This window comes from Protomyctophum bolini (genome assembly GCF_963924005.1).
Source record: "Protomyctophum bolini genome assembly, chromosome: 4".
NCBI classification, from domain to species: Eukaryota; Metazoa; Chordata; class Actinopteri; order Myctophiformes; family Myctophidae; genus Protomyctophum; species Protomyctophum bolini.
Genome location: NC_137865.1, coordinates 13,848,956 through 13,921,044, shown reverse-complemented (window position 1 = coordinate 13,921,044; position 72,089 = coordinate 13,848,956). Strand labels below are relative to the sequence as shown.

Here is a 72,089-nt window from a genome sequence, read left to right as displayed (position 1 = left end):
TTCATCATTTTTGAAGATTTAAAAAAAATGACGAAATGACAAAAACGATGGGTTATAGCCCATGTTTTTTGAAATTTTGAAAAGAAAAGTTAGCGTCGTTTCTCATCATTTTGGACCGTGGGCTATAGCCCATATCGTACGGCATACTATAGCGCGCCGTTTTTCATCATTTTTGAAGATTTGAAAAAAATGACGAAATGACAAAAACGAAAGGTTATAGCCCATGTTTTTTGAAATTTTGAAAAAAAAAGTTAGCCTCGTTTCTCATCATTTTGGACCGTGGGCTATAGCCCATATCGTACGGCATACTATAGCGCGCCGTTTTTCATCATTTTTGAAGATTTGAAAAAAATGACGAAATGACAAAAACGAAAGGTTATAGCCCATGTTTTTTGAAATTTTGAAAAAAAAAGTTAGCCTCGTTTCTCATCATTTTGGACCGTGGGCTATAGCCCATATCGTACGGCATACTATAGCGCGCCGTTTTTCATCATTTTTGAAGATTTGAAAAAAATGACGAAATGACAAAAACGATGGGTTATAGCCCATGTTTTTTGAAATTTTGAAAAAAAAAGTTAGCCTCGTTTCTCATCATTTTGGACCGTGGGCTATAGCCCATATCGTACGGCATACTATAGCGCGCAGTTTTTCATCATTTTTGAAGATTTGAAAAAAATGACGAAATGACAAAAACGAAAGGTTATAGCCCATGTTTTTTGAAATTTTGAAAAAAAAAGTTAGCCTCGTTTCTCATCATTTTGGACCGTGGGCTATAGCCCATATCGTACGGCATACTATAGCGCGCCGTTTTTCATCATTTTTGAAGATTTTAAAAAAATGACGAAATGACAAAAACGAAAGGTTATAGCCCATGTTTTTTGAAATTTTGAAAAAAAAAGTTAGCCTCGTTTCTCATCATTTTGGACCGTGGGCTATAGCCCATATCGTACGGCATACTATAGCGCGCAGTTTTTCATCATTTTTGAGGATTTGAAAAAAATGACGAAATGACAAAAACTATGGGTTATAGCCCATGTTTTTTGAAATTTTGAAAAAAAAAGTTAGCCTCGTTTCTCATCATTTTGGACCGTGGGCTATAGCCCATATCGTACGGCATACTATAGCGCGCAGTTTTTCATCAATTTTGAAGATTTGAAAAAAATGACGAAATGACAAAAACGAAAGGTTATAGCCCATGTTTTTTGAAATTTTGAAAAAAAAAGTTAGCCTCGTTTCTCATCATTTTGGACCGTGGGCTATAGCCCATATCGTACGGCATACTATAGCGCGCAGTTTTTCATCATTTTTGAAGATTTGAAAAAAATGACGAAATGACAAAAACGAAAGGATATAGCCCATGTTTTTTGAAATTTTGAAAAAAATAGTTATCCTCGTTTCTCATCATTTTGGACCGTGGGCTATAGCCCATATCGTACGGCATACTATAGCGCGCCGTTTTTCATCATTTTTGAAGATTTAAAAAAAATGACGAAATGACAAAAACGATGGGTTATAGCCCATGTTTTTTGAAATTTTGAAAAGAAAAGTTAGCGTCGTTTCTCATCATTTTGGACCGTGGGCTATAGCCCATATCGTACGGCATACTATAGCGCGCCGTTTTTCATCATTTTTGAAGATTTGAAAAAAATGACGAAATGACAAAAACGAAAGGTTATAGCCCATGTTTTTTGAAATTTTGAAAAAAAAAGTTAGCCTCGTTTCTCATCATTTTGGACCGTGGGCTATAGCCCATATCGTACGGCATACTATAGCGCGCCGTTTTTCATCATTTTTGAAGATTTGAAAAAAATGACGAAATGACAAAAACGAAAGGTTATAGCCCATGTTTTTTGAAATTTTGAAAAAAAAAGTTAGCCTCGTTTCTCATCATTTTGGACCGTGGGCTATAGCCCATATCGTACGGCATACTATAGCGCGCCGTTTTTCATCATTTTTGAAGATTTGAAAAAAATGACGAAATGACAAAAACGATGGGTTATAGCCCATGTTTTTTGAAATTTTGAAAAAAAAAGTTAGCCTCGTTTCTCATCATTTTGGACCGTGGGCTATAGCCCATATCGTACGGCATACTATAGCGCGCAGTTTTTCATCATTTTTGAAGATTTGAAAAAAATGACGAAATGACAAAAACGAAAGGTTATAGCCCATGTTTTTTGAAATTTTGAAAAAAAAAGTTAGCCTCGTTTCTCATCATTTTGGACCGTGGGCTATAGCCCATATCGTACGGCATACTATAGCGCGCCGTTTTTCATCATTTTTGAAGATTTTAAAAAAATGACGAAATGACAAAAACGAAAGGTTATAGCCCATGTTTTTTGAAATTTTGAAAAAAAAAGTTAGCCTCGTTTCTCATCATTTTGGACCGTGGGCTATAGCCCATATCGTACGGCATACTATAGCGCGCAGTTTTTCATCATTTTTGAGGATTTGAAAAAAATGACGAAATGACAAAAACTATGGGTTATAGCCCATGTTTTTTGAAATTTTGAAAAAAAAAGTTAGCCTCGTTTCTCATCATTTTGGACCATGGGCTATAGCCCATATCGTACGGCATACTATAGCGCGCCGTTTTTCATCATTTTTGAAGATTTGAAAAAAATGACGAAATGACAAAAACGAAAGGTTATAGCCCATGTTTTTTGAAATTTTGAAAAAAAAAGTTAGCCTCGTTTCTCATCATTTTGGACCGTGGGCTATAGCCCATATCGTACGGCATACTATAGCGCGCCGTTTTTCATCATTTTTAAAGATTTGAAAAAAATGACGAAATGACAAAAACGAAAGGTTATAGCCCATGTTTTTTGAAATTTTGAAAAAAAAAGTTAGCCTCGTTTCTCATCATTTTGGACCGTGGGCTATAGCCCATATCGTACGGCATACTATAGCGCGCAGATTTTTCATCATTTTTGAAGATTTGAAAAAAATGACGAAATGACAAAAACGAAAGGTTATAACCCATGTTTTTTGAAATTTTGAAAAAAAAAGTTAGCCTCGTTTCTCATCATTTTGGACCGTGGGCTATAGCCCATATCGTACGGCATACTATAGCGCGCAGTTTTTCATCATTTTTGAAGATTTGAAAAAAATGACGAAATGACAAAAACGAAAGGTTATAGCCCATGTTTTTTGAAATTTTGAAAAAAAAAGTTAGCCTCGTTTCTCATCATTTTGGACCGTGGGCTATAGCCCATATCGTACGGCATACTATAGCGCGCCGTTTTTCATCATTTTTGAAGATTTGAAAAAAAAATGACGAAATGACAAAAACGATGGGTTATAGCCCATGTTTTTTGAAATTTTGAAAAAAAAAGTTAGCCTCGTTTCTCATCATTTTGGACCATGGGCTATAGCCCATATCGTACGGCATACTATAGCGCGCCGTTTTTCATCATTTTTGAAGATTTGAAAAAAATGACGAAATGACAAAAACGAAAGGTTATAGCCCATGTTTTTTGAAATTTTGAAAAAAAAAGTTAGCCTCGTTTCTCATCATTTTGGACCGTGGGCTATAGCCCATATCGTACGGCATACTATAGCGCGCAGTTTTTCATCAATTTTGAAGATTTGAAAAAAATGACGAAATGACAAAAACGAAAGGTTATAGCCCATGTTTTTTGAAATTTTGAAAAAAAAAGTTAGCCTCGTTTCTCATCATTTTGGACCGTGGGCTAAAGCCCATATCGTACGGCATACTATAGCGCGCCGTTTTTCATCATTTTTGAAGATTTGAAAAAAATGACGAAATGACAAAAACGATGGGTTATAGCCCATGTTTTTTTAAATTTTGAAAAAAAAAGTTAGCCTCGTTTCTTATCATTTTGGACCGTGGGCTATAGCCCATATCGTACGGCATACTATAGCGCGCAGTTTTTCATCATTTTTGAAGATTTGAAAAAAATGACGAAATGACAAAAACGAAAGGTTATAGCCCATGTTTTTTGAAATTTTGGAAAAAAAAGTTAGCCTCGTTTCTCATCATTTTGGACCGTGGGCTATAGCCCATATCGTACGGCATACTATAGCGCGCCGTTTTTCATCATTTTTGAAGATTTGAAAAAAATGACGAAATGACAAAAACGAAAGGTTATAGCCCATGTTTTTTGAAATTTTGAAAAAAAAAGTTAGCCTCGTTTCTCATCATTTTGGACCGTGGGCTAAAGCCCATATCGTACGGCATACTATAGCGCGCCGTTTTTCATCATTTTTGAAGATTTGAAAAAAATTACGAAATGACAAAAACGAAAGGTTATAGCCCATGTTTTTTGAAATTTTGAAAAAAAAAGTTAGCCTCGTTTCTCATCATTTTGGACCGTGGGCTATAGCCCATATCGTACGGCATACTATAGCGCGCAGTTTTTCATCATTTTTGAAGATTTGAAAAAGAATGACGAAATGACAAAAACGAAAGGATATAGCCCATGTTTTTTGAAATTTTGAAAAAAAAAGTTAGCCTCGTTTCTCATCATTTTGGACCGTGGGCTAAAGCCCATATCGTACGGCATACTATAGCGCGCCGTTTTTCATCATTTTTGAAGATTTGAAAAAAATGACGAAATGACAAAAACGATGGGTTATAGCCCATGTTTTTTTAAATTTTGAAAAAAAAAGTTAGCCTCGTTTCTTATCATTTTGGACCGTGGGCTATAGCCCATATCGTACGGCATACTATAGCGCGCAGTTTTTCATCATTTTTGAAGATTTGAAAAAAATGACGAAATGACAAAAACGAAAGGTTATAGCCCATGTTTTTTGAAATTTTGGAAAAAAAAGTTAGCCTCGTTTCTCATCATTTTGGACCGTGGGCTATAGCCCATATCGTACGGCATACTATAGCGCGCCGTTTTTCATCATTTTTGAAGATTTGAAAAAAATGACGAAATGACAAAAACGAAAGGTTATAGCCCATGTTTTTTGAAATTTTGAAAAAAAAAGTTAGCCTCGTTTCTCATCATTTTGGACCGTGGGCTAAAGCCCATATCGTACGGCATACTATAGCGCGCCGTTTTTCATCATTTTTGAAGATTTGAAAAAAATTACGAAATGACAAAAACGAAAGGTTATAGCCCATGTTTTTTGAAATTTTGAAAAAAAAAGTTAGCCTCGTTTCTCATCATTTTGGACCGTGGGCTATAGCCCATATCGTACGGCATACTATAGCGCGCAGTTTTTCATCATTTTTGAAGATTTGAAAAAAATGACGAAATGACAAAAACGAAAGGATATAGCCCATGTTTTTTGAAATTTTGAAAAAAATAGTTAGCCTCGTTTCTTATCATTTTGGACCGTGGGCTATAGCCCATATCGTACGGCATACTATAGCGCGCCGTTTTTCATCATTTTTGAAGATTTGAAAAAAATGACGAAATGACAAAAACGAAAGGTTATAGCCCATGTTTTTTGAAATTTTGAAAAAAAAAGTTATCCTCGTTTCTCATCATTTTGGACCGTGGGCTATAGCCCATATCGTACGGCATACTATAGCGCGCCGTTTTTCATCATTTTTGAAGATTTGAAAAAAATGACGAAATGACAAAAACGAAAGGTTATAGCCCATGTTTTTTGAAATTTTGAAAAAAAAAGTTAGCCTCGTTTCTCATCATTTTGGACCGTGGGCTATAGCCCATATCGTACGGCATACTATAGCGCGCCGTTTTTCATCATTTTTGAAGATTTGAAAAAAATGACGAAATGACAAAAACGATGGGTTATAGCCCATGTTTTTTGAAATTTTAAAAAGAAAAGTTAGCCTCGTTTCTCATCATTTTGGACCGTGGGCTATAGCCCATATCGTACGGCATACTATAGCGCGCCGTTTTTCATCATTTTTGAAGATTTGAAAAAAATGACGAAATGACAAAAACGAAAGGTTATAGCCCATGTTTTTTGAAATTTTGAAAAAAAAAGTTAGCCTCGTTTCTCATCATTTTGGACCGTGGGCTATAGCCCATATCGTACGGCATACTATAGCGCGCCGTTTTTCATCATTTTTGAAGATTTGAAAAAAATGACGAAATGACAAAAACGAAAGGTTATAGCCCATGTTTTTTGAAATTTTGAAAAAAAAAGTTAGCCTCGTTTCTCATCATTTTGGACCGTGGGCTATAGCCCATATCGTACGGCATACTATAGCGCGCCGTTTTTCATCATTTTTGAAGATTTGAAAAAAATGACGAAATGACAAAAACGAAAGGTTATAGCCCATAATTTTTGAAATTTTGAAAAAAAAAGTTAGCCTCGTTTCTCATCATTTTGGACCGTGGGCTATAGCCCATATCGTACGGCATACTATAGCGCGCAGTTTTTCATCATTTTTGAGGATTTGAAAAAAATGACGAAATGACAAAAACTATGGGTTATAGCCCATGTTTTTTGAAATTTTGAAATAAAAAGTTAGCCTCGTTTCTCATCATTTTGGACCATGGGCTATAGCCCATATCGTACGGCATACTATAGCGCGCCGTTTTTCATCATTTTTGAAGATTTGAAAAAAATGACGAAATGACAAAAACGAAAGGTTATAGCCCATGTTTTTTGAAATTTTGAAAAAAAAAGTTAGCCTCGTTTCTCATCATTTTGGACCGTGGGCTATAGCCCATATCGTACGGCATACTATAGCGCGCCGTTTTTCATCATTTTTAAAGATTTGAAAAAAATGACGAAATGACAAAAACGAAAGGTTATAGCCCATGTTTTTTGAAATTTTGAAAAAAAAAGTTAGCCTCGTTTCTCATCATTTTGGACCGTGGGCTATAGCCCATATCGTACGGCATACTATAGCGCGCAGATTTTTCATCATTTTTGAAGATTTGAAAAAAATGACGAAATGACAAAAACGAAAGGTTATAGCCCATGTTTTTTGAAATTTTGAAAAAAAAAGTTAGCCTCGTTTCTCATCATTTTGGACCGTGGGCTATAGCCCATATCGTACGGCATACTATAGCGCGCAGTTTTTCATCATTTTTGAAGACTTGAAAAAAATGACGAAATGACAAAAACGAAAGGTTATAGCCCATGTTTTTTGAAATTTTGAAAAAAAAAGTTAGCCTCGTTTCTCATCATTTTGGACCGTGGGCTATAGCCCATATCGTACGGCATACTATAGCGCGCCGTTTTTCATCATTTTTGAAGATTTGAAAAAAAATGACGAAATGACAAAAACGATGGGTTATAGCCCATGTTTTTTGAAATTTTGAAAAAAAAAGTTAGCCTCGTTTCTCATCATTTTGTACCGTGGGCTATAGCCCATATCGTACGGCATACTATAGCGCGCAGTTTTTCATCAATTTTGAAGATTTGAAAAAAATGACGAAATGACAAAAACGAAAGGTTATAGCCCATGTTTTTTGAAATTTTGAAAAAAAAAGTTAGCCTCGTTTCTCATCATTTTGGACCGTGGGCTATAGCCCATATCGTACGGCATACTATAGCGCGCCGTTTTTCATCATTTTTGAAGATTTGAAAAAAATGACGAAATGACAAAAACGAAAGGTTATAGCCCATGTTTTTTGAAATTTTGAAAAAAAAAGTTAGCCTCGTTTCTCATCATTTTGGACCGTGGGCTATAGCCCATATCGTACGGCATACTATAGCGCGCCGTTTTTCATCATTTTTGAAGATTTGAAAAAAATGACGAAATGACAAAAACGAAAGGTTATAGCCCATGTTTTTTGAAATTTTGAAAAAAAAAGTTAGCCTCGTTTCACATCATTTTGGACCGTGGGCTATAGCCCATATCGTACGGCATACTATAGCGCGCCGTTTTTCATCATTTTTGAAGATTTGAAAAAAATGACGAAATGACAAAAACGATGGGTTATAGCCCATGTTTTTTGAAATTTTGAAAAAAAAAGTTAGCCTCGTTTCTCATCATTTTGGACCGTGGGCTAATACTGGGCTATAGCCCATATCGTACGGCATACTATAGCGCGCCGTTTTTCATCATTTTTGAAGATTTGAAAAAAATGACGAAATGACAAAAACGAAAGGTTATAGCCCATGTTTTTTGAAATTTTGAAAAAAAAAGTTAGCCTCGTTTCTCATCATTTTGGACCGTGGGCTATAGCCCATATCGTACGGCATACTATAGCGCGCCGTTTTTCATCATTTTTGAAGATTTGAAAAAAATGACGAAATGACAAAAACGATGGGTTATAGCCCATGTTTTTTGAAATTTTGAAAAAAAAAGTTAGCCTCGTTTCTCATCATTTTGGACCGTGGGCTATAGCCCATATCGTACGGCATACTATAGCGCGCAGTTTTTCATAATATTTGAAGATTTGAAAAAAATGACGAAATGACAAAAACGAAAGGTTATAGGTAGCCCATGTTTTTTGAAATTTTGAAAAAAAAAGTTAGCCTCGTTTCTCATCATTTTGGACCGTGGGCTATAGCCCATATCGTACGGCATACTATAGCGCGCCGTTTTTCATCATTTTTGAAGATTTGAAAAAAATGACGAAATGACAAAAACGAAAGGTTATAGCCCATGTTTTTTGAAATTTTGAAAAAAAAAGTTATCCTCGTTTCTCATCATTTTGGACCGTGGGCTATAGCCCATATCGTACGGCATACTATAGCGCGCAGATTTTTCATCATTTTTGAAGATTTGAAAAAAATGACGAAATGACAAAAACGAAAGGTTATAGCCCATGTTTTTTGAAATTTTGAAAAAAAAAGTTAGCCTCGTTTCTCATCATTTTGGACCGTGGGCTATAGCCCATATCGTACGGCATACTATAGCGCGCAGTTTTTCATCATTTTTGAAGATTTGAAAAAAATGACGAAATGACAAAAATGAAAGGTTATAGCCCATGTTTTTTGAAATTTTGAAAAAAAAAGTTAGCCTCGTTTCTCATCATTTTGGACCGTGGGCTATAGCCCATATCGTACGGCATACTATAGCGCGCCGTTTTTCATCATTTTTGAAGATTTGAAAAAAAATGACGAAATGACAAAAACGATGGGTTATAGCCCATGTTTTTTGAAATTTTGAAAAAAAAAGTTAGCCTCGTTTCTCATCATTTTGGACCATGGGCTATAGCCCATATCGTACGGCATACTATAGCGCGCCGTTTTTCATCATTTTTGAAGATTTGAAAAAAATGACGAAATGACAAAAACGAAAGGTTATAGCCCATGTTTTTTGAAATTTTGGAAAAAAAAGTTAGCCTCGTTTCTCATCATTTTGGACCGTGGGCTATAGCCCATATCGTACGGCATACTATAGCGCGCCGTTTTTCATCATTTTTGAAGATTTGAAAAAAAAGACGAAATGACAAAAACGAAAGGTTATAGCCCATGTTTTTTGAAATTTTGAAAAAAAACGTTAGCCTCGTTTCTCATCATTTTGGACCGTGGGCTATAGCCCATATCGTACGGCATACTATAGCGCGCAGATTTTTCATCATTTTTGAAGATTTGAAAAAAATGACGAAATGACAAAAACGAAAGGTTATAGCCCATGTTTTTTGAAATTTTGAAAAAAAAAGTTAGCCTCGTTTCTCATCATTTTGGACCGTGGGCTATAGCCCATATCGTACGGCATACTATAGCGCGCAGTTTTTCATCATTTTTGAAGATTTGAAAAAAATGACGAAATGACAAAAATGAAAGGTTATAGCCCATGTTTTTTGAAATTTTGAAAAAAAAAGTTAGCCTCGTTTCTCATCATTTTGGACCGTGGGCTATAGCCCATATCGTACGGCATACTATAGCGCGCCGTTTTTCATCATTTTTGAAGATTTGAAAAAAAATGACGAAATGACAAAAACGATGGGTTATAGCCCATGTTTTTTGAAATTTTGAAAAAAAAAGTTAGCCTCGTTTCTCATCATTTTGGACCATGGGCTATAGCCCATATCGTACGGCATACTATAGCGCGCCGTTTTTCATCATTTTTGAAGATTTGAAAAAAATGACGAAATGACAAAAACGAAAGGTTATAGCCCATGTTTTTTGAAATTTTGGAAAAAAAAGTTAGCCTCGTTTCTCATCATTTTGGACCGTGGGCTATAGCCCATATCGTACGGCATACTATAGCGCGCCGTTTTTCATCATTTTTGAAGATTTGAAAAAAAAGACGAAATGACAAAAACGAAAGGTTATAGCCCATGTTTTTTGAAATTTTGAAAAAAAACGTTAGCCTCGTTTCTCATCATTTTGGACCGTGGGCTATAGCCCATATCGTACGGCATACTATAGCGCGCAGTTTTTCATCAATTTTGAAGATTTGAAAAAAATGACGAAATGACAAAAACGAAAGGTTATAGCCCATGTTTTTTGAAATTTTGGAAAAAAAAGTTAGCCTCGTTTCTCATCATTTTGGACCGTGGGCTATAGCCCATATCGTACGGCATACTATAGCGCGCCGTTTTTCATCATTTTTGAAGATTTGAAAAAAATGACGAAATGACAAAAACGAAAGGTTATAGCCCATGTTTTTTGAAATTTTGAAAAAAAAAGTTAGCCTCGTTTCTCATCATTTTGGACCGTGGGCTATAGCCCATATCGTACGGCATACTATAGCGCGCCGTTTTTCATCATTTTTGAAGATTTGAAAAAAATGACGAAATGACAAAAACGAAAGGTTATAGCCCATGTTTTTTGAAATTTTGAAAAAAAAAGTTAGCCTCGTTTCTCATCATTTTGGACCGTGGGCTATAGCCCATATCGTACGGCATACTATAGCGCGCCGTTTTTCATCATTTTTGAAGATTTGAAAAAAATGACGAAATGACAAAAACGATGGGTTATAGCCCATGTTTTTTGAAATTTTGAAAAAAAAAGTTAGCCTCGTTTCTCATCATTTTGGACCGTGGGCTATAGCCCATATCGTACGGCATACTATAGCGCGCCGTTTTTCATCATTTTTGAAGATTTGAAAAAAATGACGAAATGACAAAAACGAAAGGTTATAGCCCATGTTTTTTGAAATTTTGAAAAAAAAAGTTAGCCTCGTTTCTCATTATTTTGGACCGTGGGCTATAGCCCATATCGTACGGCATACTATAGCGCGCCGTTTTTCATCATTTTTGAAGATTTGAAAAAAATGACGAAATGACAAAAACGAAAGGTTATAGCCCATGTTTTTTGAAATTTTGAAAAAAAAAGTTAGCCTCGTTTCTCATCATTTTGGACCGTGGGCTATAGCCCATATCGTACGGCATACTATAGCGCGCCGTTTTTCATCATTTTTGAAGATTTGAAAAAAATGACGAAATGACAAAAACGATGGGTTATAGCCCATGTTTTTTGAAATTTTGAAAAAAAAAGTTAGCCTCGTTTCTCATCATTTTGGACCGTGGGCTATAGCCCATATCGTACGGCATACTATAGCGCGCAGTTTTTCATCATTTTTGAAGATTTGAAAAAAATGACGAAATGACAAAAACGAAAGGTTATAGCCCATGTTTTTTGAAATTTTGAAAAAAAAAGTTAGCCTTGTTTCTCATCATTTTGGACCGTGGGCTATAGCCCATATCGTACGGCATACTATAGCGCGCCGTTTTTCATCATTTTTGAAGATTTGAAAAAAATGACGAAATGACAAAAACGAAAGGTTATAGCCCATGTTTTTTGAAATTTTGAAAAAAAAAGTTAGCCTCGTTTCTCATCATTTTGGACCGTGGGCTATAGCCCATATCGTACGGCATACTATAGCGCGCAGTTTTTCATCAATTTTGAAGATTTGAAAAAAATGACGAAATGACAAAAACGAAAGGTTATAGCCCATGTTTTTTGAAATTTTGAAAAAAAAAGTTAGCCTCGTTTCTCATCATTTTGGACCGTGGGCTATAGCCCATATCGTACGGCATACTATAGCGCGCAGTTTTTCATCAATTTTGAAGATTTGAAAAAAATGACGAAATGACAAAAACGAAAGGTTATAGCCCATGTTTTTTGAAATTTTGGAAAAAAAAGTTAGCCTCGTTTCTCATCATTTTGGACCGTGGGCTATAGCCCATATCGTACGGCATACTATAGCGCGCCGTTTTTCATCATTTTTGAAGATTTTTAAAAAAATGACGAAATGACAAAAACGATGGGTTATAGCCCATGTTTTTTGAAATTTTGAAAAAAAAAGTTAGCCTCGTTTCTCATCATTTTGGACCGTGGGCTATAGCCCATATCGTACGGCATACTATAGCGCGCCGTTTTTCATCATTTTTGAAGATTTGAAAAAAAATGACGAAATGACAAAAACGATGGGTTATAGCCCATGTTTTTTGAAATTTTGAAAAAAAAAGTTAGCCTCGTTTCTCATCATTTTGGACCATGGGCTATAGCCCATATCGTACGGCATACTATAGCGCGCCGTTTTTCATCATTTTTGAAGATTTGAAAAAAATGACGAAATGACAAAAACGAAAGGTTATAGCCCATGTTTTTTGAAATTTTGGAAAAAAAAGTTAGCCTCGTTTCTCATCATTTTGGACCGTGGGCTATAGCCCATATCGTACGGCATACTATAGCGCGCCGTTTTTCATCATTTTTGAAGATTTGAAAAAAAAGACGAAATGACAAAAACGAAAGGTTATAGCCCATGTTTTTTGAAATTTTGAAAAAAAAAGTTAGCCTCGTTTCTCATCATTTTGGACCGTGGGCTATAGCCCATATCGTACGGCATACTATAGCGCGCAGTTTTTCATCAATTTTGAAGATTTGAAAAAAATGACGAAATGACAAAAACGAAAGGTTATAGCCCATGTTTTTTGAAATTTTGGAAAAAAAAGTTAGCCTCGTTTCTCATCATTTTGGACCGTGGGCTATAGCCCATATCGTACGGCATACTATAGCGCGCCGTTTTTCATCATTTTTGAAGATTTGAAAAAAATGACGAAATGACAAAAACGAAAGGTTATAGCCCATGTTTTTTGAAATTTTGAAAAAAAAAGTTAGCCTCGTTTCTCATCATTTTGGACCGTGGGCTATAGCCCATATCGTACGGCATACTATAGCGCGCCGTTTTTCATCATTTTTGAAGATTTGAAAAAAATGACGAAATGACAAAAACGAAAGGTTATAGCCCATGTTTTTTGAAATTTTGAAAAAAAAAGTTAGCCTCGTTTCTCATCATTTTGGACCGTGGGCTATAGCCCATATCGTACGGCATACTATAGCGCGCCGTTTTTCATCATTTTTGAAGATTTGAAAAAAATGACGAAATGACAAAAACGATGGGTTATAGCCCATGTTTTTTGAAATTTTGAAAAAAAAAGTTAGCCTCGTTTCTCATCATTTTGGACCGTGGGCTATAGCCCATATCGTACGGCATACTATAGCGCGCCGTTTTTCATCATTTTTGAAGATTTGAAAAAAATGACGAAATGACAAAAACGAAAGGTTATAGCCCATGTTTTTTGAAATTTTGAAAAAAAAAGTTAGCCTCGTTTCTCATCATTTTGGACCGTGGGCTATAGCCCATATCGTACGGCATACTATAGCGCGCCGTTTTTCATCATTTTTGAAGATTTGAAAAAAATGACGAAATGACAAAAACGAAAGGTTATAGCCCATGTTTTTTGAAATTTTGAAAAAAAAAGTTAGCCTCGTTTCTCATCATTTTGGACCGTGGGCTATAGCCCATATCGTACGGCATACTATAGCGCGCCGTTTTTCATCATTTTTGAAGATTTGAAAAAAATGACGAAATGACAAAAACGATGGGTTATAGCCCATGTTTTTTGAAATTTTGAAAAAAAAAGTTAGCCTCGTTTCTCATCATTTTGGACCGTGGGCTATAGCCCATATCGTACGGCATACTATAGCGCGCAGTTTTTCATCATTTTTGAAGATTTGAAAAAAATGACGAAATGACAAAAACGAAAGGTTATAGCCCATGTTTTTTGAAATTTTGAAAAAAAAAGTTAGCCTTGTTTCTCATCATTTTGGACCGTGGGCTATAGCCCATATCGTACGGCATACTATAGCGCGCCGTTTTTCATCATTTTTGAAGATTTGAAAAAAATGACGAAATGACAAAAACGAAAGGTTATAGCCCATGTTTTTTGAAATTTTGAAAAAAAAAGTTAGCCTCGTTTCTCATCATTTTGGACCGTGGGCTATAGCCCATATCGTACGGCATACTATAGCGCGCAGTTTTTCATCAATTTTGAAGATTTGAAAAAAATGACGAAATGACAAAAACGAAAGGTTATAGCCCATGTTTTTTGAAATTTTGAAAAAAAAAGTTAGCCTCGTTTCTCATCATTTTGGACCGTGGGCTATAGCCCATATCGTACGGCATACTATAGCGCGCAGTTTTTCATCAATTTTGAAGATTTGAAAAAAATGACGAAATGACAAAAACGAAAGGTTATAGCCCATGTTTTTTGAAATTTTGAAAAAAAAAGTTAGCCTCGTTTCTCATCATTTTGGACCGTGGGCTATAGCCCATATCGTACGGCATACTATAGCGCGCCGTTTTTCATCATTTTTGAAGATTTTAAAAAAATGACGAAATGACAAAAACGATGGGTTATAGCCCATGTTTTTTGAAATTTTGAAAAAAAAAGTTAGCCTCGTTTCTCATCATTTTGGACCGTGGGCTATAGCCCATATCGTACGGCATACTATAGCGCGCCGTTTTTCATAATTTTTGAAGATTTGAAAAAAATGACGAAATGACAAAAACGAAAGGTTATAGCCCATGTTTTTTGAAATTTTGAAAAAAAAAGTTAGCCTCGTTTCTCATCATTTTGGACCGTGGGCTATAGCCCATATCGTACGGCATACTATAGCGCGCCGTTTTTCATCATTTTTGAAGATTTGAAAAAAATGACGAAATGACAAAAACGATGGGTTATAGCCCATGTTTTTTGAAATTTTGAAAAAAAAAGTTAGCCTCGTTTCTCATCATTTTGGACCGTGGGCTATAGCCCATATCGTACGGCATACTATAGCGCGCAGTTTTTCATCATTTTTGAAGATTTGAAAAAAATGACGAAATGACAAAAACGAAAGGTTATAGCCCATGTTTTTTGAAATTTTGAAAAAAAAAGTTAGCCTTGTTTCTCATCATTTTGGACCGTGGGCTATAGCCCATATCGTACGGCATACTATAGCGCGCCGTTTTTCATCATTTTTGAAGATTTGAAAAAAATGACGAAATGACAAAAACGAAAGGTTATAGCCCATGTTTTTTGAAATTTTGAAAAAAAAAGTTAGCCTCGTTTCTCATCATTTTGGACCGTGGGCTATAGCCCATATCGTACGGCATACTATAGCGCGCCGTTTTTCATCATTTTTGAAGATTTGAAAAAAATGACGAAATGACAAAAACGATGGGTTATAGCCCATGTTTTTTGAAATTTTGAAAAAAAAAGTTAGCCTCGTTTCTCATCATTTTGGACCGTGGGCTATAGCCCATATCGTACGGCATACTATAGCGCGCAGTTTTTCATCATTTTTGAAGATTTGAAAAAAATGACGAAATGACAAAAACGAAAGGTTATAGCCCATGTTTTTTGAAATTTTGAAAAAAAAAGTTAGCCTTGTTTCTTATCATTTTGGACCGTGGGCTATAGCCCATATCGTACGGCATACTATAGCGCGCCGTTTTTCATCATTTTTGAAGATTTGAAAAAAATGACGAAATGACAAAAACGAAAGGTTATAGCCCATGTTTTTTGAAATTTTGAAAAAAAAAGTTAGCCTCGTTTCTCATCATTTTGGACCGTGGGCTATAGCCCATATCGTACGGCATACTATAGCGCGCAGTTTTTCATCAATTTTGAAGATTTGAAAAAAATGACGAAATGACAAAAACGAAAGGTTATAGCCCATGTTTTTTGAAATTTTGAAAAAAAAAGTTAGCCTCGTTTCTCATCATTTTGGACCGTGGGCTATAGCCCATATCGTACGGCATACTATAGCGCGCCGTTTTTCATCATTTTTGAAGATTTGAAAAAAATGACGAAATGACAAAAACGATGGGTTATAGCCCATGTTTTTTGAAATTTTGAAAAAAAAAGTTAGCCTCGTTTCTCATCATTTTGGACCGTGGGCTATAGCCCATATCGTACGGCATACTATAGCGCGCCGTTTTTCATCATTTTTGAAGATTTGAAAAAAATGACGAAATGACAAAAACGAAAGGTTATAGCCCATGTTTTTTGAAATTTTGAAAAAAAAAGTTAGCCTCGTTTCTCATAATTTTGGACCGTGGGCTATAGCCCATATCGTACGGCATACTATAGCGCGCCGTTTTTCATCATTTTTGAAGATTTGAAAAAAATGACGAAATGACAAAAACGATGGGTTATAGCCCATGTTTTTTGAAATTTTGAAAAAAAAAGTTAGCCTCGTTTCTCATCATTTTGGACCGTGGGCTATAGCCCATATCGTACGGCATACTATAGCGCGCAGTTTTTCATCATTTTTGAAGATTTGAAAAAAATGACGAAATGACAAAAACGAAAGGTTATAGCCCATGTTTTTTGAAATTTTGAAAAAAAAAGTTAGCCTTGTTTCTCATCATTTTGGACCGTGGGCTATAGCCCATATCGTACGGCATACTATAGCGCGCCGTTTTTCATCATTTTTGAAGATTTGAAAAAAATGACGAAATGACAAAAACGAAAGGTTATAGCCCATGTTTTTTGAAATTTTGAAAAAAAAAGTTAGCCTCGTTTCTCATCATTTTGGACCGTGGGCTATAGCCCATATCGTACGGCATACTATAGCGCGCCGTTTTTCATCATTTTTGAAGATTTGAAAAAAATGACGAAATGACAAAAACGATGGGTTATAGCCCATGTTTTTTGAAATTTTGAAAAAAAAAGTTAGCCTCGTTTCTCATCATTTTGGACCGTGGGCTATAGCCCATATCGTACGGCATACTATAGCGCGCAGTTTTTCATCATTTTTGAAGATTTGAAAAAAATGACGAAATGACAAAAACGAAAGGTTATAGCCCATGTTTTTTGAAATTTTGAAAAAAAAAGTTAGCCTTGTTTCTTATCATTTTGGACCGTGGGCTATAGCCCATATCGTACGGCATACTATAGCGCGCCGTTTTTCATCATTTTTGAAGATTTGAAAAAAATGACGAAATGACAAAAACGAAAGGTTATAGCCCATGTTTTTTGAAATTTTGAAAAAAAAAGTTAGCCTCGTTTCTCATCATTTTGGACCGTGGGCTATAGCCCATATCGTACGGCATACTATAGCGCGCAGTTTTTCATCAATTTTGAAGATTTGAAAAAAATGACGAAATGACAAAAACGAAAGGTTATAGCCCATGTTTTTTGAAATTTTGAAAAAAAAAGTTAGCCTCGTTTCTCATCATTTTGGACCGTGGGCTATAGCCCATATCGTACGGCATACTATAGCGCGCAGTTTTTCATCAATTTTGAAGATTTGAAAAAAATGACGAAATGACAAAAACGAAAGGTTATAGCCCATGTTTTTTGAAATTTTGAAAAAAAAAGTTAGCCTCGTTTCTCATCATTTTGGACCGTGGGCTATAGCCCATATCGTACGGCATACTATAGCGCGCCGTTTTTCATCATTTTTGAAGATTTAAAAAAAATGACGAAATGACAAAAACGAAAGGTTATAGCCCATGTTTTTTGAAATTTTGAAAAAAAAAGTTAGCCTCGTTTCTCATCATTTTGGACCGTGGGCTATAGCCCATATCGTACGGCATACTATAGCGCGCCGTTTTTCATCATTTTTGAAGATTTGAAAAAAATGACGAAATGACAAAAACGATGGGTTATAGCCCATGTTTTTTGAAATTTTGAAAAAAAAAGTTAGCCTCGTTTCTCATCATTTTGGACCGTGGGCTATAGCCCATATCATACGGCATACTATAGCGCGCAGTTTTTCATCATTTTTGAAGATTTGAAAAAAATGACGAAATGACAAAAACGAAAGGTTATAGCCCATGTTTTTTGAAATTTTGAAAAAAAAAGTTAGCCTCGTTTCTCATCATTTTGGACCGTGGGCTAAAGCCCATATCGTACGGCATACTATAGCGCGCCGTTTTTCATCATTTTTGAAGATTTGAAAAAAATGACGAAATGACAAAAACGAAAGGTTATAGCCCATGTTTTTTGAAATTTTGGAAAAAAAAGTTAGCCTCGTTTCTCATCATTTTGGACCGTGGGCTATAGCCCATATCGTACGGCATACTATAGCGCGCCGTTTTTCATCATTTTTGAAGATTTGAAAAAAAAGACGAAATGACAAAAACGAAAGGTTATAGCCCATGTTTTTTGAAATTTTGAAAAAAAAAGTTAGCCTCGTTTCTCATCATTTTGGACCGTGGGCTATAGCCCATATCGTACGGCATACTATAGCGCGCAGTTTTTCATCAATTTTGAAGATTTGAAAAAAATGACGAAATGACAAAAACGAAAGGTTATAGCCCATGTTTTTTGAAATTTTGGAAAAAAAAGTTAGCCTCGTTTCTCATCATTTTGGACCGTGGGCTATAGCCCATATCGTACGGCATACTATAGCGCGCCGTTTTTCATCATTTTTGAAGATTTGAAAAAAATGACGAAATGACAAAAACGAAAGGTTATAGCCCATGTTTTTTGAAATTTTGAAAAAAAAAGTTAGCCTCGTTTCTCATCATTTTGGACCGTGGGCTATAGCCCATATCGTACGGCATACTATAGCGCGCCGTTTTTCATCATTTTTGAAGATTTGAAAAAAATGACGAAATGACAAAAACGAAAGGTTATAGCCCATGTTTTTTGAAATTTTGAAAAAAAAAGTTAGCCTCGTTTCTCATCATTTTGGACCGTGGGCTATAGCCCATATCGTACGGCATACTATAGCGCGCCGTTTTTCATCATTTTTGAAGATTTGAAAAAAATGACGAAATGACAAAAACGAAAGGTTATAGCCCATGTTTTTTGAAATTTTGAAAAAAAAAGTTAGCCTCGTTTCTCATCATTTTGGACCGTGGGCTATAGCCCATATCGTACGGCATACTATAGCGCGCCGTTTTTCATCATTTTTGAAGATTTGAAAAAAATGACGAAATGACAAAAACGAAAGGTTATAGCCCATGTTTTTTGAAATTTTGAAAAAAAAAGTTAGCCTCGTTTCTCATCATTTTGGACCGTGGGCTATAGCCCATATCGTACGGCATACTATAGCGCGCCGTTTTTCATCATTTTTGAAGATTTGAAAAAAATGACGAAATGACAAAAACGATGGGTTATAGCCCATGTTTTTTGAAATTTTGAAAAAAAAAGTTAGCCTCGTTTCTCATCATTTTGGACCGTGGGCTATAGCCCATATCGCACGGCATACTATAGCGCGCCGTTTTTCATCATTTTTGAAGATTTGAAAAAAATGACGAAATGACAAAAACGAAAGGTTATAGCCCATGTTTTTTGAAATTTTGAAAAAAAAAGTTAGCCTCGTTTCTCATCATTTTGGACCGTGGGCTATAGCCCATATCGTACGGCATACTATAGCGCGCCGTTTTTCATCATTTTTGAAGATTTGAAAAAAATGACGAAATGACAAAAACGAAAGGTTATAGCCCATGTTTTTTGAAATTTTGAAAAAAAAAGTTAGCCTCGTTTCTCATCATTTTGGACCGTGGGCTATAGCCCATATCGTACGGCATACTATAGCGCGCCGTTTTTCATCATTTTTGAAGATTTGAAAAAAATGACGAAATGACAAAAACGATGGGTTATAGCCCATGTTTTTTGAAATTTTGAAAAAAAAAGTTAGCCTCGTTTCTCATCATTTTGGACCGTGGGCTATAGCCCATATCGTACGGCATACTATAGCGCGCAGTTTTTCATCATTTTTGAAGATTTGAAAAAAATGACGAAATGACAAAAACGAAAGGTTATAGCCCATGTTTTTTGAAATTTTGAAAAAAAAAGTTAGCCTTGTTTCTCATCATTTTGGACCGTGGGCTATAGCCCATATCATACGGCATACTATAGCGCGCAGTTTTTCATCATTTTTGAAGATTTGAAAAAAATGACGAAATGACAAAAACGAAAGGTTATAGCCCATGTTTTTTGAAATTTTGAAAAAAAAAGTTAGCCTCGTTTCTCATCATTTTGGACCGTGGGCTATAGCCCATATCGTACGGCATACTATAGCGCGCAGTTTTTCATCAATTTTGAAGATTTGAAAAAAATGACGAAATGACAAAAACGAAAGGTTATAGCCCATGTTTTTTGAAATTTTGAAAAAAAAAGTTAGCCTCGTTTCTCATCATTTTGGACCGTGGGCTATAGCCCATATCGTACGGCATACTATAGCGCGCAGTTTTTCATCAATTTTGAAGATTTGAAAAAAATGACGAAATGACAAAAACGAAAGGTTATAGCCCATGTTTTTTGAAATTTTGAAAAAAAAGTTAGCCTCGTTTCTCATCATTTTGGACCGTGGGCTATAGCCCATATCGTACGGCATACTATAGCGCGCCGTTTTTCATCATTTTTGAAGATTTGAAAAAAATGACGAAATGACAAAAACGAAAGGTTATAGCCCATGTTTTTTGAAATTTTGGAAAAAAAAGTTAGCCTCGTTTCTCATCATTTTGGACCGTGGGCTATAGCCCATATCGTACGGCATACTATAGCGCGCAGTTTTTCATCATTTTTGAGGATTTGAAAAAAATGACGAAATGACAAAAACTATGGGTTATAGCCCATGTTTTTTGAAATTTTGAAAAAAAAAGTTAGCCTCGTTTCTCATCATTTTGGACCATGGGCTATAGCCCATATCGTACGGCATACTATAGCGCGCCGTTTTTCATCATTTTTGAAGATTTGAAAAAAATGACGAAATGACAAAAACGAAAGGTTATAGCCCATGTTTTTTGAAATTTTGAAAAAAAAAGTTAGCCTCGTTTCTCATCATTTTGGACCGTGGGCTATAGCCCATATCGTACGGCATACTATAGCGCGCAGTTTTTCATCATTTTTGAAGATTTGAAAAAAATGACGAAATGACAAAAACGAAAGGTTATAGCCCATGTTTTTTGAAATTTTGAAAAAAAAAGTTAGCCTCGTTTCTCATCATTTTGGACCGTGGGCTATAGCCCATATCGTACAGCATACTATAGCGCGCCGTTTTTCATCATTTTTGAAGATTTGAAAAAAAATGACGAAATGACAAAAACGATGGGTTATAGCCCATGTTTTTTGAAATTTTGAAAAACAAAGTTAGCCTCGTTTCTCATCATTTTGGACCATGGGCTATAGCCCATATCGTACGGCATACTATAGCGCGCCGTTTTTCATCATTTTTGAAGATTTGAAAAAAATGACGAAATGACAAAAACGAAAGGTTATAGCCCATGTTTTTTGAAATTTTGAAAAAAAAAGTTAGCCTCGTTTCTCATCATTTTGGACCGTGGGCTATAGCCCATATCGTACGGCATACTATAGCGCGCAGTTTTTCATCAATTTTGAAGATTTGAAAAAAATGACGAAATGACAAAAACGATTGGTTATAGCCCATGTTTTTTGAAATTTTGAAAAAAAAAGTTAGCCTCGTTTCTCATCATTTTGGACCGTGGGCTATAGCCCATATCGTACGGCATACTATAGCGCGCCGTTTTTCATCATTTTTGAAGATTTGAAAAAAATGACGAAATGACAAAAACGAAAGGTTATAGCCCATGTTTTTTGAAATTTTGAAAAAAAAAGTTAGCCTCGTTTCTCATCATTTTGGACCGTGGGCTATAGCCCATATCGTACGGCATACTATAGCGCGCCGTTTTTCATCATTTTTGAAGATTTGAAAAAAATGACGAAATGACAAAAACGAAAGGTTATAGCCCATGTTTTTTGAAATTTTGAAAAAAAAAGTTAGCCTCGTTTCTCATAATTTTGGACCGTGGGCTATAGCCCATATCGTACGGCATACTATAGCGCGCCGTTTTTCATCATTTTTGAAGATTTGAAAAAAATGACGAAATGACAAAAACGATGGGTTATAGCCCATGTTTTTTGAAATTTTGAAAAAAAAAGTTAGCCTCGTTTCTCATCATTTTGGACCGTGGGCTAGAGCCCATATCGTACGGCATACTATAGCGCGCAGTTTTTCATAATTTTTGAAGATTTGAAAAAAATGACGAAATGACAAAAACGAAAGGTTATAGCCCATGTTTTTTGAAATTTTGAAAAAAAAAGTTAGCCTCGTTTCTCATCATTTTGGACCGTGGGCTATAGCCCATATCGTACGGCATACTATAGCGCGCCGTTTTTCATCATTTTTGAAGATTTGAAAAAAATGACGAAATGACAAAAACGAAAGGTTATAGCCCATGTTTTTTGAAATTTTGAAAAAAAAAGTTATCCTTGTTTCTCATCATTTTGGACCGTGGGCTATAGCCCATATCGTACGGCATACTATAGCGCGCAGATTTTTCATAATTTTTGAAGATTTGAAAAAAATGACGAAATGACAAAAACGAAAGGTTATAGCCCATGTTTTTTGAAATTTTGAAAAAAAAAGTTAGCCTCGTTTCTCATCATTTTGGACCGTGGGCTATAGCCCATATCGTACGGCATACTATAGCGCGCAGTTTTTCATCATTTTTGAAGATTTGAAAAAAATGACGAAATGACAAAAACGAAAGGTTATAGCCCATGTTTTTTGAAATTTTGAAAAAAAAAGTTAGCCTCGTTTCTCATCATTTTGGACCGTGGGCTATAGCCCATATCGTACGGCATACTATAGCACGCCGTTTTTCATCATTTTTGAAGATTTGAAAAAAAATGACGAAATGACAAAAACGATGGGTTATAGCCCATGTTTTTTGAAATTTTGAAAAAAAAAGTTAGCCTTGTTTCTCATCATTTTGGACCGTGGGCTATAGCCCATATCGTACGGCATACTATAGCGCGCCGTTTTTCATCATTTTTGAAGATTTGAAAAAAATGACGAAATGACAAAAACGAAAGGTTATAGCCCATGTTTTTTGAAATTTTGAAAAAAAAAGTTAGCCTCGTTTCTCATCATTTTGGACCGTGGGCTATAGCCCATATCGTACGGCATACTATAGCGCGCCGTTTTTCATCATTTTTGAAGATTTGAAAAAAATGACGAAATGACAAAAACGAAAGGTTATAGCCCATGTTTTTTGAAATTTTGAAAAAAAAAGTTAGCCTCGTTTCTCATCATTTTGGACCGTGGGCTATAGCCCATATCGTACGGCATACTATAGCGCGCCGTTTTTCATCATTTTTGAAGATTTGAAAAAAATGACGAAATGACAAAAACGATGGGTTATAGCCCATGTTTTTTGAAATTTTGAAAAAAAAAAGTTAGCCTCGTTTCTCATCATTTTGGACCGTGGGCTAAAGCCCATATCGTACGGCATACTATAGCGCGCAGTTTTTCATCATTTTTGAAGATTTGAAAAAAATGACGAAATGACAAAAACGAAAGGTTATAGCCCATGTTTTTTGAAATTTTGAAAAAAAAAGTTAGCCTTGTTTCTCATCATTTTGGACCGTGGGCTATAGCCCATATCGTACGGCATACTATAGCGCGCCGTTTTTCATCATTTTTGAAGATTTGAAAAAAATGACGAAATGACAAAAACGAAAGGTTATAGCCCATGTTTTTTGAAATTTTGAAAAAAAAAGTTAGCCTCGTTTCTCATCATTTTGGACCGTGGGCTATAGCCCATATCGTACGGCATACTATAGCGCGCAGTTTTTCATCATTTTTGAGGATTTGAAAAAAATGACGAAATGACAAAAACGATGGGTTATAGCCCATGTTTTTTGAAATTTTGAAAAAAAAAGTTAGCCTCGTTTCTCATCATTTTGGACCGTGGGCTATAGCCCATATCGTACGGCATACTATAGCGCGCCGTTTTTCATCATTTTTGAAGATTTGAAAAAATGACGAAATGACAAAAACGAAAGGTTATAGCCCATGTTTTTTGAAATTTTGAAAAAAAAAGTTAGCCTCGTTTCTCATCATTTTGGACCGTGGGCTATAGCCCATATCGTACGGCATACTATAGCGCGCCGTTTTTCATCATTTTTGAAGATTTGAAAAAAATGACGAAATGACAAAAACGAAAGGTTATAGCCCATGTTTTTTGAAATTTTGAAAAAAAAAGTTAGCCTCGTTTCTCATCATTTTGGACCGTGGGCTATAGCCCATATCGTACGGCATACTATAGCGCGCCGTTTTTCATCATTTTTGAAGATTTGAAAAAAATGACGAAATGACAAAAACGAAAGGTTATAGCCCATGTTTTTTGAAATTTTGAAAAAAAAAGTTAGCCTCGTTTCTCATCATTTTGGACCGTGGGCTATAGCCCATATCGTACGGCATACTATAGCGCGCCGTTTTTCATCATTTTTGAAGATTTGAAAAAAATGACGAAATGACAAAAACGAAAGGTTATAGCCCATGTTTTTTGAAATTTTGAAAAAAAAAGTTAGCCTCGTTTCTCATCATTTTGGACCGTGGGCTATAGCCCATATCGTACGGCATACTATAGCGCGCCGTTTTTCATCATTTTTGAAGATTTGAAAAAAATGACGAAATGACAAAAACGAAAGGTTATAGCCCATGTTTTTTGAAATTTTGAAAAAAAATGTTAGCCTCGTTTCTCATCATTTTGGACCGTGGGCTAAAGCCCATATCGTACGGCATACTATAGCGCGCCGTTTTTCATCATTTTTGAAGATTTGAAAAAAATGACGAAATGACAAAAACGATGGGTTATAGCCCATGTTTTTTGAAATTTTGAAAAAAAAAGTTAGCCTCGTTTCTCATCATTTTGGACCGTGGGCTATAGCCCATATCGTACGGCATACTATAGCGCGCAGTTTTTCATCATTTTTGAAGATTTGAAAAAAATGACGAAATGACAAAAACGAAAGGTTATAGCCCATGTTTTTTGAAATTTTGGAAAAAAAAGTTAGCCTCGTTTCTCATCATTTTGGACCGTGGGCTATAGCCCATATCGTACGGCATACTATAGCGCGCCATTTTTCATCATTTTTGAAGATTTGAAAAAAATGACGAAATGACAAAAACGAAAGGTTATAGCCCATGTTTTTTGAAATTTTGAAAAAAAAAGTTAGCCTCGTTTCTCATCATTTTGGACCGTGGGCTAAAGCCCATATCGTACGGCATACTATAGCGCGCCGTTTTTCATCATTTTTGAAGATTTGAAAAAAATGACGAAATGACAAAAACGAAAGGTTATAGCCCATGTTTTTTGAAATTTTGAAAAAAAAAGTTAGCCTCGTTTCTCATCATTTTGGACCGTGGGCTATAGCCCATATCGTACGGCATACTATAGCACGCAGTTTTTCATCATTTTTGAAGATTTGAAAAAAATGACGAAATGACAAAAACGAAAGGATATAGCCCATGTTTTTTGAAATTTTGAAAAAAATAGTTAGCCTCGTTTCTCATCATTTTGGACCGTGGGCTATAGCCCATATCGTACGGCATACTATAGCGCGCCGTTTTTCATCATTTTTGAAGATTTGAAAAAAATGACGAAATGACAAAAACGAAAGGTTATAGCCCATGTTTTTTGAAATTTTGAAAAAAAAAGTTATCCTCGTTTCTCATCATTTTGGACCGTGGGCTATAGCCCATATCGTACGGCATACTATAGCGCGCCGTTTTTCATCATTTTTGAAGATTTGAAAAAAATGACGAAATGACAAAAACGAAAGGTTATAGCCCATGTTTTTTGAAATTTTGAAAAAAAAAGTTAGCCTCGTTTCTCATCATTTTGGACCGTGGGCTATAGCCCATATCGTACGGCATACTATAGCGCGCCGTTTTTCATCATTTTTGAAGATTTGAAAAAAAATGACGAAATGACAAAAACGATGGGTTATAGCCCATGTTTTTTGAAATTTTGAAAAAAAAAGTTAGCCTTGTTTCTCATCATTTTGGACCGTGGGCTATAGCCCATATCGTACGGCATACTATAGCGCGCCGTTTTTCATCATTTTTGAAGATTTGAAAAAAATGACGAAATGACAAAAACGAAAGGTTATAGCCCATGTTTTTTGAAATTTTGAAAAAAAAAGTTAGCCTCGTTTCTCATCATTTTGGACCGTGGGCTATAGCCCATATCGTACGGCATACTATAGCGCGCCGTTTTTCATCATTTTTGAAGATTTGAAAAAAATGACGAAATGACAAAAACGAAAGGTTATAGCCCATGTTTTTTGAAATTTTGAAAAAAAAAGTTAGCCTCGTTTCTCATCATTTTGGACCGTGGGCTATAGCCCATATCGTACGGCATACTATAGCGCGCCGTTTTTCATCATTTTTGAAGATTTGAAAAAAATGACGAAATGACAAAAACGATGGGTTATAGCCCATGTTTTTTGAAATTTTGGAAAAAAAAAGTTAGCCTCGTTTCTCATCATTTTGGACCGTGGGCTAAAGCCCATATCGTACGGCATACTATAGCGCGCAGTTTTTCATCATTTTTGAAGATTTGAAAAAAATGACGAAATGACAAAAACGAAAGGTTATAGCCCATGTTTTTTGAAATTTTGAAAAAAAAAGTTAGCCTTGTTTCTCATCATTTTGGACCGTGGGCTATAGCCCATATCGTACGGCATACTATAGCGCGCCGTTTTTCATCATTTTTGAAGATTTGAAAAAAATGACGAAATGACAAAAACGAAAGGTTATAGCCCATGTTTTTTGAAATTTTGAAAAAAAAAGTTAGCCTCGTTTCTCATCATTTTGGACCGTGGGCTATAGCCCATATCGTACGGCATACTATAGCGCGCAGTTTTTCATCATTTTTGAGGATTTGAAAAAAATGACGAAATGACAAAAACGATGGGTTATAGCCCATGTTTTTTGAAATTTTGAAAAAAAAAGTTAGCCTCGTTTCTCATCATTTTGGACCGTGGGCTATAGCCCATATCGTACGGCATACTATAGCGCGCCGTTTTTCATCATTTTTGAAGATTTGAAAAAATGACGAAATGACAAAAACGAAAGGTTATAGCCCATGTTTTTTGAAATTTTGAAAAAAAAAGATAGGCTCGTTTCTCATCATTTTGGACCGTGGGCTATAGCCCATATCGTACGGCATACTATAGCGCGCCGTTTTTCATCATTTTTGAAGATTTGAAAAAAATGACGAAATGACAAAAACGAAAGGTTATAGCCCATGTTTTTTGAAATTTTGAAAAAAAAAGTTAGCCTCGTTTCTCATCATTTTGGACCGTGGGCTATAGCCCATATCGTACGGCATACTATAGCGCGCCGTTTTTCATCATTTTTGAAGATTTGAAAAAAATGACGAAATGACAAAAACGAAAGGTTATAGCCCATGTTTTTTGAAATTTTGAAAAAAAAAGTTAGCCTCGTTTCTCATCATTTTGGACCGTGGGCTATAGCCCATATCGTACGGCATACTATAGCGCGCCGTTTTTCATCATTTTTGAAGATTTGAAAAAAATGACGAAATGACAAAAACGAAAGGTTATAGCCCATGTTTTTTGAAATTTTGAAAAAAAAAGTTAGCCTCGTTTCTCATCATTTTGGACCGTGGGCTATAGCCCATATCGTACGGCATACTATAGCGCGCCGTTTTTCATCATTTTTGAAGATTTGAAAAAAATGACGAAATGACAAAAACGAAAGGTTATAGCCCATGTTTTTTGAAATTTTGAAAAAAAATGTTAGCCTCGTTTCTCATCATTTTGGACCGTGGGCTAAAGCCCATATCGTACGGCATACTATAGCGCGCCGTTTTTCATCATTTTGGAAGATTTGAAAAAAATGACGAAATGACAAAAACGATGGGTTATAGCCCATGTTTTTTGAAATTTTGAAAAAAAAAGTTAGCCTCGTTTCTCATCATTTTGGACCGTGGGCTATAGCCCATATCGTACGGCATACTATAGCGCGCAGTTTTTCATCATTTTTGAAGATTTGAAAAAAATGACGAAATGACAAAAACGAAAGGTTATAGCCCATGTTTTTTGAAATTTTGGAAAAAAAAGTTAGCCTCGTTTCTCATCATTTTGGACCGTGGGCTATAGCCCATATCGTACGGCATACTATAGCGCGCCATTTTTCATCATTTTTGAAGATTTGAAAAAAATGACGAAATGACAAAAACGAAAGGTTATAGCCCATGTTTTTTGAAATTTTGAAAAAAAAAGTTAGCCTCGTTTCTCATCATTTTGGACCGTGGGCTAAAGCCCATATCGTACGGCATACTATAGCGCGCCGTTTTTCATCATTTTTGAAGATTTGAAAAAAATGACGAAATGACAAAAACGAAAGGTTATAGCCCATGTTTTTTGAAATTTTGAAAAAAAAAGTTAGCCTCGTTTCTCATCATTTTGGACCGTGGGCTATAGCCCATATCGTACGGCATACTATAGCACGCAGTTTTTCATCATTTTTGAAGATTTGAAAAAAATGACGAAATGACAAAAACGAAAGGATATAGCCCATGTTTTTTGAAATTTTGAAAAAAATAGTTAGCCTCGTTTCTCATCATTTTGGACCGTGGGCTATAGCCCATATCGTACGGCATACTATAGCGCGCCGTTTTTCATCATTTTTGAAGATTTGAAAAAAATGACGAAATGACAAAAACGAAAGGTTATAGCCCATGTTTTTTGAAATTTTGAAAAAAAAAGTTATCCTCGTTTCTCATCATTTTGGACCGTGGGCTATAGCCCATATCGTACGGCATACTATAGCGCGCCGTTTTTCATCATTTTTGAAGATTTGAAAAAAATGACGAAATGACAAAAACGAAAGGTTATAGCCCATGTTTTTTGAAATTTTGAAAAAAAAAGTTAGCCTCGTTTCTCATCATTTTGGACCGTGGGCTATAGCCCATATCGTACGGCATACTATAGCGCGCCGTTTTTCATCATTTTTGAAGATTTGAAAAAAATGACGAAATGACAAAAACGATGGGTTATAGCCCATGTTTTTTGAAATTTTGAAAAGAAAAGTTAGCCTCGTTTCTCATCATTTTGGACCGTGGGCTATAGCCCATATCGTACGGCATACTATAGCGCGCCGTTTTTCATCATTTTTGAAGATTTGAAAAAAATGACGAAATGACAAAAACGAAAGGTTATAGCCCATGTTTTTTGAAATTTGGAAAAAAAAAGTTAGCCTCGTTTCTCATCATTTTGGACCGTGGGCTATAGCCCATATCGTACGGCATACTATAGCGCGCCGTTTTTCATCATTTTTGAAGATTTGAAAAAAATGACGAAATGACAAAAACGAAAGGTTATAGCCCATGTTTTTTGAAATTTTGAAAAAAAAAGTTAGCCTCGTTTCTCATCATTTTGGACCGTGGGCTATAGCCCATATCGTACGGCATACTATAGCGCGCCGTTTTTCATCATTTTTGAAGATTTGAAAAAAATGACGAAATGACAAAAACGAAAGGTTATAGCCCATGTTTTTTGAAATTTTGAAAAAAAAAGTTAGCCTCGTTTCTCATCATTTTGGACCGTGGGCTATAGCCCATATCGTACGGCATACTATAGCGCGCCGTTTTTCATCATTTTTGAAGATTTGAAAAAAATGACGAAATGACAAAAACGAAAGGTTATAGCCCATGTTTTTTGAAATTTTGAAAAAAAAAGTTAGCCTCGTTTCTCATCATTTTGGACCGTGGGCTATAGCCCATATCGTACGGCATACTATAGCGCGCCGTTTTTCATCATTTTTGAAGATTTGAAAAAAATGACGAAATGACAAAAACGAAAGGTTATAGCCCATGTTTTTTGAAATTTTGAAAAAAAATGTTAGCCTCGTTTCTCATCATTTTGGACCGTGGGCTAAAGCCCATATCGTACGGCATACTATAGCGCGCCGTTTTTCATCATTTTTGAAGATTTGAAAAAAATGACGAAATGACAAAAACGATGGGTTATAGCCCATGTTTTTTGAAATTTTGAAAAAAAAAAGTTAGCCTCGTTTCTCATCATTTTGGACCGTGGGCTATAGCCCATATCGTACGGCATACTATAGCGCGCAATTTTTCATCATTTTTGAAGATTTGAAAAAAATGACGAAATGACAAAAACGAAAGGTTATAGCCCATGTTTTTTGAAATTTTGGAAAAAAAAGTTAGCCTCGTTTCTCATCATTTTGGACCGTGGGCTATAGCCCATATCGTACGGCATACTATAGCGCGCCATTTTTCATCATTTTTGAAGATTTGAAAAAAATGACGAAATGACAAAAACGAAAGGTTATAGCCCATGTTTTTTTAAATTTTGAAAAAAAAGTTAGCCTCGTTTCTCATCATTTTGGACCGTGGGCTATAGCCCATATCGTACGGCATACTATAGCGCGCCGTTTTTCATCATTTTTGAAGATTTGAAAAAAATGACGAAATGACAAAAACGAAAGGTTATAGCCCATGTTTTTTGAAATTTTGAAAACAAATGTTAGCCTCGTTTCTCATCATTTTGGACCGTGGGCTAAAGCCCATATCGTACGGCATACTATAGCGCGCCGTTTTTCATCATTTTTGAAGATTTGAAAAAAATGACGAAATGACAAAAACGATGGGTTATAGCCCATGTTTTTTGAAATTTTGAAAAAAAAAAGTTAGCCTCGTTTCTCATCATTTTGGACCGTGGGCTATAGCCCATATCGTACGGCATACTATAGCGCGCAATTTTTCATCATTTTTGAAGATTTGAAAAAAATGACGAAATGACAAAAACGAAAGGTTATAGCCCATGTTTTTTGAAATTTTGGAAAAAAAAGTTAGCCTCGTTTCTCATCATTTTGGACCGTGGGCTATAGCCCATATCGTACGGCATACTATAGCGCGCCATTTTTCATCATTTTTGAAGATTTGAAAAAAATGACGAAATGACAAAAACGAAAGGTTATAGCCCATGTTTTTTTAAATTTTGAAAAAAAAAGTTAGCCTCGTTTCTCATCATTTTGGACCGTGGGCTAAAGCCCATATCGTACGGCATACTATAGCGCGCCGTTTTTCATCATTTTTGAAGATTTGAAAAAAATGACGAAATGACAAAAACGAAAGGTTATAGCCCATGTTTTTTGAAATTTTGGAAAAAAAAGTTAGCCTCGTTTCTCATAATTTTGGACCGTGGGCTATAGCCCATATCGTACGGCATACTATAGCGCGCAGTTTTTCATCATTTTTGAAGATTTGAAAAAAATGACGAAATGACAAAAACGAAAGGATATAGCCCATGTTTTTTGAAATTTTGAAAAAAAATGTTAGCCTCGTTTCTCATCATTTTGGACCGTGGGCTATAGCCCATATCGTACGGCATACTATAGCGCGCCGTTTTTCATCATTTTTGAAGATTTGAAAAAAATGACGAAATGACAAAAACGAAAGGTTATAGCCCATGTTTTTTGAAATTTTGAAAAAAAAAGTTATCCTCGTTTCTCATCATTTTGGACCGTGGGCTATAGCCCATATCGTACGGCATACTATAGCGCGCCGTTTTTCATCATTTTTGAAGATTTGAAAAAAATGACGAAATGACAAAAACGAAAGGTTATAGCCCATGTTTTTTGAAATTTTGAAAAAAAAAGTTAGCCTCGTTTCTCATCATTTTGGACCGTGGGCTATAGCCCATATCGTACGGCATACTATAGCGCGCCGTTTTTCATCATTTTTGAAGATTTGAAAAAAATGACGAAATGACAAAAACGATGGGTTATAGCCCATGTTTTTTGAAATTTTGAAAAGAAAAGTTAGCCTCGTTTCTCATCATTTTGGACCGTGGGCTATAGCCCATATCGTACGGCATACTATAGCGCGCCGTTTTTCATCATTTTTGAAGATTTGAAAAAAATGACGAAATGACAAAAACGAAAGGTTATAGCCCATGTTTTTTGAAATTTTGAAAAAAAAAGTTAGCCTCGTTTCTCATCATTTTGGACCGTGGGCTATAGCCCATATCGTACGGCATACTATAGCGCGCCGTTTTTCATCATTTTTGAAGATTTGAAAAAAATGACGAAATGACAAAAACGAAAGGTTATAGCCCATGTTTTTTGAAATTTTGAAAAAAAAAGTTAGCCTCGTTTCTCATCATTTTGGACCGTGGGCTATAGCCCATATCGTACGGCATACTATAGCGCGCCGTTTTTCATCATTTTTGAAGATTTGAAAAAAATGACGAAATGACAAAAACGATGGGTTATAGCCCATGTTTTTTGAAATTTTGAAAAAAAAAGTTAGCCTCGTTTCTCATCATTTTGGACCGTGGGCTATAGCCCATATCGTACGGCATACTATAGCGCGCAGTTTTTCATCATTTTTGAAGATTTGAAAAAAATGACGAAATGACAAAAACGAAAGGTTATAGCCCATGTTTTTTGAAATTTTGAAAAAAAAAGTTAGCCTCGTTTCTCATCATTTTGGACCGTGGGCTATAGCCCATATCGTACGGCATACTATAGCGCGCCGTTTTTCATCATTTTTGAAGATTTGAAAAAAATGACGAAATGACAAAAACGAAAGGTTATAGCCCATGTTTTTTGAAATTTTGAAAAAAAAAGTTAGCCTTGTTTCTCATCATTTTGGACCGTGGGCTATAGCCCATATCGTACGGCATACTATAGCGCGCAGTTTTTCATCATTTTTGAGGATTTGAAAAAAATGACGAAATGACAAAAACGATGGGTTATAGCCCATGTTTTTTGAAATTTTGAAAAAAAAAGTTAGCCTCGTTTCTCATCATTTTGGACCATGGGCTATAGCCCATATCGTACGGCATACTATAGCGCGCCGTTTTTCATCATTTTTGAAGATTTGAAAAAAATGACGAAATGACAAAAACGAAAGGTTATAGCCCATGTTTTTTGAAATTTTGAAAAAAAAAGTTAGCCTCGTTTCTCATCATTTTGGACCGTGGGCTATAGCCCATATCGTACGGCATACTATAGCGCGCCGTTTTTCATCATTTTTAAAGATTTGAAAAAAATGACGAAATGACAAAAACGAAAGGTTATAGCCCATGTTTTTTGAAATTTTGAAAAAAAAAGTTAGCCTCGTTTCTCATCATTTTGGACCGTGGGCTATAGCCCATATCGTACGGCATACTATAGCGCGCAGATTTTTCATCATTTTTGAAGATTTGAAAAAAATGACGAAATGACAAAAACGAAAGGTTATAGCCCATGTTTTTTGAAATTTTGAAAAAAAAAGTTAGCCTCGTTTCTCATCATTTTGGACCGTGGGCTATAGCCCATATCGTACGGCATACTATAGCGCGCAGTTTTTCATCATTTTTGAAGATTTGAAAAAAATGACGAAATGACAAAAACGAAAGGTTATAGCCCATGTTTTTTGAAATTTTGAAAAAAAAAGTTAGCCTCGTTTCTCATCATTTTGGACCGTGGGCTATAGCCCATATCGTACGGCATACTATAGCGCGCCGTTTTTCATCATTTTTGAAGATTTGAAAAAAAATGACGAAATGACAAAAACGATGGGTTATAGCCCATGTTTTTTGAAATTTTGAAAAAAAAAGTTAGCCTCGTTTCTCATCATTTTGGACCATGGGCTATAGCCCATATCGTACGGCATACTATAGCGCGCCGTTTTTCATCATTTTTGAAGATTTGAAAAAAATGACGAAATGACAAAAACGAAAGGTTATAGCCCATGTTTTTTGAAATTTTGAAAAAAAAAGTTAGCCTCGTTTCTCATCATTTTGGACCGTGGGCTATAGCCCATATCGTACGGCATACTATAGCGCGCCGTTTTTCATCATTTTTGAAGATTTGAAAAAAATGACGAAATGACAAAAACGAAAGGTTATAGCCCATGTTTTTTGAAATTTTGAAAAAAAAAGTTAGCCTCGTTTCTCATCATTTTGGACCGTGGGCTATAGCCCATATCGTACGGCATACTATAGCGCGCCGTTTTTCATCATTTTTGAAGATTTGAAAAAAATGACGAAATGACAAAAACGAAAGGTTATAGCCCATGTTTTTTGAAATTTTGAAAAAAAAAGTTAGCCTCGTTTCTCATCATTTTGGACCGTGGGCTATAGCCCATATCGTACGGCATACTATAGCGCGCCGTTTTTCATCATTTTTGAAGATTTGAAAAAAATGACGAAATGACAAAAACGAAAGGTTATAGCCCATGTTTTTTGAAATTTTGAAAAAAAAAGTTAGCCTCGTTTCTCATCATTTTGGACCGTGGGCTATAGCCCATATCGTACGGCATACTATAGCGCGCCGTTTTTCATCATTTTTGAAGATTTGAAAAAAATGACGAAATGACAAAAACGATGGGTTATAGCCCATGTTTTTTGAAATTTTGAAAAAAAAAGTTAGCCTCGTTTCTCATCATTTTGGACCGTGGGCTATAGCCCATATCGTACGGCATACTATAGCGCGCAGTTTTTCATCATTTTTGAAGATTTGAAAAAAATGACGAAATGACAAAAACGAAAGGTTATAGCCCATGTTTTTTGAAATTTTGAAAAAAAAAGTTAGCCTCGTTTCTCATCATTTTGGACCGTGGGCTATAGCCCATATCGTACGGCATACTATAGCGCGCCGTTTTTCATCATTTTTGAAGATTTGAAAAAAATGACGAAATGACAAAAACGAAAGGTTATAGCCCATGTTTTTTGAAATTTTGAAAAAAAAAGTTAGCCTTGTTTCTCATCATTTTGGACCGTGGGCTATAGCCCATATCGTACGGCATACTATAGCGCGCAGTTTTTCATCATTTTTGAGGATTTGAAAAAAATGACGAAATGACAAAAACGATGGGTTATAGCCCATGTTTTTTGAAATTTTGAAAAAAAAAGTTAGCCTCGTTTCTCATCATTTTGGACCATGGGCTATAGCCCATATCGTACGGCATACTATAGCGCGCCGTTTTTCATCATTTTTGAAGATTTGAAAAAAATGACGAAATGACAAAAACGAAAGGTTATAGCCCATGTTTTTTGAAATTTTGAAAAAAAAAGTTAGCCTCGTTTCTCATCATTTTGGACCGTGGGCTATAGCCCATATCGTACGGCATACTATAGCGCGCCGTTTTTCATCATTTTTAAAGATTTGAAAAAAATGACGAAATGACAAAAACGAAAGGTTATAGCCCATGTTTTTTGAAATTTTGAAAAAAAAAGTTAGCCTCGTTTCTCATCATTTTGGACCGTGGGCTATAGCCCATATCGTACGGCATACTATAGCGCGCAGATTTTTCATCATTTTTGAAGATTTGAAAAAAATGACGAAATGACAAAAACGAAAGGTTATAGCCCATGTTTTTTGAAATTTTGAAAAAAAAAGTTAGCCTCGTTTCTCATCATTTTGGACCGTGGGCTATAGCCCATATCGTACGGCATACTATAGCGCGCAGTTTTTCATCATTTTTGAAGATTTGAAAAAAATGACGAAATGACAAAAACGAAAGGTTATAGCCCATGTTTTTTGAAATTTTGAAAAAAAAAGTTAGCCTCGTTTCTCATCATTTTGGACCGTGGGCTATAGCCCATATCGTACGGCATACTATAGCGCGCCGTTTTTCATCATTTTTGAAGATTTGAAAAAAAATGACGAAATGACAAAAACGATGGGTTATAGCCCATGTTTTTTGAAATTTTGAAAAAAAAAGTTAGCCTCGTTTCTCATCATTTTGGACCATGGGCTATAGCCCATATCGTACGGCATACTATAGCGCGCCGTTTTTCATCATTTTTGAAGATTTGAAAAAAATGACGAAATGACAAAAACGAAAGGTTATAGCCCATGTTTTTTGAAATTTTGAAAAAAAAAGTTAGCCTCGTTTCTCATCATTTTGGACCGTGGGCTATAGCCCATATCGTACGGCATACTATAGCGCGCCGTTTTTCATCATTTTTGAAGATTTGAAAAAAATGACGAAATGACAAAAACGAAAGGTTATAGCCCATGTTTTTTGAAATTTTGAAAAAAAAAGTTAGCCTTGTTTCTCATCATTTTGGACCGTGGGCTATAGCCCATATCGTACGGCATACTATAGCGCGCAGTTTTTCATCATTTTTGAGGATTTGAAAAAAATGACGAAATGACAAAAACGATGGGTTATAGCCCATGTTTTTTGAAATTTTGAAAAAAAAAGTTAGCCTCGTTTCTCATTATTTTGGACCATGGGCTATAGCCCATATCGTACGGCATACTATAGCGCGCCGTTTTTCATCATTTTTGAAGATTTGAAAAAAATGACGAAATGACAAAAACGAAAGGTTATAGCCCATGTTTTTTGAAATTTTGAAAAAAAAAGTTAGCCTCGTTTCTCATCATTTTGGACCGTGGGCTATAGCCCATATCGTACGGCATACTATAGCGCGCAGATTTTTCATCATTTTTGAAGATTTGAAAAAAATGACGAAATGACAAAAACGAAAGGTTATAGCCCATGTTTTTTGAAATTTTGAAAAAAAAAAGTTAGCCTCGTTTCTCATCATTTTGGACCGTGGGCTATAGCCCATATCGTACGGCATACTATAGCGCGCAGTTTTTCATCATTTTTGAAGATTTGAAAAAAATGACGAAATGACAAAAACGAAAGGTTATAGCCCATGTTTTTTGAAATTTTGAAAAAAAAAGTTAGCCTCGTTTCTCATCATTTTGGACCGTGGGCTATAGCCCATATCGTACGGCATACTATAGCGCGCCGTTTTTCATCATTTTTGAAGATTTGAAAAAAAATGACGAAATGACAAAAACGATGGGTTATAGCCCATGTTTTTTGAAATTTTGAAAAAAAAAGTTAGCCTCGTTTCTCATCATTTTGGACCATGGGCTATAGCCCATATCGTACGGCATACTATAGCACGCCGTTTTTCATCATTTTTGAAGATTTGAAAAAAATGACGAAATGACAAAAACGAAAGGTTATAGCCCATGTTTTTTGAAATTTTGAAAAAAAAAGTTAGCCTCGTTTCTCATCATTTTGGACCGTGGGCTATAGCCCATATCGTACGGCATACTATAGCGCGCAGTTTTTCATCAATTTTGAAGATTTGAAAAAAATGACGAAATGACAAAAACGAAAGGTTATAGCCCATGTTTTTTGAAATTTTGAAAAAAAAAGTTAGCCTCGTTTCTCATCAGTTTGGACCGTGGGCTATAGCCCATATCGTACGGCATACTATAGCGCGCCGTTTTTCATCATTTTTGAAGATTTGAAAAAAATGACGAAATGACAAAAACGAAAGGTTATAGCCCATGTTTTTTGAAATTTTGAAAAAAAAAGTTAGCCTCGTTTCTCATCATTTTGGACCGTGGGCTATAGCCCATATCGTACGGCATACTATAGCGCGCCGTTTTTCATCATTTTTGAAGATTTGAAAAAAATGACGAAATGACAAAAACGAAAGGTTATAGCCCATGTTTTTTGAAATTTTGAAAAAAAAAGTTAGCCTCGTTTCTCATCATTTTGGACCGTGGGCTATAGCCCATATCGTACGGCATACTATTGCGCACCGTTTTTCATCATTTTTGAAGATTTGAAAAAAATGACGAAATGACAAAAACGATGGGTTATAGCCCATGTTTTTTTAAATTTTGAAAAAAAAAGTTAGCCTCGTTTCTCATCATTTTGGACCGTGGGCTATAGCCCATATCATACGGCATACTATAGCGCGCAGTTTTTCATCATTTTTGAAGATTTGAAAAAAATGACGAAATGACAAAAACGAAAGGTTATAGCCCATGTTTTTTGAAATTTTGAAGAAAAAAGTTAGCCTCGTTTCTCATCATTTTGGACCGTGGGCTATAGCCCATATCGTACGGCATACTATAGCGCACAGTTTTTCATCATTTTTGAAGATTTGAAAAAAATGACGAAATGACAAAAACGATGGGTTATAGCCCATGTTTTTTGAAATTTTGAAGAAAAAAGTTAGCCTCGTTTCTCATCATTTTGGACCGTGGGCTATAGCCCATATCGTACGGCATACTATAGCGCGCAGTTTTTCATCATTTTTGAAGATTTGAAAAAAATGACGAAATGACAAAAACGATGGGTTATAGCCCATGTTTTTTGAAATTTTGAAAAAAAAAGTTATCCTCGTTTCTCATCATTTTGGACCATGGGCTATAGCCCATATCGTACGGCATACTATAGCGCGCCGTTTTTCATAATTTTTGAGGATTTGAAAAAAATGACGAAATGACAAAAACGATGGGTTATAGCCCATGTTTTTTGAAATTTTGAAAAAAAAAGTTAGCCTCGTTTCTCATCATTTTGGACCATGGGCTATAGCCCATATCGTACGGCATACTATAGCGCGCCGTTTTTCATCATTTTTGAGGATTTGAAAAAAAATTAAAAATTAAAAAACAATTCCACAATTTCCGCAATTTCCATTTCCGCAATTTCCGCAATTACCATTTCAGCAATTTCAGCAATTTCCGCAATTTGACAAAAACGATGGGTTATAGCCCATGTTTTTTGAAATGTTGAAGAAAAAAGTTAGCCTCGTTTCTCATCATTTTGGACCGTGGGCTATAGCCCATATCGTACGGCATACTATAGCGCGCAGTTTTTCATCATTTTTGAAGATTTGAAAAAAATGACGAAATGACAAAAACGATGGGTTATAGCCCATGTTTTTTGAAATTTTGAAAAAAAAAGTTATCCTCGTTTCTCATCATTTTGGACCATGGGCTATAGCCCATATCGTACGGCATACTATAGCGCGCCGTTTTTCATCATTTTTGAGGATTTAAAAAAAATGACGAAATGACAAAAACGATGGGTTATAGCCCATGTTTTTTGAAAATTTGGAAAAAAAATTAGCCTCGTTTCTCATCATTTTGGACCATGGGCTATAGCCCATATCGTACGGCATACTATAGCGCGCCGTTTTTCATCATTTTTGAGGATTTGAAAAAAAATGAAAAAAAAAATCCACAATTTCCGCAATTTCCATTTCCGCAATTTCCGCAATTACCATTTCAGCATTTTCAGCAATTTCCGCAATTTGACAAAAACGATGGGTTATAGCCCATGTTTTTTGAAATTTTGAAGAAAAAAGTTAGCCTCGTTTCTCATCATTTTGGACCGTGGGCTATAGCCCATATCGTACGGCATACTATAGCGCGCAGTTTTTCATCATTTTTGAAGATTTTAAAAAAATGACGAAATGACAAAAACGATGGGTTATAGGCTTATAGCCCATGTTTTTTGAAATTTTGAAAAAAAAAGTTATCCTCGTTTCTCATCATTTTGGACCATGGGCTATAGCCCATATCGTACGGCATACTATAGCGCGCAGTTTTTCATCATTTTTGAAGATTTGAAAAAAATGACGAAATGACAAAAACGATGGGTTATAGCCCATGTTTTTTGAAATTTTGAAAAAAAAAGTTAGCCTCGTTTCTCATCATTTTGGACCATGGGCTATAGCCCATATCGTACGGCATACTATAGCGCGCCGTTTTTCATCATTTGAGTATTTGAAAAAAATGAAAAAATGAAGAAAAAAAATCCGCAATTTAAATAGGGGGCTACCATATTATTTCGCGAAAACCCGACAGAACGGTTCAGCCAGAACTGCCATTTTTGGTGGAAGGAGAAGAGAAAAACAAGAGTACCTTCGGGCTTGTCCCTAAATAGACTTGTAACCCAACTGTAGAGAGTACAAACGCAGTAAAGAACCTGGGGGTTATCATCTATGAAAAGGCAACAATGAGCAGAAAATGAACCATGTAAATACAACAAATTGAGGGCACCGCAGGGAGTTGAACACCATTCTGGTAAACCAGTAGTACCACACCAGTGCCTTAGTTTGTTTTGTTGTAATTTACAGGTCCAAAAGCAATCACATTCATAATAAGGAATCTTTGAAATGTGTCATAGTTTTAGAAATGTAGTGCTTTCAAATTTGAGACATTTAACATGGGGCTCAATGGCAGACATTGGCACGTCAAAAAAGCACTTTCACCTAGAAACTCCATTCACACTTTTTATAATTCAGCTTCCTGTGGGCACACATGCTGGAACTTTTTACTGAAGTATTTTTCTATATTTTTACTTTTTACTCCACTACATTTCAGAGACAAATAGTAGGCAACTACAACTATTATTTCATAACTTTACACAGTTCTAGGAAATGGGGGGACTATACATATTAGTTAGGAATCAAATAGACCCTGGTGGATGTCAGAATTAAATCAACCCTGAGCATTTCATGGTCTAAATGGGTCTCAGCAGGAATGAAAATCATAATAATAATGGCCTAATAATTGGCCTAATAACACATATCAAACTTGGGGTCCTTGAAACACAAAAGGCTGAGAATCGTTGCTTTAGGTATTGTACAGCAGGTTGTTGAAAAGCAGTCATTTGGGTCCCTGCAGGGAGCTAAATGAGATTCGAGACGGTGAGTGAATGCAATAAATTCCTTGGTTAAAGAATAGCACGTCTGGCTTTCCGAAGGATTGAAGTTGATAAACATTTGTATTAATTGTAAAGCCAGAGAGAGAGCTAAAGATAAAGCCATGGTTGTGTGCGGTGGCAGAACGGGCGTCTGACTCCGATGACGAGGCAGTAGTAAATGTTTAGATAAGGACTCAGTCATTATTGGAACCATGCAGATTCCAATTGTGGGAGAATGGGCTGACCTCATGTTTTCATTACAGTGATTTATTGTTGTAATAGTTCTTTAATCCCAGCCAATACCGGGGTGGGTCTTTAACCCTCTTAAGGACTCAGCATGGCCCTGGCTGTAATGACTCAATACTCAATGATTACAAAATGTGGTGTGGTGTGGTGCGCGTGTGCGCGTGCATGCTCGTGTGCCCTGTGACTGCATGTAGATTTGCATGCTTAGAGCGATCTGACACATGCTTTTGTGGAACTGACTGTGTGCGTGTGTCTGTGCGTGCACGAGCAGTATTGATCACCTGGACGTTGTGTACATGAGATTCCATTACTCTAAACCCCTGAGACTCTTTCTCATTTAGATAGAATCTATGTGTGTGTGCGCTCGTGGGTGCGTGCGTGCGCGTGCGTGTGAAGGTGAATGTGTCTGCGTGTGTGTGAGGCTCTGACACCCAGCATCAATTGATGGTCATTTCAGGTACAAGAGAGGATGATATGACATACGGTTTGCATCATGGCTGAAATATATGGTAGATAGTAGATAACACATGTCATTTTAAAATCCTCAGGGTTAATTTTACTCATTTTCACGCTAATTAAGCCGTTATGCCCTATGATCAGTGGATATAATTATGTTGTATCACTGCTTCGGGTCATACTGAATTAAATACATGCATTTCCTTTAGGAAATGTGAATTATCTGATATAGAAAATAACACAATTTAACAATTTAATTTAAAAGTAGTTTTCTTTTGTTTAGTTTTCTTTACAAATCAAACCCTGGCTAGCCAGCTAAGCCCTTGAACAATGCTTTCTCCCACCTAAAATATACTTATCCCATAACATTTGCATACATTCGTTTAAAAGATAGTCTTTCTGCAGAAACCGTGTTGCACACCTGCTGTCATCGGTCTCATCTTTGAGACAAATGTTTCTCACTGTTTTCTTTTTTTCTTTTGTGCCATTTACAGCTGTTTTGATTTTGTTCTGTATGCACATACATGATACAGACACAGCGGGGCTCGTTGGATATGAATGTGAATGCTTAATTCATATACACAAGTAAGTCAGTTTACATGCTGTGTGCTCAGTGTTGGAATTACACCACAGCTTGTTAATGTGCGTGTGCAGAGCGTATGCCACACAAATGTGTAGAACTGTGTGTAAGCTGTTAATATTTATTGAAATGCCCCAAGAAACAATACCAATGCCAATGCACAGTGGACAGGCTATGGTTTGCAGCTTTTTTTAAACACACCATATACAGTACGTAATACGTATATACTGTAGGCTGTGTCCATGAAAGCAAACAAGCATATTATGCATCAATACAGCACCTACTTGTGCCCAAGAAGAGCGCTACTAACTGCTACTAACTAATGTCTATTACAACCAGTGGCAGATTGATTGAAAATCAAACATCACATAACAACCAGGAACCATGAGCAGAAGGAAGGCAGGAAGAGCATGCTGTCTAGTGAGCTTAAGTAGCCCGCCCAATGGTCAGCTGACTGCCACATCAGCGAATGACATGTGGGTCTTGCACACACTGAATACGCCCACATAGTAATGCAGCATATTAACCCCTTGAGTATATGCGCCCTTGAGCACGGCATGAAACCCCTCGAGTATATCTGACTGAACCAACTCCGCAAGTTACGTATCATTCAAACGTACAGAGTGACAGAATACTTTATCTGGGTTACATACAGTACATACGTAGTTGTACTTGAATGTTGACATGGCATAATAATTCCATCTAGTGTTTCATTAGTGCGACGGAACGTGACAAAATAGGCTACAGCTGAGCTTTGTTATGCTGCTATATGAACACAGTAACACACGTTGAAACAAGGCTGCGGTAAAGAGACCAAGAAGGAGTGAAGGTGATGTCACTGTTATGCAACATGGAAGTAGTATGAACTTGAAGCCATAGATATTTAAAAAATCACACCCGTGTGAAGTGAGGGGCGCTAACATATTAAAATATGTTTGTGTAAGGGACAAGATGACGTACATTGTCCCTTCATTGTAAATTGCGTTTTTAAAACAAACATTGAACTAAAAACAAACATTAAACCTGTATAAAATAGATGCCTCATTGGCCGCTGCAGTTCGTTGGAGCCATGTGTGTCGACGAGAGGGCGGAATAATTTACACTGGGGGAGGAAGTACGCCGGAAAGTGGAAGGCATGTTACGTCACGCCGCCACTCAAGTGACTACAATCACAGCGCATCTTTTCCTGAACTTATCAGACCCGAACATAAGCTCTGTGACGCACACTCATGCTTCCGCTTCCGGGAATTTTTTGCCCTCCCTTGAGCACATACGCTCCACAGCCGAAAGGGGCGTCTACCTTTATAATTATATGCCTATGCTTGAAACTGTTATAAACCAGTCAGTCAGTGACATCACTGATGAATCCTTGGTATAACTCTTCATGGGCCCGTTGGGGGCTGGGCCCCGGTGCATTGAACCAGTTGCACTGTCGATAAATTCGCCACTGATTACAACTGCTGTTCTAAATCCTTTAGACCCGTTATTGACCTTATACCAACCTTGAAACGTACCCTAGTTACATCACAACAGCCAATAAGGGGCACACTGTTACACTGACATACATTGGGCCCGGCCCTACCTGGGCCTTAATTTCCGTGCCTGTTGAGAACTCTAGTTTTCGCCGGCTGCCGGGTGCAGCTGCACAAATAACTTTGGGGCAGGTCCGTCTAGAGTTTAAATGGACAGGTATCAGTCAAAAGGGAGACATCGAAGAGGAAGGATGGATGGGGAAGGATCAACATATATAATAATAAAATAATAAAAAATATTTTACTTTAGTTATTTTGAAGTGCACCGACTGGGAATAGTGTTTATAGTTATCTAGCTATATATCTCGTGTTGTGTTTATAGCAGACTCCTCACTCAAATGTGCACTTGCAGTTTTGGCAACTCGAAAGCAAACTCCACATGACCAAACATTTTATTTACCTGCCATAGTGACAACCCCTTACCCCTGTGTCGGATCGGTGGTTAGCCTGGCATATGCCGATCTAATACCTTTCCGATGCCGATTGTGCCGGTGCCGATTGTGTCGAGACATCTCTAGTTCTGACATATATCCTACTGTACTAATATTGATGGCATCAGGGATCTCCATATATGGGCTTAATTGCAACAGCACGTCGCATATACTATGACATCAGGGATCTCCATCCCTGATGATGTCACGTGATGGCACGAGACCTGGGAACCATATCCCCCTTGTATGGGGATTCTGAGTGATACACTGATGGGAAATGCACGATTCTATAGTTAACAAAATACACAATCAGCAGTGCAATAAAAACAAAACCGCACAAAAGAAAAAGACCAAAAAAAAGTAAAGCTAACCCATCATATTGACTACAGTGAGGAACAAATTAGATAATGTTCAAGATGTTTCTTAAATATTGGAAAGGATAGTGATGACTTACGTGATGCATCTACACAACACACTGGTCTGTGTCTGCCCTGCTGTAGTGAGAACCAGTAGATTTACACAACACACTGGTCTGTGTCGGCACTGCGGGGGCGCTGAGGGGCTGTGAAGGGCCAGAGCCAGGACACGGAGCAAGGGTGTCCAAACACATCCTTCATGTTGGTCCATCCAGACCTCCGAGCCCAGGCCCTCTTCTCCATCTTCAACCGCTCCACGGCCGTCTTGTCCGCGCAGATGGATTCGACCTGGCTGACAAAGATGACCGCTGTGAACACAATGAAGAGGAGGCTCTCGAAGCACAGGAGGAAGAGCAGGCCGAGCGTGACCAGAGGAGAGAAGACTCCTCCGCTGCAGTGAGACCAGTTCCCCGTTTCCTCCGTGCAGGCCACCACGTGGAGGAACAGCAGCAGCAGAGCATGGGCAGAGAGCAGAGCCACGTACATGTTGAACAGAACAAAGTGCTTCTGGTTGTTCTCTCCCACACAGTTGTTGACCCAGGGACAGTGGTGGTCCATCTTCTTCACGCAGCGCTGGCACACGCTGCAGTGGTGGGCTCTGTCCGGCCGGATGCTGCAGCACTTCGGACACCTGTAGAGTGTCTGGCCGGGCTGCACCTCCATACTGAGGTTCTCCATGAGCTCCAGGGTGGCACCTCCTTTGGGCACCACCCCCGGGTCCGTGCACATGACCTTGACGTGTGAGGCGAGGGTGAGGAAGGCCAGGCCGGTGAAGAGTGCCCCGTTGAGCAGGCCATAGAGCGCTGTGCTGTCGCTGGCGGGCAGCAGCAGGACGAAGACCACCACCGCCTCGGCGTAGAAGACCAGCAGCCAGGTGAGGGCGCTGGACGCAATGCCCCAGCCATCTTGGTTGAACCATATGGCATCTGAGCCTGTGTGGGGGGGTGGGGGAGGGCTCTCTGTGCCTGGAGGCGGGGCTTCTGTGTCTGGAGGCGGGGCCTCTGTGCCTGGAGGTGAGCCTCGATCCACAGCCTCACACTCTCCAGGAGTGTTAGGGAACTCCTCAGATGGTTGTGCAACATACATGCAAACAGTGTGGAAACAAAGCCCTGATCTCACTAACTAGACGTGGCTCATTCACACGATGAGCTCGTTATTTCATGCAATTCCAAAAATCCTCTCGACCAATTAGTTGTGGGAGTGGAATGAGTGTGCGCTGGATAAACAGTTTGATTTGGACAACGAAGTGGGATATGTATGCTGTCAGCATCCAACATTTTAACTTTCCCTGTGAAGTCACCAGGTCATACCCTATGATGTCACCAGGTCATATTGTATGATGTCATACTTTCAAATAAGTTGACATTCACTGATGACAGTACAGTCGTTGTTTATGTGTTGTTTTGTTGATACACTCTGCTGGTGTGTTGGCTAGCTGCAGCCTGCCACGCTCAACACTCTGCTGGTGTGTTGGGTAGCTGCAGCCTGCCACGCTCAACACTCTGCTGGTGTGTTGGCTAGCAGCAGCCTGCCAAGCTCAACACTCTGATGGTGTGTTGGCTAGCAGCAGCCTGCCAAGGTCAACATTCTGATGGTGTGTTGGCTAGCTGCAGCCTGCCAAGGTCAACACTCTGATGGTGTGTTGGCTAGCTGCAGCCTGCCACGCTCAACACTCTGCTGGTGTGTTGGGTAGCTGCAGCCTGCCACGCTCAACACTCTGCTGGTGTGTTGGCTATAGCTGCAGCCTGCCAAGCTCAACACTCTGAACAAATTATTAATTCCGCGAACAGAGCGCGCAAGTAGGCTACTGTAATCAGCTGCGTATGTCGGTGGCGTCACTCGGGCAATCAGGGATTGGCTGCGTATTGGTGGCGTTGCTCTTTGTCCTATATACACAAAGATTTAATTCCCATTGACAATGAATGGATGATGTACAATGATATTAGTGCCCCTCACTTCACACGGCTGTGATTTCTTTTATCTAGAGGGGGTAATTAGGGGTCAATTAGCCCCGAAGGGCTTGACCCTTAATAATGGAATAATCATAATCCAAGTATTGATTTTGATTTTGATAGCAGCAGTATTAGAACAGTCTATCAGTTTGTCCTAGCGCTTAAAGTGTTTGAAGCTGCTTGTGTGCAAGGTTCTACTCTGTGTGCGCATTAGGTGTGTAACGATAACTGTATCGAATTATTCCATTATTGGTCTATCGATGAAGTGTATTCTCTGTGTTCATGTCAAGGCGTGGGTTTGTCCATACTGTATATGTGTTCGAATACAATGTCCATCTATTTGCCAGAGAATAACTTTACTCATTTATATCCATAATAATAAATCTTTCCCTTAAAAAAGTTATGAATGTCTGGATTCTTGTCATGGTGTTTGAAGTTGTTCTCCAGGTTTCTGCTCCGTACAGCAGGACCGGCTTCACCATGGCATTAAAAATCCTGATCTTTGTGTTTGTGGGAAGATCTGAGGCTCCCCAGACATTCTTCAGCTGATGAAAAGCTGCTCTTGCCTTGCCAATCCTGACTTTTACGTCGGCATCTGTTCCGCCCTGTTTGTCGACAACACTGCCTAGATAGGTGAAGCTCTCCACCTCCTCTAGTGCTTCACCTTCTAGTATGATAGGGGTAACTGGGGTAACACTGTCTTTCAGTGCTTCTGCTGGAATGTTGTCTGGCCCTGCAGCCTTCCCATTCCGCAGTTGTTTTATGGCCTTGTGGATCTCTTCCTTGGAAGGGACATCACAGGCAATCGGCAGGTCACTTTCCGCTGGCTGTATATCCACTGGATTAAGTGGAGCTGGTCTGTTCAACAGCTCCTCGAAATGTTCCACCCATCTACGTTTCTGCCCTTCTGCATCAGGAATTTTATTTCCTTCCTTGTCCTTCACTGGCCTCTCAGGTTTGCTGAACTTTCCTGAAAGCTTCTTAATGGTGTCGTACAGAGTCTTCATGTTGCCATGTTGTGCCGCCTCCTCTGCCTCTGCTGCCAGTGACTCTATATAGCCCTTCTTATCTGCTCTTATGCTTCTCCTAACTGACCTATTTGCTTCAGAGTACTCTTCTTGGGCTTTAGCTTTCCCAGCCCGTGTGCGACTGCTGTTTTTAGCTGCCTTCTTCCTTTTCCTCTCCTCTATCCTTTCCAAGGTCTCTGCTGTCATCCATTCCTTGTGACTATGCTTCTTGTTGAAGTCGCCCATAGTGACGATGATATTTCGTCTTGGACGAGCCTGTATGATGGACAGCAGTCTGTGGTAGAACTCCTCCTTGATATCCTCATCGCTCTCATTTGTCGGGGCGTAACACTGGATGATGTCCATATTTATCCTCCTCTTTTCTGTTCGGAAACATGCTGTGAGAATCCTTGGGCCATGTGCCTCCCATCCAATGAGGGCTCTCTGTGCAACCTTGGTCAGCATCAGGGCCACTCCTTGGCTATGGGGCGCGTTGTCTTCCTCGTGGCCCGAGAACAACAGCATCTCCCCTGTGGTTAACCTGTGTTGTCCTGAACCGTTCCACCTTGCCTCACTGATTCCCAAGAGTTCCAGATTGTACCTTCTCATCTCTGCTGCCACTTGTGCTGTTTTGCCAGTTTCGAACATGGTCCTGACATTCCATGTTCCGATATTAATGGTGTTCCTGGTAGAGATGATGGTTGTCGGCCCAGTAGCTTCCAGATGGGTCTGGCTTTCACTACTTGGTGTCATATATCCTCTAGCTGGAGGACCATCCTCTCCCAGGACTCTAGTTTCTTTTGATGCTCTTTTTCGTGTTTCTGTAACAGACCTGCCCGGCTTGGTTAAAACCTGCCGAGGGTATGAACCCCCTCCGGTATAGCCCTCAGAGTCACGGAGACACACAAGCTTTCCCACCACGACAAGGTAGCAACACAAAGGGAAAGTTTGGCTATTATGGACTAAATCAAATATCATAATATATTTGAACAATTACCTTGATGTCGATATTGTGACGATACTATTGTATTGTGATAATTGTGTAAAAGTCTTAACCACCAGGCTGGCGGATATATGCACTCCAGGAAGGACCCCTTTCTCATTGTTATTGTTTTCATAATTGCTTTTCTGCATACAATGCCACACCGATGCCACACCACATTCTTTTTTTTAACTGAATGTCTGGAAAATGGAGTTTACTAGTAGGCCTACATGGTACATGCATAAACTTTCCTTAATAATTATATCTGGTTTCAGTATTTATTTATGATGTATTTTCTCTGTTATTAAGGTTATTGTAGCGGTCAATTTGTATTGGGGGTGGGGGTCGCGAGACATGGCCAAAGCATTTCTGGGGGTCCCCAGCCAGAAAAAAATGTTGAGAACCCCTGTTTTAGAGTGGCTAAATCAGAGAAACACTGCCTTTCCCTCACAGTATAACCAAGTCCATATAGGATCCAGGCTATGTACAAGTGCAAAGTGGCCCTTTATAGAAGCTTTTGTCCCGTCTTGGTGGTCTAGCCATCAATCTGTTGCCCTGAGAGCTTTCTGTCTTGTAACATAATAGTACTGTATGTGATGTCATGCTGTTTGCTGTCTGTTTGGCCTGATGGTGTGTCCATAAAATGCAATACTATTACACTTGACATTATGATACTATTACACATACGTATGACATATGGATTGATTGATTGATTGATTGATTGACAGCATGCAGAATAGGTACATTTCAAGCACAACTCAATACAAAAACTGGTAACTGTGGACGACACCATAAAGCATTACACTTGTTTACAATAGGGTCCACCATGCATTTTCAATTCATCAGAACATTTAGAGAAGTACAAATATACACTTATATAATACAAAAAAACAGGAAATCATCATAAAAGGAGGTAAAAAGGGAAAAGATAATATACGGTGAGGGGAAAAGGGGGTGGGGGGACCAGTTTCGAATTGCAGCCGCCCATACTGTAGGTGCCCTTTGAGAATGGTTTTGAAGGAGTCAAGGGATTCACATATCTTAATGACTGTTGGTAGGGTGTTCCACATGTCCACATGTCCACGTGTCATAGGAGCGAAATTAGTTTAGTCCCTTGTTTGTGCCGAATCTGTGTTACACATGGTTTGTTGAACTCCCTCTGGTGTTGTGGGTGTGGACTTCGTTGACATTACACTATTACACATGATATGACTCTATTATGATGTGCATAACACATGCCATATACTGTAGCGATCAGCATTACAACACATGATATAACTGTAAATAACACATTTTCACATGACATAATGACATAGAGCCACAGTGGGAATTAACCTTCAGAGGGACAACATTGTCACAGCCACTAACTGAAAGAGATTACGTTAAAGATCTCTGCATATCTCTCTCGGCAGTGGCATGCACATATAGACACTAGGTGGTGCTACAGCACCTTTGCCCTCTGGACAACAATGTGCCCTTTTGAGAAGAAAAAAAATCGTCTATTAGCTTTGGTCTTCCTCATGGACAACCCCCCCCGTCTCTCGGCTCCGTTGACTTTGTAACTTATAGAAAAGATAATTCAATTTCATGTTCCATTGACTCAGCCAACGCCCGATTGGAAATAAGCTGTGGCATCTAACTGCCTCAGGAATGATTCCCCCCCTCTCTTTTCACTCCGTCAGTCACTCACATTTTGCTTTTTTCGCCCCCTTGTCTGTCTGTCTGTCTTTGTAGGTATTACAGTGGTAATAAAAGTAACACTCACTTTACAAATACTGTATACAATTGAGTTTTTCTCAGTAGTGGAGTATTTCCAATTTTCTGTAGCCTACTTTATACTTTCTCCACAACATCTTAGAGACCTTAAAGATGATATTGTACTTTTTACTCCACTTCAATTATTTTAAAACTTTATAGTTACAAATTACTTTGTAGATTTAGATTTTCTTTTTTACAAAACATACATTATACACTTCAGCCTACATGTCCTACAGGTATACAGTACATTCCTGATTCCAATATACATAGGCATGTATCAATGCAAAGGTCTACAACCGTATGGTCCTAGCGGATATGGCATGCCATCGACCCTCACCTGAGGGACAACCAAAAAGACTTTAGAGAGGGCAGAACTACGGCCCAGATCTTGGCCCGAGGGAGAATCATCAAGGAGGTTAAAAGGAACAACCTGACTTCCGTGTTGTGCTTTATCAACCTCAAAAAGGCATTTGACTCGATCCGTAGAGGCACGAGGATGAAATGAAAAAAATAAAAAGGTCTGCCCTACGGTGTTATAATGAAATTGAGTTGACGTGTTTTGTTTTTCATTTATAATTGTTTAGGGTAAATTTTGCATAATCGCTAAATCACACCCGGGACACAACATTTCGCAATACAAAATACTGTTATTCTAAACGTATTGGGGCCATGTCATTGTGATTAAAAAACAACACTTATAGGCTAGCCTGCATTCATTGGTAGGTTAAATAGTTTTTGCTCTGATATTAATTAATTTCACCAACCAAGTGAACCAACCAATCAACCAACCAATTCCCTTTGCCTGCTCCATAATCCAGATGGTCCGGGGTGGGTTTTTTTTAGTTTTTTTTTAGGCATATACATGTTCCAAGTAGTGAAATGTACATTGCTCATCATGAATGGTTATTATATGCATAGCTTCAAATGAATATTACAAATGTGAAGAATCACAAAGCAAAAATATGGCAGGTGCTGTCCAAAAGCTTCAGCGATGAATCCACGGTACTCTCCCATTGCAGATGTCACGAGATGTGAGAAGTTTGCAACAGCTACAATGATATAGCAAGGTTGAATTACTGTGGGTAAACAGTCCCGCTGGTTGTAGAGATTACAACCAGCGGGACCCGCCCTTCACAAATCGGTGGCCATGGTGATTGTCCCCCCTGGCAACTCGCTCATTCAGCAGCGCACAGGGGGAATTCATGGCAACACCACGGCTTGACACAGACCATAGACTGTAAAAAAATATGGACAAAGCGTTCTCCGGGTCTGATATGGACGTAAAATTAAGCCTGTCAGTCCTTGAATTGTATAAGTCGCCATCTTTCTAGATCCATTTGGGCCCAGCTGGCCATTGGCTGGCCCAGACAACGAGGCGGGACTTCCCCCATTCTTCTTCGTTGGTTTTTATTTTGACTCGAGCGGGGGGTGGATCCCGATCATAGACTGTAAAGGTAGCCACACCCCTCAGAACATAATCGACTTTATGGTAAAAAAAAATTATAAATGGGACCATAATTTTCCAAAAAGCCTCCGAAGCCTGGCTTCTGCTTCCACTCTCCGCGCCGCCTTCGCCTCCTCCCGGGAGGGGGTGGTGTACCATAGGCAGCCGGGGCTCCTCCACCTCCTCCCGGGAGGGGGTGGTGTACCATAGGCAGCCGGGGCTCCTCCGCCTCCTCCCGGGAGGGGGTGGTGTACCATAGGGAGCCGGGGCTCCTCCGCCTCCTCCGGGGAGGGGGTGGTGTACCATAGAGCGCCGGGGCTCCTCCGCCTCCTCCGGGGAGGGGGTGGTGTACCATAGGGAGCCGGGGCTCCTCCGCCTCCTCCGGGGAGGGGGTGGTGTACCATAGAGCGCCGGGGCTCCTCCGCCTCCTCCGGGGAGGGGGTGGTGTACCATAGGGAGCCGGGGCTCCTCCGCCTCCTCCGGGGAGGGGGTGGTGTACCATAGAGCGCCGGGGCTCCTCCGCCTCCTCCGGGGAGGGGGTGGTGTACCATAGGGAGCCGGGGCTCCTCCGCCTCCTCCGGGGAGGGGGTGGTGTACCATAGAGCGCCGGGGCTCCTCCGCCTCCTCCGGGGAGGGGGTGGTGTACCATAGGGAGCCGGGGCTCCTCCGCCTCCTCCGGGGAGGGGGTGGTGTACCATAGAGCGCTGGGGCTCCTCCGCCTCCTCCTGGGAGGGGGTGGTGTACCATAGGGAGCCGGGGCTCCTTGCGATGTCCGCTGGTGTGTTGTGTAAGTGGTGAAACTCGGCTGTAACATTCCGCTTGTGGCAAACTCCTATCCTAAGGAGATCCTGCCATGTGTTGTATGCTTCTTTACAAAGAGTACACAGGAAGAAAAAGCACCGACCGGGAGAGCACTGAGCCACAGCAACTGTGTGCGCCGCCATCCTGCTCACGTATCTCTCTCTCTCTCTCCCCCTCTCTCTCTCTCTCTCTCCTCAATAGTGTTACATATTCTCTTTCTCACTTGTCCTCCTCCCTGCATGCATCTACTGCTTTGTCCATCCGTTGCGTTGACAGGGCAACCGCCTCCACTTCAGCAGGAAGAGACCCAGCACGTCAGCACTTCACAAACAGCCTGTATACATTATACCGACAACCTGCAGTCATTCTCCACCTTTTATTTCTCAAGTTTGATATGATTTAAGTCAGACTCCCATTTGGCGAATGTGTTTTTTTCTGTGACCCAATCTGTACACTGTAAAATACTCAGTGTCTATGTGAGTATAGTCACACTCTGTTTTTCATGATTGTCGACGATTAAAAAAACTAAAATGATACTAAAAAAAAAACCTTCCTCAGCAAAACAGCAGTTTTGCAAATCCAGGTGCATGAATGTTTACTGCTAGATTGACAACTTTACAGACTTACTTCATTGTTATTTTATCACTACAAATACTAATAGAAAGTAGTCTAATGTAATAATAATAATAATAATAATAATAATGAATTGTATTTTTATAGCACAGTTTCCAAGTGCTCAAAGCGCTTTACAATGGTTCATTCATTCATACATCGGGAGGTGAAGCTGCGAACAGTCGACCCCAGCGTCCTCACTTCCCAAGCTCTCATTGGAGGCAATGTAGGGTTCAGTGTCTTGCCCAAGGACACTTGGACATGTGGAGGAGCCGGGATTAGAATTGGCTCTACCTCCTGAGATGTAGGCTACATGGGCGGCCATGTAGCCTACTGGAAGTTTACTCTTAAAGTGTCTGTATTCTATCGTGCTTCTCCTTAATGTTAATGTAGAATATGTATAGGCTTCATATTCTGGATCGGAACATTTTTAGTTTAACAACTACAATATGCTTTCAAAGTAGCTTCCTAAACACTGCATGTCAGTGTCATGGTCAGTATTATGAATCATAAAGGTATCTATCTATATGTCTGTCCACTCTATGCCAACACATCAGTAAAATGATCAATTATCATAATTCATTTTAATGTAATGCTATCAATAATTGTGTGAGAGGAGGGATTTTTTCTGACATGTTGCCCACAAGGGACATGCTGGCAATTAAATGATTAAAGTCTCTTGTGGATTATTTTCTCTGGAAGTAGAAATGCCAGATTAGTTCAATCGCGTAATAAAATCTTCAAGTGTGGTAGGAGTTATCCCAAGAGAGATGGCTGACTGCAATGCAGCATCACCCCACTGAACAAACATACTGCAGCTGAAGGTGGCAACACATGTAAGCTTAGAGCAGATTTTACCCTGACCCTGGAGTGTTTACCCTCTAGTTCAGGGGTCTTCATGGTGTCCATGACCCCTAGGGGGTCCTCAGAGACACTGTAGGGGGGCCGCCATCTATTTTTTACATTAACCACTTGAATCCTTGCACCCCCTTTCTGAGGTGAACATCTGCCGAAAATAGCTGATCTTAAATCTAATATCAAACAAATACAGATACAAACAAACAAACATAAAAACAGACCGTACTATAGTAGCGAAGGAATTAAATCTGATATCCTGTGGGTGTTTTTTCACACACACACACACACACACACACACACACACACACACACACACACACACACACACACACACACACACACACACACACACACACACACAAACACAAACCTAAGTGCTCGTTGCCAGGCTGCGATGCATGCTCCACAGTCGGATAGGTGTTAAACCAGCCGTGAAATTTTCCTGGAGCGGTGCGGTCTATTTGCTGGAAGGCTGAATGGGGGTTAATGGGGCCTGGATGCAGGTAGAGTAGCCAACAGCTCCCATGGGAGATGGTGGCCGCTTGCCAGGTTATAGAATGATTAGAATCCTTAACACACCCTATTCCTGCTCTGGTTCCCCATACAACCCCCCCACGCACGCAAGCACGCACGCACAGTATGTACTGCAGAATAAAACAAAAGCCACTGATGTTATGATATGGTGTCATTTTTAAAAATGTTATAATGTAATAGGCAATAAAGGATAATTAAAAAAAAAACTTCCTCAGATCGTAGGAATAGATAGTAGCATGCCAAAGTTTGTGCTATAGAGAATGCATTGGGCATTTAAGTTAAATAACTCAGAAACTACAAAACATTTAAAAGTAAAAAGTTCCAGCATGTGTCTCCACAGTAAGCTGAATTATTAAAAGTGAGTTTCTAGGTGAAAGTGGTTTTCTGACGTGCCAAAACTTGCCATTAACCCCCAGTCGGAATTTCTCAAATGTGAAAGCGCTATATTCCTAAAACTATGAAACATTTCAAAGATTCATTCTCAGGCAAACATGTCCACCTTAAGATGAACCTAAATAGGGTTGAATGGGGTTTCTAGGTGTAAGTATGTAGGACTAGTAGCATGCCAAAGTTTATGCTATTGCCAGTGAGAATGCATTGGGTGTTTAAGTTAAATAACTCAGAAACTACTTTTAATAATAAGACCTTCTGAAATAAAATCTAATTGAATTAGACTGACTTCAGGGAAAATGATAACCTGACTTCGCCAGATTGTGGCAGTATTGAGTTCACCAGTTCCCTCCTCGTGCCTGCATCTGGGATCTCTCAAGCAGAAACGATGAACCCGGAAGCAGCGGGACAAACATTTGATATCTCCATAATAATTTCGAGTTGTAGTCTTGTTAGTTTGTGTTTACATTTACGGTGTGGCAGCGCTTCAATATGTCATAGGTCTCGCGTTGATCCCGCCTCTAGTGGCCTCATACAGGCGCATATCGCTCCGGCCAGAATTGGACCAGAGTACATCATCTCTGCCTGAGAGTTCCCAGACTCTCCCTGCTGGCAGAATGCAAATGTTGTCCAGCAGGGGGAGTGGTTTCACCAGGCTAGGAAAATGAGCATACACAAAGAAAATCCCCTGCTCTCAGTGCTCACTAGTTTGAAAACGCCACCCTGTGGCTTAATGGCCACACTGCACATCTAGGGGTTTGGCTAAGAATCTGGGGGTTGGACAAGGCTAAGAAGAGTTACCCAGGAGTACCTAGAGAAACCTAGAGGCCCCAATCTGACCAGCAGGAAAAACCTGACTGTACCCATCTGTACATTGGATCCATGTCCTGCAAAGCAACATTTGGACATATAGGAGGTTTCCTTCCACCCACAGCAACGATATCAGTACATCGGAGGTAGTTCATTTTCCCGTCTACAAGAAATGCCTTGTGTTTGCCTGGAGTATTATTTTCCTGTTAGGGTCACCAGCCAAAGGTGAAGCACGGGAAGATTACTTGGTCTTGAAATTACTCTCAAGGAAATGATTCCAAAGCTTTTAAAGTAAGTCATTGCAGTCCAAGGACTTGCCTAGAGGTATGGAACCAACCAAGCTGGCTGAATATACTGAATGAAATATATAGGCTACTATATCTAAACAGCCAAGCTGATATAACACCACTATAGGGACAGAGATGGGGAAATACTAGCCTACAAATAGGTCAAAACAATTATCACAATAAATACAAAATGTGTTTGAGATACAAGGGGATATAGAACAGGATTTCATTAAAAATTCTCCTCCCCACAGCTCTCAATTGTCAGACTGACAGAATTGCTGTATGTTAAAGAGCTCACTGTGCCTTATAAACATGCTTAGAGTATGCAAAAAGCTTGGTTCCAAAAAATATCTAAGATTAGAATAGGTAAGTTTGTACGTCAATCATCAACTGTGGAACCTTCTCCCAGTTTTGTCTGTGATACAAATAAACACTCAATATAATTTAAAACTAAATCAAAAATGTTTTCTTTAGAATAAAGGGTCTAGACTCTAGACTATAGGTAGGGCTGCAATAGGCTCATATTGCTGTGGGACTCTAGTCGAGAGGGCTACTATATTTCCACACTCAGAGGGCCACATTACATATTCTGTCGGAAACATCTTATCTCTGTATTTTAACTAATTAATGCACTACTTCACACAAAAGTAACAAAAATATCCGATCTACAAGCTCAAAAGACATTGCGGTGTGGTGCGTTTTGAGCTTGTATATTGGCTATTATCATTATTTTTAAGTGGTGCAACCACTTCTACAACCAGCTCGCAATGTCCATGTACCTGTTTGTGTCGTAGGTACGTCAATGAGCATGAGTGGTGTGCGCATGCGTGCACCACTGGTGTGCGCACGCACCCGCACCCGTGTGTGTAGTACCGTGCATGTGCGCGTGCACCACTGGTGTGCGCACGCACCCGCACCCGTATGTGGATGTTGTTGCTACATAAATAGCGTCAATGCTAGCGAGCTAAAATATAGCCATCCTTGCTCTAGAAAGCACCAATGTTTCCATCTAGACCACCGGATTATCAGCAAAAACCTCCGAAAATCGCGCTAATGGACCAAACCATGAAGAGCTCCGTAGATTAGGAGTTATTCAGCTTTTAGAGAGGGGAGTGTGTTCACACAGGTGTGATTTTTATTTTTATTTCTGGGTTATTTTTTGCTATTTTTTAATTGGAATCCTGAAATGTTGAATATTTTTTATTTAATTTATAACATAGAGCTAATATAACATTATGCACATAACTTTGACATACAAATCACTGGACAATAACATTTTATTACTATAGTGATTAAGCTACTATAAGACTGAAGGAATTAAAGCGGGTCATGCATGTTTGGAATTGTAACAGCTGAAATCAATACTATATCAGTATTCCGATATTAACGTGCAGGCCGCATTAAGTGAAAGTGGCGCCCAGGCCGCCAGTTGCCCATCTATAATTAACACCATGTACTCATGCTCCAGTAAGCCCAACATCCAGGGACCTGCTCCCTGGAGAATGTCTCCCCCATTACGCAGGTTTCCATGGACTGTAATTACGGATTGTGACTGTGGACTGCTATACCATTATGTATAATTTTAACATATTATACAATTTTAAACAATCAAACATTGTTATACTCATATAATACTACTATAATACTCATATATCATTACGTATTACGTATCTTACAGTATTAAATGTAGGCTACTATTATCTCTCTCTCTCTCTCTCTCTCTCTCTCTCTCTCTCTCTCTCTCTCTCTCTCTCTCTCTCTCTCTCTCTCTCTCTCTCTCTCTCTCTCTCTCTCTCTCTCTCTCTCTCTCTCTCTCTCTCTCTCTCTCTCTCTCTCTCTCTCTCTCTCTCTCTCTCTCGATTATAAAGCACAGCATGCTTCCAACTCAAGGGCCTGTCCCCCAAGGAGTGCCATTATCCAGATTTTCTTAGACCATGCTGACAGATTTTCCGTCAAATAGAAAATCAGTCTTGAGAGATTATCTTGTGGTGGTTGTCTGATAGTGTGTTAGTATAATGGCAAGGTTGGTTTGATCCTTGTTGGCACACAGCTTGAGTCATCCCCCGGCCCAGCGATAACCACTGTGAACTTGAGGTGTGCGTGTGTGTGCATGCGTGAGTGCTCGCGCATGATTGTGCATACACCTACATGTACTGTATATACGTAGTTGCTGTAGGGGAAAAAAACGCCTATCTCCTTTTTATTTCTTTTGTAAATGAACGCCTTACCCATGTACCCTATTACCATCAACAGCAGATCTACAAGCTCGAAACAGTGCGAAGCAACACATTTCAAACTTGTGGATCTGCTACTTTTGCTACTTTTGAATTTGAATCCTGAAAAGTAATAGTTTTGGAGATATGAGGTTTCCACCTAACAGAGGACAATGCATTTTAGATGTTTATGGAGTAGACTACAACTTTACATTTTACTCCATAGCATGCATGGTGGCAGGCAGCATATGTAGTGACAGGAATTAATTATTGAGGACACACATGCAGCAACATTTATAGGTCACATAAATTAACCACCACCACTATAGCCTAGTAGCCAAAATGTGAACCCGGACATGTTGAGTACACCAACGTTTTATGTTAGAAATGTTTAGTATGGGTCCCCAGCATGTAGAAACTGCCAGATGCTAACTTGCATATGTTGAGCAATCTTCATAATTGGCATAATATGTGACCATACCATTAAACATATACTACTATGTTACCAGTAAGGCGCCTGATAGAAGCAGGGCGAGGTCGCGTGCACGAGGCAGACTGCTGGGCGACATATGAATGTCAGAACAGGTTCTGAAATATATCCATATATGGCGATCTAAGGGTTTGAGGTCAGATGTAGAGTTGCTGGCCAATAGTGATACCATGAGGGATCTCCATATATGGGCTTAACTGAGACAGCAGGTCACATTTACTATGACATCAAGGTCTCCACGTGATGTTGTCACATGATGTTACGAGACCTGGGCACCATCCGGCACACTAACTGACGGGAAATGCTCGACTCCATAGTTAACAATACAAGTACTTCTTCCATCACTGATGGGTGCACAACAGGCCTCCCCACCGGCTCACACCATCTTTCTAACCACCCCCTCCCCTTCTGCCCTCCATGCTATCTTCTCACATCTCATCTTTCTCCTTCCCACACACAGCCCTCGACCTGCTTCTTTTCATATCTTTGCTGTCGAGCAGAGACCCTGCATCTCCATATTTCAACTGAAAATATTTTTGTGCTGGCGACCACCAAACGAGATTTGTATTGTTTATTCCCAAACTTTCTATTTTGTTTTTCAAAGATTCTTTGCAATTGCAAATAGAAAATCTACAATCTCACAGAGCTGCATATTTTGTTAGTCAAATATTACAGTGAGATTTAAAGGCTATCTCTGCAAGGCCAGAGATTGGCCTCTGTCTGTTTTTCACTGCTTCACTCACACACACACACACACACACACACACACACACACACACACACACACACACACACACACACACACACACACACACACACACACACACACACACACACACACACAGTGAGAGCTGAAGAACACAGACTGATGATGCCATGCAGGCTCACATGATCAAGGTCATCATCAAGGTCATGCAGGATGGGATTGAAGGAAAGGAGGTGTGTGGGCATGTTGAATACTACTTCTGTTCTCACAGTAGCTTGTAAAAGTATAGTAAGTGTGTGCGTGTGTGTGCGTGTGTGTGTCCATATGTCAAGCTAGTGGAGCTTAGTATAAACTAAAGCAGTGGTTCTGAATTTGTGATGCCAGTTAATGCGACCTTAAAGTACCGGTATACTACAGTATAGTTCTCCTTTTTAGTCAGCCTGTATAATGGTCGGCGTACGGGAGCGCGGTTGCGCAACCCGGTCTAGGTTCGCTAAAGAAGGAAAGAAAAAAAGAATATATATAGAAATCAGCAATCCGGTTAAATATCAATAATACAGTTTATCAGACGGAACGTTACGTCACAAGCAGTTAAACCGTTAATCCCGGTTGAGTTTCTATGGTCCATATTTTGTATCCGTTTTTTTTTCTTCGTGTGTTTGCTGTTGTTCTCTGTGTTTAGCTACAGTGTATTTAGTTTCAATGTCCCCTCAATGTCCCACACACACTTATATTCACAGGCAATGTCCCCAATGGTAACAACAGATGGTCACTAAACAAATCCTTATATGGACATGGGTTTTGTTAGGTGCAGTCTAGTTTAAGCTATTTGTAAATAGATTTGGTGAGTCGGGTTGATGAGTCGCCAGTCTGTAATGAGTTTGTCAGAGAAGAACAGGTGGTACTCAGAGGGTTACAATTTCCCATCTCCTAGTAGGCTACATTAAATTAATCAATACCATAATGTTATGAATAAGTGCCACCACAGTATAAGGTATTAGTGGGAGCTATAATCCATGCAAATATCTAATTAACCTTATGCAGACCACGTCCATCTTGCCATTAAGTTAATGACAGGGTGGTAACTATTTTGCCATTGACAGCGATACATCCAAACATAAAAGTCCATCTGATTATTAAAGGGCGTCAAGCTCACCAACATTACAGCTGTACGAAAAACCTGAATTATCTGCAAAGTGTTTGTTTCGTAAAAATCCACTTCAGAGTCCAGACACCTTATGAGCTACTTTCTGTCAAGAAATTCAGTGTCAGAGTTTGGAAGCGCTTGCTTTCAGTAAAGCAACATCCTGCTGCCTCCTGCATTATGTGCAAATTCAAAACAGGTGGTGCTGTTGAGTAGTATCCAACGAGCACTCCCAAACGCCAACAGAAAAATAATCGCCTGCAAGGAATTTCTTGACAAAAAGTATCTCAACATGTCTACGGTGGATTTTTATGAAACAAAAACTGCAGATAGAAAGAAGATAATTCAAGCTTTTCGTACAGCTACAATGTTGATGAGTTTGACGTTGTTGAATGCAATCAGATAGGACTTTTCTGTTTGGATGTATGGGCAAATTGCGACTAGTTGCCACCAGTGCCGGTTCTAGGCCTTTTGAGGCCCTAGGCAACATATTATACAGAGCCCAAAATGTTTATAAACAAATCACAAATGTTTATAAACAAATCACAAAACAAATCCCAAATCCCTTGGTCCTACCCCCCCCGACCATGAGACTTACTACAGGTAAACTGGTAGTGGTCCTACCCCCCCCATGAGACTTACAAATCCCAAATGTTTATAAACAAATCCCAAATGTTTATAAACAAATCCCAAAATGTTTATAAACAAATCACAAATGTTTATAAACAAATCACAAATGTTTATAAACAAATACCAAAATGTTTATAAACAAATCCCAAATCCCTTGGTCCTACCCCCCCGACCATGAGACTTACTACAGGTCAACTGGTAGTGGTCCTACCCCCCCCCATGAGACTTACAAATCCCAAATGTTTATAAACAAATCCCAAATGTTTGTAAACAAATCCCAAATGTTTATAAACAAATCCCAAAATGTTTATAAATAAATCACAAATGTTTATAAACAAATCACAAATGTTTATAAACAAATACCAAAATGTTTATAAACAAATCCCAAATCCCTTGGTCCTACCCCCCCGACCAACTTGCCACCCTGCCGTTAACTTAATGGCAAGATGGCCGCGGTCTGCATACAGTCAATTCCTTTTTATCTTTCCATGTACTCTTCTCATATCCTGTGTGCGTGTGCGTGTGCGCGCGCGGGAGAGTGTGTGCAACAGTGACACTTGGTGGTGAACATATGCTATTTCTGTGCTCAGACACAGCCAGCTAGGGACACACATTGCTGTCTATATAGGAGTGACTAGCACCACTGAAAAACAGGTTGGATGTGCACACAGCTTCTTCACTGTGCAGAGTGCTAGTGGTGGAACCATAAATTGTTAACAGAGAATTGTTCCAGAGGAGGCTGATTTGACAAATCGGCAGTGAGGCAATGCAGATGCACAATATTGCATTTAGCGGTGATGGGGATTGGTCGGTTTTGTTGAAACAAAAAATATTATTCTGCCCTCTCGGCGGAGTGATACAGCAGCAGCACACGCACTTTGTGATTAAGTATATCCCAGGGCTGCTGAGTTTGCCAGCCTTATGTTATGGCTCTCCTTGGCTCGGAAGAAAGCTGCAGGAATTAAAAAGTACATTGTGTAGCACTGAATCACATCAATCTGTTATCAGCTGAATTTGCTGTTGTGTGTGTATTACAAGTAAAAAATATAGCTGCAAGCAGCGATAAGGTGGGACCAATAAAGAAGACAATACGCAATAAGAACAATATGCCCAAATAAGACTGACGAGCTGAGTTGTCAGTACCCGGATTTGAACACACAACCTTGTGGTCCAAAGGCGAGAGCTCAACCAACTGAGCTATCTGGACACAGTTACTTGTTCAAATTCAACAGGAGCTTGAACAAAATAAAGAAACTGATATTAAGACTTCACCTCGTCAGCCTGCCTATCAGCAATGGTTGGTAGATTTTAGCCTAGGTAGTGCGGCAAAAAAAAGGAAGGATGGATGGATGGGGAAGGATCAACATATGGAATGTCAGAACAGGTCAGCTCCATATATGGAGATCTAAGGGTTTGAGGTCAGATGTAGAGTTGCTGGTCAATATTGATGACATCAGGGATCTCCATATATGGGCTTAATATAGATGACATCAGGGATCTCCATCCCTGATGATGTCACGTGATGCCACGTGTTCCATCCCTGATGATGTCACGTGATGTCACATGCTCTTTCAACCCGACCTGGTAACACCAACTGATGGGCGCATGAGGCGCATGTATGCACTCATGCAAAACACTGTTTTAAATGGCTTAAACATCTACCTTGCAACATTGTTTTTAATTGCACGATTTTAATTGCTTGTACGCTTGGAAATGTCATATGACGTGCCTTTACAAAATATATATTTTTGTTTGTTTGTTTGTCATGTTTATTTCGAATATGCCAATAAAATAAATTAAACAGAAACAGTTCTTTGCAATTCCTAATTACAAGGAAAAACAATTAAAATAAATAGCTTAAAATATAAGAAAAAGACAAAAAAAATTGTGAAATGAGATGCTAGTGCCATTTATTACACTCTGTAATCTATTGATAAAAACACTGTTAAACCATGACCTTTTTAGCACCTTTAACCGTAACAACCTAACAATGTTCAGTTCAGCCGAACATTGTTCAAGTGAATGAAAACTTCCAATTAATAACGAAATGTTTAATTACCTCCCCAGATTACAGTAAGACACACAGTGTATTGATTTACCTATCTGACGCATGCACGCACACACACAGTGTACAAGGCAAGCCCTTATTCAATGAGCTGGCTCCCCAGCCATAGACATCAATAATTCTGGACATGCATTTTAATTATTAATGCATTGAGTTATGGACTGTGTGTGTGTGTGTGTGTGTGAGTGTGTGTGTGGTGTGTGCTGTGTGTGTGTGTCTGTCTGCGCGAGCGCATGTGCATGTGCGTGTGTGTGTGTGTGTGTGTGTGTATGTGTGTGTGTGTGTGTCCATGCACGTATGTGTACATGCGTTGTGAGTGATAGCCTCACTACAAGGTGGACGGAGAACAAATCAACTCTAGTGGTTAGGTGCGTGTGTACATGCAATGTGTACGTGCGTGTGTACGTGCATGACGTGTGTGCGTGAGTGCTGTATCTTTAATAAATAAAATGATCGTTTTCAGAAATTTGTTTCAAAATATTCATGATGCAATATATTTTTGCAATGGCCACATGAAGTCTGAGATTCACACTACAGCCACAACATTAAGATGTCGATCCAGAGATCCATCCACATGATTTGCTTTTTTTAAAGAGACGTACGTAGCGTGGGAAATGAAAAATACGGGCATTTTACATAGTTTCACTCTGAAAGCTGTGTTTTTTAATCACTCTGAAAGCTGTGTTTTTAATCAATCAGAACATCACATCCCTCCAGGGTATGGGACGCAGCTCCGTTACATGTGCGACTCGTGCACGCACGAGCCGTTTGTTTAAAAAGTCACAGAGAAACAGGCAGCAAAGCTGGCTTATTTCTAACCTATAATGTTTTCAGATACAGATTTTAGCGTGTTGATTACGTTTAGTAGGCCTGCCCTACACGGTAATATTTACACTGAGTAATACACTGTCTGGATGTTGATTAGGTTTAGTAGGCCTGCCCTACACGGTAATATTACACTGAGTAATACACTGTCTGGATGTTGATTACGTTTAGTAGGCCTGCCCTACACGGTAATATTACACTGAGTAATACACTGTCTGGATGTTGATTAGGTTTAGTAGGCCTGCCCTACACGGTAATATTACACTGAGTAATACACTGTCTGGATGTTGATTACGTTTAGTAGGCCTGCCCTACACGGTAATATTACACTGAGTAATACACTGTCTGGATGTTGATTAGGTTTAGTAGGCCTGCCCTACACGGTAATATTACAACTGAGTAATACACTGTCTGGATGATTACGTTTAGTAGGCCTGCCCTACACGGTAATATTACACTGAGTAATACACTGTCTGGATGTTGATTACGTTTAGTAGGCCTGCCCTACACGGTAATATTACACTGAGTAATACACTGTCTGGATGTTGATTAGGTTTAGTAGGCCTGCCCTACACGGTAATATTACACTGAGTAATACACTGTCTGGATGTTGATTACGTTTAGTAGGCCTGCCCTACACGGTAATATTACACTGAGTAATACACTGTCTGGATGTTGATTAGGTTTAGTAGGCCTGCCCTACACGGTAATATTACACTGAGTAATACACTGTCTGGATGATTACGTTTAGTAGGCCTGCCCTACACGGTAATATTACACTGAGTAATACACTGTCTGGATGTTGATTACGTTTAGTAGGCCTGCCCTACACGGTAATATTACACTGAGTAATACACTGTCTGGATGATTACGTTTAGTAGGCCTGCCCTACACGGTAATATTACACTGAGTAATACACTGTCTGGATGATTACGTTTAGTAGGCCTGCCCTACACGGTAATATTACACTGAGTAATACACTGTCTGGATGTTGATTACGTTTAGTAGGCCTGCCCTACACGGTAATATTACACTGAGTAATACACTGTCTGGATGTCATCTTGAATGAAATAAAAAACGGCGTAGTTCTGTATATCAGCCGTGTTGGGACGGACGTGCCGCAATGGGAATCAAACAGGTGCATGAAATCAAGATAAATTTGTATTCATGCAGGACTCAAAACGTCATCATGTTTTAACTAAAACATTTTCCTCCAAAGGAAACAACTGGATATCACTGACAGTTAATGAACACATATCACAATGCTTCCATTATGATATCAAGGACGGGATCAGCATGAAGCAGATCAGAAGATACAGTGCAATATAACAAGATTTCATGTTTGACAAATGGTGACCTTCCCTTGCATGTTTTGGTTATGCAGCAGACCTATACACAATAATGGCTTATTTATTTGGATAGCAGAACAAGCACATGTTTCATTTATACTTTGTTGCATGTCATGTCAGGTGTCAAAACATATAGCTCACAATGTGCCATGATGTGATGCGTTGTGGATTTACAGTATGTGTAGATGTGTATAATTTGGCTTATTAATTTGACCTAATGGAAATGCCCATTTGTGTGCCCGTCAATGCTGTTGCTCACATTGCCATCGGAACACTTAACACACCAGCTGAATGGCTGTTGTGCAGCAGTGGCAAAAGTATTTTAACAAATATTGTACACTTATATTATAATTATAACACCTGATGATGAACACCTGAATCGCAGCACTCCATCTTTAAGTGAAAGTATCAATAGTGCGATGTAAAATACTCTAGTACCCAACACACCGGCATCACACACTAACACAGGTGGATGTACTGAAGAGAGACGCAGGAGCGTAAAGTACTACCGATAAACTGGCCAGATGTATGGAGAACCGGGATGACTGATAGTGATGATGGAGGGCTCGTCTGAGGATGACCTAGACTAGAGAGGATAACTTTACATAGCTGTTGTTAACGTCCGGTACACGGCCGGTCTTCAAAATAAGAGCTCGCTCTGAAAAGACCTTGGCAAGAGGAGAACAGGGGGCAAAATTTATCTTGCAGTCAATGAGTTATAAGTTCTACAAGTGCTTCATTCTGAGACACACAGTGGCCCTTTTTGAAACCAGTCCCTTGACTTGAAGTGCTCTCGGGAGGTTCCCTCTTCAGGAAGTGCCCCTCCAGCTGAATCAAGTTCCCTTGATTAGGGTGTTGGGTATAACAAACTGTTACTGTTATACTGTTATACACTCGCCCTCCTTGTGCAGAAACAGGAAACAGACACCATCCGTTGCCATGGTTACCATCATGCCATTGTGTTACCTGTTATTTTGTTTGTACAGGGCTGCACAAGGCAATCGAGTCTAGATCGGCACAGACTAGCTCTTGAGGGCTTTATAAGCCACTTCCACTCAAGGCTGCCTGGTTTCGGACGACACTTAATATGGCGCAGCCTCGCGTGAACACGCATATCGAGCGCAAGTGTGTAGGGCGAGTGGCGAGGAGCTGGTTTCAGAAAGGAGGACAGTGTCTCCACAGTGCACGCCACAATAGTGACGGCTGAACCAGCCTGCCTTGACCAGAGCCACAACATTGACATTAACTTCATCCTGTGGGATTCATCCAACATCCAGCCTATGTATGTATCATATTCAATGTTGCTTGCCGGCACAAAATCCATAACATTGAGATGGGTGCATGACTGATTAGTTGTGATTCCATTGGCCCACCCACCACACGACATACCCCACCCAAAAGAACAAGATCACTACAGCCCCACGCACGTAAGTCTACTACTATACCAGTGGTTGGTGTCCTTGACCTGAAAGTATTTAGAGAACCACTGGGGGTACAGGCTTTAGTTTAGACATACTATTGTTCCGACTGTCATTAGACCGACAACCTACCTCAAACCCTAAACTAACCCTAACCGCAAGCACGGGAGCAGCGCATGTTCATGTTTTCAAACACTTTGGGACGGATATTAAAATATGCAACCCCTTATATAATTTGACAATGCTTGACCAGTTTTTATAGTATACAGTAGTTTGTTGGTTACTTTTGATGCAGTAATGGTCGCAGTTATGGTTATTTATTTTCTGAGGTATTAAAACGTTTGAAATCTAGACTAGAGGGCAGCACGGGTCCATCCGGAACCGAACACGCGAGAGCCGAACCGAGAACTGAGCCGGTTCGGGCCCAAAATATTGACAATAGTTGTTCTGTTGTCTCGGGGGGTTCTCCTACATGCAGCGAATTACCTCACTCTTATCACTTAAATAACCATGGTTAGGGCTCGAAATAGCGACCATTTTGGTCGCAAATGCGCCTGAATTTTAACCTTTGCGACCTAAAAATATATTTGGGAGCACCAGTGCTACTACAAATAATTACTGTGGTGCGCCTGGCTACAACGATCAATTCTCGAAAAACGGGCGCTCTGAGCCGCAGCCGCTCTATCCAACTCCACTGCAGACTCCTGTCTGCTAGCTGCACTAGCACTTGATGCTAACAAACCAACGTGTGTAGTTAACTACTCTTTGACACAACGGTACGGGACAACGTTGAGCGCTGCATCGCTCACATTCCAGAGCGCCTCGGCTCGCAACTTCACTATGTGTCAGAAAGTACATTATTTCAAGGCAGCGATTCAGAAAAGACCGGAGCGGTACGCTACGGACTCTGTGATTGTGAATGTAAAAGAGGAGGAGGCGGACCGGCGTGTGTGTGTGTGTGTGTGTGTGTGTGTGTGTGTGTGTGTGTGTGTGTGTGCGTGTGTGCGTGTGCGTGTGCGTGCGCTCGCGCGCTTGCAAGAGAGAGAGAGAGGGAATGAGAGAGAGGTAGGGAATGAGAGAGAGGGAGGGAGAGAGAATAGCAGACTTGTAAGTGTTTCTACCTGGTTTCTACATAGCAGCAGTATTGCTACTTTTACTTAAGTATAACATTAGAGTAATTTTCCAGCACTGAAGTGGTAGGCATAGTGAGTAGGCATAGCTATAAATACCATGTTTTACATAGAAATTATTTTATATTAGAAATTCTAATTATATGATCTAAATAGGCTATGAAGGTGAAAAACACAAAACAAAGAAAAAGAAAACGGGTGATGTGACTGGCTGGAATCAGTGTAGACTAGATTGAGGGTCCTCAACTGGAGATGTTTGATGCCTCGGCCTCTTTGAAGAGATGGATGGATGAGGGACAGAAAGTCTGGACACTACATTTTAAATTCTGGCATGTATTTTTATACTTTAGTCATTTTATGTTATTTGTAAACCACACGTTATATTATTGTTTTTATGAATGTAAAAAATCGATTACATATTAGTGCTCCTTAGATTTTGGTGGGTGCTCCTAATTTTTTTCTGGTGCTCCTTCATTTTGAAATTGGGAGCACCAGTGCTACCAAGTAAAAAAGTTAATTTCGAGCCCTGATTACTGGGTGTTCACGTGTAGCCGAGTAATTTAAATCAGTATTTATTATTTTAAGTACAAGCATATTTTTGTATGTTTTCTCAATGAATGAATACATCAGAGGTGATATTTTGCTAAACTTTATGAGCGATGGCTCAATAAATCAGCTGTGTGCCTGTGTTTTACAGGCTCACAGATAACTCTGTGCAGTACGTGGAACAAATGGCGGTGCATGGCCTCCCATCATGAATTATGAATAACTATGATGGCTCATATGATTTAATGGCCTTTTGCTTTGACATCATCGCAGGCACAAGGCGCAACGCTTAAGCTTTGGGTTAGAGCAGAGGTCTTCAACAGGGGGTCTGTGACTCCTAGGGTGTCTTTAGAGTTACTACAGGGGGGCCTAGCCCCTCCTGTGCACAGCTTTTGTGTCTGTATCTGTAGGTACCTTGGAGTATAAATATAATAGAGACGTCACCGAGAGGAAACCCTGGTATGGCAGCTCGAGCCAGCATTATGCATTGCGCACGTTCATGTATTGGCTGATAACACGTGAACGCTATGTTTCACACTGTTTCCAACCTGGAACGACGACTCAATGCGCTGGTTGAGCAACTCAAACGCAAGTGGATGAGAGGAGAAATCCAGTGACGTCTCTATTAATATAAGGTCTGTACCACGGAATGTGTTGATCTGATTGGCTGAGCACGGAATGTGATGATGTATGATGATGTATGATGATAAGAGCGCCCCTCACTTCACACAAGTGTGATTTTTACATGAACCACTTGAACCCTATAGCATACCGATTCTCAGGGGAACATTCGCCGAAAATAGCCAATAACTGTCTGGAGATACACAATAGGAATAGAACACAGAGCTATACAATGATTGTGCTGTCAAGCAAATCTATGAAGAATAAGATATCCATGAAATCTATTAAAAAAAGTTTAATCTGCAAAACAACTTCATACTAAATGTAGTGGGGGTCCCTGTCTAATCAATATCTCAGCTAAATGTAGTGGGGGTCCCTGTCTAATCAATATCTCAGCTAAATGTAGTGGGGGTCCCTGTCTAATCAATATCTCAGCTAAATGTAGTGGGGGTCCCTGTCTAATCAATATCTCAGCTAAATGTAGTGGGGGTCCCTGTCTAATCAATATCTCAGCTAAATGTAGTGGGGGTCCCTGTCTAATCAATATCTCAGCTAAATGTAGTGGGGGTCCCTGTCTAATCAATATCTCAGCTAAGCGCTCGTTGGCCTGAAAACGTAGAAGATCCCTGCTATGGGGCGGTCCCCAAACGTTTTTGTCCGTGCACCCCGTTACCTCCTGACCTATAGCTGACACACCCCCAATGCTAAGTCCTGTTGTATTTGTCCAAAAACTATACGTTTTTAATATGATTATGGCAAATAATCACAGAATGTCACACTGAGAGACAGGCAGCTGCTGTATACTGCCACAGCTACTCTATACATCTCATTACAACAGTGTTTTACTGAACTTTGCCGTTTGTGCTAAAATACACCATAAAACCGCCATTACCCTTTACATGTCACGCACGTAAAGGGTAATGTGTGTGTGTGTGTGTGTGTGTGTGTGGGGGGGGGGGGGGGGGGGGGGGGGGGGGGTGACGCAATCCCATTTCCCAAAGGGTGTCCTCATAGCCTTTCTTCCTTAAGTGTAAACATGATTTGCTCCTTACGGTGTTCTCTGTAACTTGGCGGGACTTTCTTCAGGTTGATGCTGTTTAAATCAGAAGCCACAATAAAAGCAGCCTCTGGGTGTGTATAGTCACAATAAATGGGTTGGGATTTCTGGTAATGCTCTTAAATTGATCTCCTCCCACAAGAACCTTTCAAACTGACTCCTATATAGACAGATACGCGAAGTGCCGTTTATCATCAGCCTGCCGGGCACTGCAGGGTTATTGCACTTACACGAAGCATCAAAAGGCAGGTTCAGGTTTCGGTACCCCAGCATTGGCCGAGTTATTGGATGGGTGAAATAGGCTCTCTCTACATTTCTTGCCCTTCTTTCTTGGCTGACTTCCCATGAAAGCCATAGAAGCACAATTGGCTCTATGCACATTATACTCAGAAGTAAGATTTATTGATTTCCAAAATGGCTGCTGTGCATAGAGCCTATTTGCCATGTTTGGGAGTATGGAAGCCTGAAGCCTGGTGGGGAGGGCGATACTTGTTGCTGCACCAGCAAGTTGCTATGGACTAGCAGGGTGCCTATCCGTGGAATCAAGGCCAAACATTTAAATAATCTCGATATTTATTTGAAGTCATATTGTCCCAGATACACACAAGTGTGGGGATCCGGGAATAGGCTTAACGACAATGAAAAGGGACATATTCGATATATGTTAAAAACATGTATGGCATTCTTTAAATTAATATCCGCAGAGCAATCATCCCTCTGGGCTATGGGATATGCATCCCGCCTGGCTATGATCTGGAACAGACCATCGCAGCAGGCTATGGGATAAGCATCCTGGAAGTCTATTATGGACAGGATTGTGAGTTTGAAGATCGGCTATTTTCACTATTTAAAAACGATTTTGGAATGATATCATGCTCCAGTTCCAAGTGACCAGATATATATGAGCACCAAAGTCTGACATAATTTACGCATCCTACCTGGGTCAATGTTCCCCCCCCCCCCCCCGATTCTGATATACATAAACAAATGACTCATATGGATATGAAGCATCAGCTTCAAAAAACGCTAGCGTTACTGCAGCTGTAACATGATATGAGTGACTCACTATCAAACGATATAACAGAACCATCTCCCTGTCAATATTGCCGGGATCATTTGTTTATATGACCACAATTCTTATTATGCAACGATTCTAAGATCACCCAATGTTATTTTCCATCGAGAAAATAACTTCCGTGTCCCAGCGGATGAGAGAGTGACATCAGGACTTTGATACTAAGAACAAGCATAAAGTGAGAGAGAACCAATTATGCATCGCGGGTCACTTTCCTAGTTTACCGTGGGGAATAACATATTAGTGGCATGTTGAGAATTACGAGGAGCTATGATGGTTAAGGACCTAAGACAGAAGAAATGCCACGCTGAAATATCGAGGGCAGAAACGAGACTGTCTGACTTTAAGTGTCTCTTTCGGAGTCACTTTCACATAATCTCTCTGTCCCTCTGTTTCAGCATGTGTCTCTGTGGAGGAGTCATGAGATGGTTCTTTGAATTTAGATCAGTCTGACTTAAATGTTTTGGTTAGTTGCTTGGTGGTTTGGGCACATTGTTCCAACAGGATGAGGATTAGATAAAATGAATAAATAAATAAAAAACTCTTTCTCCAGCCTTTCAGACTTATAGTACTGCGGCAAGTCGGACCAGCGCACCGTGGTAATAATGAGCTGTTGGGAAAATGACACGGCACCCTAGCGCTATGGACCAGAGCCAGGAAATACACAGAAACCAAGATCAACATACAACAATACAACACAGAGAGCAGTTGGTTTGGGCACATTGTTCTAACAGGATGAGGATTAGATTAAAAAAAATAAAGAAAAAAAACCTCTTTCTCCAGCCTTTCAGACTCTATGGGCACACGGTGCTCAACACCATGTAACTATGCAGAAGAAATTTAGTTTAAAGGAGTATTTTCTATCAATTACACACCCAACGAAGTCTTGAATTGATGGAGATATTTGTTTTGTCACATTCCTAAGCTAATAATTTGATGCCTGGTGGAGAGATGCTACTCCGCAAGTCTCCTGCCAGAGACTCAGCCGGTCTTCAAATGACTGGCTTAGGAATGCGACAAACTCGATGAAATCAAGGCTTCATGAGGTGTGTAATAGATAGAAAATAAGTATTTTTTTGGGTGAACTACACATTTAATGTTATACTTACGTGCTTTACGTTTTTATATTTCATTTTTTTAAGATTTTTATGTTTTTATTATTTGCGACAATTATATTTTGGACATATCACTTGGGAATGCCGGGTTGAAAGCGCGCACGGCCGCACGCACACACACACACGCACGCACGCACGCTCAGTCAGCCAGTCAACATTCACACACACATGCGCACGCAGGACTTTAAGGTCACAGGGGAACCCGGCTCTGTGCATGAACATTTCCCATTCCGTTCCCGTGGCTGTACACCACAC

The 72,089-nt window shown here is 39.2% G+C and overlaps 1 protein-coding gene across 1 annotated transcript; it reads right to left on the bottom strand.

The window, feature by feature from the left end:
• Positions 1–44,114: 44,114 nt before the first annotated feature.
• On the bottom strand, positions 44,115–45,101 carry LOC308314447 (palmitoyltransferase ZDHHC3-like; the record flags this gene model as incomplete). Its single annotated transcript, XM_080762078.1, has 1 exon — positions 44,115–45,101. The coding sequence occupies one exon, from the start codon at positions 45,099–45,101 to the stop codon at positions 44,115–44,117; it is 987 nt and encodes a 328-aa protein (XP_080618204.1).
• Between the last annotated feature and the right edge of the window lie 26,988 nt (positions 45,102–72,089).